The sequence below is a fragment of the Leptosomus discolor genome, chromosome 27 (genome assembly GCF_034619465.1).
Source record: "Leptosomus discolor isolate bLepDis1 chromosome 27, bLepDis1.hap2, whole genome shotgun sequence".
Lineage (NCBI taxonomy): Eukaryota > Metazoa > Chordata > Aves > Leptosomiformes > Leptosomidae > Leptosomus > Leptosomus discolor.
In genome coordinates, this window is record NC_141417.1 from 2540907 (window position 1) to 2606271 (window position 65365).

General features: G+C 67.9%; 4 protein-coding genes across 9 annotated transcripts in view; 3 read left to right on the forward strand and 1 right to left on the reverse strand.

Annotated features, from left to right (window-relative positions):
* The window catches only part of TFCP2 (transcription factor CP2), a 19713-nt gene extending 10878 nt beyond the window's left edge, over positions 1–8835 (forward strand). For 2 of the 5 annotated variants that reach the window (XM_086478805.1, XM_086478807.1), the window contains 9 exons: positions 1982–2092; positions 2840–2928; positions 3395–3443; positions 3927–4020; positions 4614–4704; positions 5627–5733; positions 7833–7975; positions 8632–8683; positions 8788–8835. In XM_086478805.1, coding sequence (XP_086334931.1) covers positions 1982–2092; positions 2840–2928; positions 3395–3443; positions 3927–4020; positions 4614–4704; positions 5627–5733; positions 7833–7975; positions 8632–8683; positions 8788–8825 — 774 coding nt within the window. In that variant the 3' untranslated portion in view covers positions 8826–8835. Of the gene's footprint in view, positions 1–1981; positions 2093–2839; positions 2929–3394; positions 3474–3822; positions 4021–4613; positions 4705–5626; positions 5734–6194; positions 6239–7832; positions 7976–8631; positions 8684–8787 lie in introns of all 5 variants that reach the window. The other 3 variants (XM_086478803.1, XM_086478804.1, XM_086478806.1) reach the window with 3 other exon arrangements.
* An 11532-nt stretch (positions 8836–20367) lies between these two features.
* CSRNP2 (cysteine and serine rich nuclear protein 2) lies at positions 20368–28508 on the forward strand. Its single transcript, XM_086478730.1, is given in 8 exon segments — positions 20368–20518; positions 21433–21692; positions 27291–27321; positions 27324–27586; positions 27819–27831; positions 27834–28012; positions 28015–28135; positions 28138–28508. Coding segments are annotated over 8 exon segments (1389 nt in total).
* A 3425-nt stretch (positions 28509–31933) lies between these two features.
* On the reverse strand, positions 31934–38629 carry LETMD1 (LETM1 domain containing 1). The gene is given in 12 exon segments (XM_086478732.1): positions 31934–32036; positions 32505–32544; positions 32546–32593; positions 32595–32603; positions 32845–32997; positions 34301–34402; positions 34521–34707; positions 37220–37302; positions 37545–37603; positions 37606–37659; positions 37806–37957; positions 38493–38629. Coding segments are annotated over 12 exon segments (1095 nt in total). The 3' UTR covers positions 31934–31965.
* Positions 38630–46901: 8272 nt separating this feature from the next.
* On the forward strand, positions 46902–60541 carry SLC11A2 (solute carrier family 11 member 2). 2 transcript variants are annotated; one of them, XM_086478563.1, is made up of 16 exons: positions 46902–46920; positions 48514–48600; positions 50184–50323; positions 50991–51116; positions 52626–52745; positions 54422–54528; positions 55255–55325; positions 55408–55475; positions 55777–55932; positions 56312–56470; positions 56900–56986; positions 57502–57621; positions 57814–57963; positions 58254–58327; positions 58478–58631; positions 60431–60541. In XM_086478563.1, the coding sequence occupies exons 2-16, from the start codon at positions 48564–48566 to the stop codon at positions 60539–60541; spliced, it is 1680 nt and encodes a 559-aa protein (XP_086334689.1). In that variant the 5' UTR covers positions 46902–46920; positions 48514–48563. The 2 variants fall into 2 exon arrangements, with proteins under 2 accessions (XP_086334689.1, XP_086334688.1); XM_086478562.1 differs by lacking the exon at positions 46902–46920 and adding an exon at positions 47903–47917.
* Positions 60542–65365: the final 4824 nt, after the last annotated feature.

The window sequence follows — 65365 nt, forward strand, 5'->3', positions numbered from 1 at the left end:
CCGTCTGCGTCTGATGGTCCGTCTGCGTCTGATGGTCCGTCTGCGTCTGATGGTCCGTCTGCGTCTGATGGTCCGTCTGCCTCCGGCCCCTCCAGCGGCGCCGGTCCCTGTTGCAGGAAACCCCCCGCCACGACCTGCTGGCGGCCCCGCGGTGCCGTGGGCGGCCGAGAAGGATCGGTCGTGCAGCAGCGCCCGGGTGCCGCGCCGCGGGGGCGGCCGCGCCGGGAATGAGCGGCGGCACGCCCTGCCCACGCTGTCTGAGGCTGCCCCCGGCACCCCGTCCTCCCTGTAGCACCCCGCAAAACCTCACCCGCGGCTCCTCTCTCCCGCCCGTGGGGCGCTTGGCGCGCAGCGGGGCCGGGCGCCGGGGCTGTTTGCGGTTCTGCCGTGAAGTTGCCGGGGGATATCGGGCGGCGCGCCCCGCTGCTCTTGGCTCGGCGTCTTTCCCCCTCTCTTTCTGCTCCTTTGCCTCTTGGGATGACAACATCTCGAAGGCCGGGGCGCGATCTGGTGGGGCTTGCCGGAGCTCTGGCTGGCATCCCGATGGAAAACAGCCGGAGCGGGTGGCTGCGGAGTTGGGAGCTGAGGGATGAGGCTGGCGGCAAACGGGCACCGGGAGGACAGCGAGGTCACGGGGCGCCTGGCGCCGCGTTTCTGCCGAGCTTCAGCTCTTTGTGCCGAGGGATGGCGTTGGGGGGTTTTGGGGTTGGTTTTTTTGGCTCTGGTGACCTGGAGTCAGGAAAAGCCGAAGCTGGGAAGCTGGGCCTTCAGGGCACGGTCTCGCTGCCAAGGGTGGTCTCGGATGGTCTCAGCCTTATCTCCCGCTCGTCCGCCCTGGCGGCGGGGCCGCTCTTTGGGCGCGGACTCGATAACTTCGCGCCTGTTTCCCTGTGCCTGCGTGAGGTCTCTTTGCCGCAGGGTGTCCCCTGGGGGGTTAACGTGATTCGGGCTCCTGCCCTGCTCTTTTTTAGCAAAGCTGGGAGCGTTTCAGCGCCTTCAAAACAGCTGCCGAGGGCCCCTTCCCCGCGCTCGCCGGTGTCTGCAGCGCAGATCCTTTCTAGCTGCCGGGAGCAGCAGCGCTGACCGTGGAAAAGAGGAGCAAAAGTTGGATTTTCAGGGCAGAAACTGGCTAATCGAGCTGCAGCTACGCAGCACCTCCTCGCCCAGCTCGGGCCGCGGGGCTAGCGAGGTCTCAGCTTCGCTGGCCGGAGGAAAGGAGGTTTGGAGCTTGGAGGAGCGGAAGGGCTGCGGTACCCGGCCGTGTTTGCAGTCCCAAAGCTGCCCCGCCGGTGCCGTGGACATCTCACCCGCTCAGGAGGCGTCTGCGTGTTGGCAGGCAGCCGTGTGCGTCCACCAAGGCCAAATCCCTTCCGCTGGTGAGCGCAGGCAGAGCCCGTGCGCGGCCGGGGGAGTTCAAGGGACTTCCTTGAGGTTTCTGCCGAGGGGAGCGCCGGGGTAGCTCTGCCGTGGCGCTCTCCTCCTCGCTGCTTTCCCTGGGGCTTTGAGCATTCGCTAAAGGCAGCGAGTAACGTCATCGCCTTGAGCTCGCGTGCGAGAGCGCGCGGGTTTCGGCGGTCGCGGCGAAGGCGAGGCCGTCACGGGGCGCCGGCGTTCTGGCGCGGCGTGTGCCGCTGAAACGCCGCCTCCCGAAGCGGCTGGTGGCGGCGCGGGGGACGTGACAGCAGGAACGGGCGCCTTTGTGCCCTCAGAGCCGGCGCGCGCTGTCGGGGAGAAGTTTCTTCCGAAAGGTGTTGCGCCTCCTCGCTCAGGCGCTGTGGGCCCCGGGGTGGGATGTCTCGGGAGTGCGGGTAGAGGAGGGTGTTGGGGTTGCTGCAGTCCCGGCCTCTTCCTTCTCCCTCTGTAAAGCCGCGAGTGGAAGGACGAGGCGCCTTCTCCCGTTCTGGCCTTTCTCGCGCTTCTGGCCAGCCGCCTGCTGCCGCTCCTCTGTGCTGCTGTTCTCACGGGAGCTTCTCCCTTCCAGCCCAAAGGAGCCGATCGGAAGCAGAAGACGGACAGGGAAAAGATGGAGAAGCGAACACCTCACGAGAAAGAGAAATACCAGCCTTCCTACGAGACCACGATCCTCACGGAGGTGGGGCGCTCTCCCGCGCGGCGGCTGGCAGCGTTGTGGTCGCGAAGCCCGGCCGGCCCCGCTGGCGGGTGGCGAGGAACTGGCTGTTCTGCTGCGAAACGTTTGGCCGAGTTGTTCGTAGCGGCCAGACAACGGCAAAATAAACTTCGTAGGCAGGGGAGGGGTTTCTTACTAGACCTGAAAACGGGCTCTTGGGCCTGGAAACGCGATGGGGTTTTCCCCGCTGTAACGAATCGCCTGGTTAAAGATTTTTTTTTTTTTTTCCCCCCCGTGTGGCGATGCCACCGAGGTTGCGAGCTGGCAGAAAACCCCGTTGTTTCCTCCCTGCGCTGGAGGAAAGTGTCGCTCTGTGAAAATGAGATCGTCTGAGGGGTCGGAGCTGAACGGCCCTGGGGAGGGAGCCCTCGTCCTGCCCCGGGGGAATTTCGGGGACGCTCGGGCTGCCACGGCGTGGAGGTGCCCCGGGCTGGTGGGCGCCGTGTCGGTCAGCCCAGTGCCAGGGCGATGGGTTAGATCCCGGCTCTCGCTGCGTTTCAGCCTTTTGAGATTAAGCATCGCTAAACCTGAGCTTTGTGGGCGTCGGCAGTGAATCGGCACGGCTTCTTTTAATCCCCCCCCCCTTTATTCTTTAATTCGGTTTCGTAGCCGGTTGTCGGTCAGCAACGAGCGGTTCCCCTGTGCTGACCAGAGCGGGCGAGCGCGCCTGTTCGGAGCGATCCTGCGACTCTTCTGCCTTTTCTTTGCCAGTGCTCTCCCTGGCCGGAGATAACGTACGTCAACAACACGCCGTCCCCCGGCTTCAACAGTTCCCACAGCAGTTTCTCCATTGGCGAAGGGTGAGTCCGGAGAAAGCGCCGGCTGGCGCGAGGGATCGAGGTGTCTTGAGCTGGCCGCCACCGCTGGCGGAAGGAAGGGCCTGCTTCCGAGGTGTCCAGCGGGGCAGGAGCAGCCCCAGAGGCTGTGCCACGGAGGGGGGGGGGGAAACCAAAGGAAAGCCCTCCCGGATGAGGGCTCGCACCTCTCCTGGCTGCGGCAAAGCTCGGCTCTCGCACGGGGAGCAGCTTCCAGCCTGCCCCGCTCTGCCTTTCCCCGGCGCGTCCGTACCCCAACGGGAGCCCTCGGTGCTTGCACCACCACGGTGGCGCCGCTGCCGCGGCCACGGTGCCGCCCGTCCCCGTGTTTCGGGGGTTACGGGGCTGGGAGGGGGGTGGCTGCTGCCTGCCGGGCTCCCGTGCCGGGAGGGCGAGAGCGGCGCTGACCCGGTGTTCCGCTCTCTCTGGCTCTTCCCCCCCTCCCCCGCAGCAATGGCTCTCCGAACCATCAGCCCGAGCCACCCCCTCCGATCGCAGATGTAAGTCACACCTCAGAGCTTATGCTTGTGGTAAGGATGGTGCACAGGTCAGAAACCGGGATTTGGGGACGGAGCGGGGGCGGGTTTGGGGGTGGCCGCCGTTTGCCGGGGAAGAGGCTGCTCTGACGGAACGTCTTGGGGGAGCTGTAACGTCTTGTTGACTCCTAGTTGGAGAAAGCACAGCGATGCGGAGCGGCGAGCGAGCTTTTTGTAGCTGCCCGTGACCTTTACCGACTGCCTCGAGCTTCCCTGCGCTTTCCCCTTTACTTCCTTCCCCTCTCCCTGCCTCTCCAAAGCCTTTTCCATCCAAACCTGTCCGGGCTGCAGCCTGCGTCGTGCCCGTGCCGTTGAGCCTGGCTCACCAGGACCTCGAGTTGAGCCTCTGATGATAAACACGGACCGAGCTTGACCTGTGCTCGTTCCTCGCTGGGAACGCTTCCGCGTCATCCCGGAGGCCCTGACCCTTCTCTTCCCGCCTTGCAGAACCTCTTGCCCACCAGCACGCCCCAGGAGGCCCAGCAGTGGCTGCACCGAAACCGCTTCTCCACCTTTTCTCGGCTTTTCAGGAACTTCTCAGGTAGGTCACGACACCCCCTCCGCGTCCGCCCCTTCTCTGCCTCCCCTCGCTCCTGAGGCCGTCTTCACGGTACCGTCGCGAATAGAAACGTTTTGAAAAATCTCCTGGTTTTTTCCTGTGACGCAATAAAACGTGGCTCCCTGCAAGCTGTGTGCTTCCTTTCTCCCCTCGCTCTGCGCTGGGAAAATAGCGGGGACTGGGGCGGTTTCTCTTCCAAGAGCTCTCAGCAGCCTCTGGTCTGGAAACGAGCTGAGCTGGGGGGGGAAGCGGCGCGCGTACGGAAATGCTTCGCGTTGGTTTTCCTCTCCTTCCCTGCCGATACGGCCTCCGTTCTCCAGGGCCACCGAGGCGCTGGGTAACCGGCTGTAAACGACCGTGCCGGGCGCGGGGTTGTGCCAAAACACGCTCAGTCTGGAAGAAAAAAAAAACCCTCTGGGGGAGGTTGTTAGCAGGAGGCAGAAGCAATTTGGGAACGGGGCGGGGGGGGAGGTGGCACGGCTGTGGTGCCCACAGCTCCCCCCCCCCGCCCCAATCCCGGCCACTTTGGGCTGGATTGTGTGACTTTGTCTCCTTCTGATTTCTTACAACTGCAGGTGCGGACTTGCTGAAGCTGACCAGAGAAGATGTGATCCAGATCTGCGGCCCTGCGGACGGCATCAGGCTCTTCAACGCCTTGAAAGGACGGTACGTTGTTTGCTTGAAGGCTGGTGGTGGCTGGCGGGTGACTTGTGTTTGGTTCGGCCTCTTTGCTCAGCTCTTGCTGTTAGAGAGGACAGAGTTTCATTAACCTTCCTGACCCTCTTTCAGTCCAGTTTGATGACTTAGCTAGCAGGGGAACCGCCCCAGAGACAAGTTTTGGGAGAGAAGCTTTGGAAATGATCTTACCCTCTGAGTGTCAGAGAGCCAGGCCACAAGCCAGGGAGTCCTGCCGATACAGGACGCGTTTTCTCCGTCCGCTGAACCCCCTCTCAGTGGAATTACCTTCCCCGAAAGGGAAGGTCCCTTTGCTCCTTGCCCTGAAGAAGCAGGGCCTGGTGTTTGCCTCCTCCCTGAGGTGGAGCCGGGCAGCGAGGCAGAGGATGGGCTGTGTCCTGGAGGGAAGGTCTGGGATGGCACCGGCGCGGGTGGGAGCGTTCCAGGGGGTCAACGTGCTGCCGGGACGGCACCGGCGCGGGTGGGAGCGTTCCAGGGGGTCAACGTGCTGCCGGGACGGCACCGGCGCGGGTGGGAGCGTTCCAGGGGGTCAACGTGCTGCCGGGACGGCACCGGCGCGGGTGGGAGCGTTCCAGGGGGTCAACGTGCTGCCGGGACGGCACCGGCGCGGGTGGGAGCGTTCCAGGGGGTCAACGTGCTGCCGGGACGGCTCGGGAGCCAACCATCCGGGGTAGCTGCTGGGTAGCCAGCTGGCACCACGTCCCCACGCCCCCCCCTCTCCCCAAAAACCTTCGCTGCACCAGCAAGGCGGGGACGGCCACGGTGGGGTTTGCTTCGAGCGGAGTTCGTCCATCTCCTCTGTCCCTTCGGAGGATGCCGGGGAGGGGGGAGAGCGCTGGGTGTGCCGGGATCCAGACGCGTCCTGGAGCAAATCCGCTGGCTCTGTCCGCAGGATGGTGCGGCCCAGACTGACCATCTACGTGTGCCAGGAGTCCCAGCAGCTGAGGGACCTCCAGCAGAAGCACGAGGACGCGGACGCGGTGACCAGCACTTTTTTTGGTAAGGGCTTCGAGGCCTGCCTGGGGGGCACGCGGCGAGGGGGGGGGGGGGGGGCAACTCACGGGTCAGCGACCAGAAATGCGGCGGGGGCTGTTGCCAGCCCCGCTGCTGCCCGCGGGCGCTCGGCGCCAGTTGCCTCGCCCACCCCCTCCTCCCCCACGTCACTGCCCTGGGGGTTTTGGGGCTGCTCGTGTTTTCCCAGAGCCCGCGCGGCGGCTCGAAGAGGGTCTGGGGCTTTTCACAGAATCACAGGGTGTCAGGGGTGGGAAGGGACCTCTGGAGATCGCCTGGTCCAACCCCCCCCCCCCCTGCCAGAGCAGGGTCACCCAGAGCAGGGTCACCCAGAGCAGGGTCACCCAGAGCAGGGTCACCCAGGTGGGTTTTGGATGTCCCCAGGGAAGGAGACCCCCTAGCCCGCCCTGGGCAGCCTGTCCCAGGGTTCTGCCGCCCTCAGAGTAAAGAAGTTCCTCCTCAGGTTCAAGCAGAACTTCCCCTGCGCCAGTTTGTGCCCATAGCCCCTTGTCCTGGCGCTGGGCACCACTGGGAAGAGCCCGGCCCCGTCCTCCTGCCCCCCACCCTTTAGATATTGAGGAGGTCCCCTCTCGGCCTTCTCTTCTCCAGGCTAAAGCCCCCCAGGGCTCTCAGCCTTTCCTCGTAGGGGAGATGCTCCAGCCCCCTCATCCTCTTCCTCGCCCTCGCTGGCCTCTCTCCAGTAGCTCCCCGTCCCTGGGCGGGCTCCGACCTGGACCCAGCACTCCAGACGGGGCCTCAGCAGGGCAGAGCAGAGGGGGAGGAGACCCTCCCTCGCCCTGCTGGCCCCACTCTCCTCCCTGCCCCCCCGTTGGCCCTCTTGGCCCCAGGGCTGGCTCGTGGCCCCCCCCTCCCAGTGGCACCCCAGCTCCCCGGTCCCTCTCCGCAGAGCTGCTCTCCAGCAGGTCGCCCCCAGCCTGTGCTGGTGCGGGGGGTTATTTATTCCCCCCCCCCCCCCCGGGGGGGTCAGGACCCGGCGCTTGCCCCTGTTCAACCCCCCCTGGTCCCTCCCCGCCGGCTCTCCAGCCTGCCCCGGCCCCGCTGAAGGGCAGCACAACCTTCCCCTGGACCTGCCCCTCCTCCCGGCTCCCCAGCGGCACCAAACCCGCTGCGGGGCCGTTCTGCCCCTCCGCCCGGGGGCGCTGGTGACTGTACGGCCCAGGACGGGCCCCCAGTACCGACCCCTGGGGCACAAGGGGGTTCAGCTTTCAGCTGCTCCGCCTCGTGTTGGCCGCTCTCGTTCTCGTCTCCTCCCTGCGAGGCGGCAGCGAGCTCCCGGGCGGGCTCCGTCCGCAGACCGAGGGCTCCTGCCCGCTCCCCGCGGTAAAGGTGCCAAAACCACCGCGGCGAACCCTTCTTACTCGCCCTTTCCTGGGCCTGCCCGGCTGATTTTTCTCCTTGCCCCCCCCAAAACGGGCGGCTGCCGACCCCGCCCGTCGGCAGGAGGTGACAAACGGTGGCTCCTGCGAGAAGCCGGCAGAGCCCAGACAACGAGCGACCTACATTCGTGGAGCCGCCGGGCGCCCGTTGATCCACCGCCGCGGGCGGAGCGGCAAGCGCGAAAGCAAACCGCTCGCCCTGTCCTCGCTCCTGCTCCGATTCGGCGCCTCTCGCTTCCCTCCCCCCAGCGCCTGCCTTGGGGGACTGGGGGAACTGGGGAGGCGCCAGGGCAGCGTTTCCATCCTGCTGGGCTGGAAAACGGCCGGGGGGGGGGGGGTGGGTGGTACAGAGCGCTGCTTGGTGCTGCCAGTCGAAATAGAAGCTTTTTTGGGGGGCGAGGGCTGCGTGAATCCAGAGCAAGTTTGGTGACGGCCAAGCTCCTGGCGGGGGGGGGGGGGGCGGGGGTGATGCTCAGGGCGGGAGCAGGAGGGGACCGGGTCGCGTGCGGGTTCGGCAGCTTGGGCTCGGAGCGGCGCCCGCCGGGCGAGGCGGGTGCTCGGCTGCCGAGGGAGGGGTGGGCACAGCCCCTTCCTGACAGGGCCGCGGCGTCCCTGGCGCCACCGAAGCGTCACCGCAGCCGCGGCGTAGGCGTCGGAGGTGTCCGGCTACCGCGGTTCTTCTCCTCCCAGTGTACCACGCGATTTATCTGGAGGAACTGACGGCGGTGGAGCTGACGGAGAAGCTGGCGCAGCTCTTCAGCATCTCCTCCCAGCAGATCAGCCAGATCTACAAGCAAGGCCCGACGGGGATACACGTGCTGATCAGCGACGAGGTAACAGCCCTGCGGGCGCTCCCCGGTTCCCACCGCTCCGCGGCGGCCGCTCCGTGGCTGCTCGTGCGCTGAGCTCCGCCGGGGAGGTGGCGCAGGACGCCGGGGAGCGGATCCCCCTCAGGACGGGCCCCGCGCAGCCGCCTCCGGGTTCCGAAGTTGATCGTTGAAGCCCGACGAGCCGGGGCTGTTGGCGCTTGGGGACGTTGCTCAGCTCCTGGGGCAGCTCGGTTAAACCCCCGTGGTTTATCCGGTGGGAGCGGCTCTCCCTGTGCCCCTCCTCCTCCGTGCCGGCGTCCCTCCCAGCTTTGCCATAAAACCAGGGCGGGGAATGGCTGCGGGGAAGGACTTTGCTTTCCCACCCGCGTCCCAGAAAGCGTGGTGGTTTCTCTCTGGGCTTGCTGGTTCGGACTTTCGCTTCTGGAGCGCGGGAGGAAGGAATAAATATTTATGGCCGGGGCCTTTCCTGCTTCCCAGAGCGCTAAGCTCCTGCCTGAGCAGCTCCTGCCTGAGCAGCTCCTGCCTGAGCAGCTCCCAGCCCTTTCGGGGCTCTCGCTCGGTGCCTGTCGCCGAGCGGCAGCACACAAAGCCCTCGCTGTGGCCGGGAGGCGCTTCTGCTCCGTTCAGATTCTACATCGGCTTTTGTGGCTTCTTTTCAGATGATCCAAAACTTCCAAGACGAGTCCTGTTTCGTTCTGGACACCATGAAAGGTGCGTAAGGGCTCCGTCTCGTACTTCCCTTCCGTGCTCCGCGGGGAGCTCTCGGGGCAGGTCCGCTCGACCAGGCGAATTCACGAGCTTTGCTTCTCTTGCAGCTGAAACCAACGACAGCTACCACATCATCTTAAAGTAGGGGGGGGGGGGGGGGGGCGGGAGGAGGAGCACCCCCGATCCTCTCGTTGCGCATGAAGACCCTTCACTTCCCGCCCGAGGACGCGAGCGGAGATCCGGGAACTCCGGGGCCCCCTCTGGAAAGACCCCGAGCCGTCGGCTCCTCGGCCGTCTTTCCTGCCGGCGAACCTCCTCGCTCCGCCGACGGCGCAACGGCCCTCGCTGGGAACGTGCTGCTTCGCCGCCGCGGCTCTGGGGCCGGAGTTACCGGGTCACGCTCTCGTGTAGCTCTTGGTAAAAAAAAATCTGCCATTGGGACCTAAAACCTGCGTGAGGGCTTTGTCTGCGGCCAGCGTGCTCCGCTCTCCTGAGAGGCCTCGGCTCCCGCGGCGCTCGCCGGCTGGCGAAGAGATCGTGAATTCAACCGGCCCGACGCAGCCAACCGGCCCTCGGGCACGTGCTGAGCTGAGCAGGTCTCAAATCCGCGACGTACCGCGCTGCTGGCGGGGTCGGCTGGGGCTGGGAGGGGGTTTCTTAAAGGGTTTTGTTAAGCTTTCATTTAATATTACAACGCAGCTGTTAGACAAAGGCGGGGACTTGGTTTTTCTCCTCTCCCCCCACCCCGAAACGGGCGTTGGCGGCACGGGTGCCGGCCGCCGGTGGCGCCACGCGAGCGTCGCGTCGTCCGGAGCTTTATAGACGGGTTGAGTCGTACAAAGCTGGAGCAAAACGCGGAGGGAAGCGGAGCTGGATAAAGAAATAGCTGACGAGCTCGGGCTGTGGGCTTCTTTTCTGCGTGTTTTAGGGGGAAAAAAAGATTTTGCCAGCTCTGGGGAAAAGGGGGGGGGCGGTGTCTGCCTGCCCCTGCGCCCCCTGCCCAGCCTCCAGGAGCTGCCCCAGCGCTGGTGTAGTCCCGGGGAGGCGGACGGCAGCTTCCCAGGGTCACCCAAAGCCCTTGGATGTGCCGGTGACAAAAGTGCCTCCGCGCGGGGCAGGTCTCCGGGGTGAAGGATCTGCCCGGCCGGGGGGGTGGTGGATCCTGTTCCCCGGCTGGAAGAGCCCCCAGTGGGGACTGAGCTGCCTGGGGTAACGCCTGCCTGGAGCCATCAGCCCTGCCCGAGGATATTTTGAACCAAAAAAGGGGAAAAATACACCATCAAGCAGGGCTCTTGCTTTTAAGCGAGCTCCAGCCCAAGGCAGGCGAGGACGTAGGTCAGCAGCTCCCCGAAACCAGTGTTTGGGGCAGGGGCGGCTCCCCCTCGCCCCCAAAATTGCCTCCCAGCTGCTTCCAGGGCTGGGCAGCGTTGGGGTTGGTGAGGACCTGGAGGAGCCAGAGGTTAATCCCAGGGATGGTGGCCGCCGGGGGCTGGCGGCGAGTGGCCAGGGTCGTCCCCAGAGCTGGTTCGCAAGGCAGCGCGTGAACTGGGGGGGCAAAGGCACGGGCTGGCACCTCCGGCAGGGAGGAGGCGGCTGCTTGGTCTCAGCTCACTCCTCTCACCGCTGCGGGTCCTGCCCTGAGCGGCCAAAGCTTTGTAAAGTAGTTGCGGGGTAAAGATGCCAAGAAGTCATTAAAAAGTGGAGTCGTTTCCCTCGCTTCTCCGCTGGGGAGCGGCCGGACTGCGGGCTCCAGGGATGGAGGGGCTCGCGGTCGGCCGCTCACCTTTTGTAGGCGGTTTGGTACCTCTGGTGATGAGGACGACGTGCCTTAACCCTGGTTTGGCGTGCCAGAAGTGCCACGCAGCTCGGTCAACTGTTGGTGTCGGTGTCGCTGGGCGCGTGGGGCCGATTTTAATCCATCGGCTGAGGGAAAAGCCGGCGCCGCGATTCGTGATTCCTCTCGTGTGGTGGCTCTGGGAGGGGAGTGAAACCCCCCAGCCAGCCCGGGTAGCAACAGGCCCGTTCTTCCTCCAGGCCCTGTTGCTGGCTGGAAACAAGGGGGGAGACGAAGGGGTCAGAGTCAGGGGAACGAAGAGGATTTTTTAATCTTATCATTTGACCCAAGTTCATAACGCCGCTAATCCGTAATCCGGGGGGAAGCGGCGGCCGCCTGCCCAGCTCCCCCGGGAAGGAGCGGGTCGGAGGGGCTGGAGTGCGAGGGTCTCAGGGGGGAGACCCCCAGGGAGCTGCTCCCTCGCCCTGGGCCCGCGGCCCTCGTCGAGCCCGGGCCGGAGCGGGGGGCTCGCTGCCTTCCAGGGGGGTCGGCGGGCCTGAGGGCAGCCCGGGGCCGGGCCCGGGAGCCGGGGTGAGCTGCGGCCTCCCCGCAGCCGCTCCGTTATGGCTCAGAGAAGGCGCCGGCGGCCGCTCCCCGCGGCTCCAGCCTCGCTAATCTCTTGTCTAGACTCCGCCGCCCGCCGCCCCCTCTCCTCCAGCCGAGGACCGCGGCCTGCATCCCCCCCGAAGCGGGGCCGGGGGGCTCCCCCTGACCCCCCCCAGGCCCGACCCCAACCGCGGAGGGGGCGAAACCCCCTCACAAAGTCCCTGCCCCGGGGGGCGGAGGGCTCCAGCTCGGGGCCTTCCCGCCACACCACACACACCACCCTCCTCCCCCCCCTTCCCGCCCACTTCCGCACTACATTTCCCGGCGTGCCCCGAGACACCCCGCCTCCCGCGGACTCGCTTTCCCGGCGTGCCCCGCGGCGCGGGCGGGGGCGGGGCGGGGGGGGCGCGGCGGTCACGTGACTCGCGGTACTTAAGGGGCGGCGCAGGCCGGCGGCCCCATTGTTGTCGGCGAGCGGCGGCGGGGCGGGTCCGCGCGGCCGCAGCCCCAGCGCGCGCCCAGCGCCCCCGGGAGCCGCCCCCGCCCCGCCCGGCCCCGCCCCGCCCGGGGGGACCCGGTGAGTGGGGGGGGGGGGGAGGGGGGGCACGGGGAGGGGGGGTCCCGTCGCGCTGCCCCTCCCCCGCCGCGGCGGGCTGGGGGGGGCCCGAGAGGCTGCGGGGGGGGGGGGGGGGCGGCCTCTCCCTCCTGCTGCAGCGGGGGCCTATAGGGGAGGGGGGAGCTATAGGGGAGGGGGGGGTCTATAGGGGAGGGGGGAGTCTATAGAGGATGCAGAGGCCTGTAGGGGAGGGGGGTCTATAGGGGGTGCAGAGGCCTGTAGGGGAGGGGGGAGCTATAGGGGATGCAGAGGCCTGTAGGGGATGTAGAGGCCTATAGGGGATGGGGGGGGCGGGCTACAGGGGATGAGGGTCTATAGGGGATGCAGAGGCATATAGGGGATGGGGAGGTCTGTAGGGGATGGGGGGAGCTACAGGGGATGCAAAGGCCTGGAGGGGATGGGGAGGTCTGTAGGGGATGTAGAGGCCTATAGGGGATGGGGGGCACTATAGGGGATGCAGAGGTCTATAGGGGATGGGGGGCACTATAGGGGATGCAGAGGTCTATAGGGGATGGGGGGAGCTACAGGGGATGCAAAGGCCTAGAGGGGATGGGGAGGTCTGTAGGGGATGTAGAGGCCTATAGGGGATGGGGGGCACTATAGGGGATGCAGAGGTCTATAGGGGATGGGGGGAGCTACAGGGGATGCAAAGGCCTAGAGGGGATGGGGAGGTCTGTAGGGGATGTAGAGGCCTATAGGGGATGGGGGGCACTATAGGGGATGCAGAGGTCTATAGGGGATGGGGGGCAGTATAGGGGATGCAGAGGTCTATAGGGAATGGGGGAGCTATAGGGGATGCAGAGATCTGTAGGGGATGGGGAGGTCTATAGGAGATGTAGAGGCCTGTAGGGGATGGGGGGGCTACAGGGAATGCAGAGGCCTATAGGGAATGAGGGAGCTATAGGGGATGCAGAGATCTATAGGGGATTGGGGGGGCTATAGGGGATGCAGGGGCCTATAGGGGTTGGGAGGGTCTATAAGGGATGGGGGGAGCTATAGGGGATGCAGAAGCCTATAGGGGATGTGGGTCTACAGGGGATGCAGATGCCTATAGGGGATGGGGGGGGCTATAGGGGATGCAGAGGTCTATGGGGGATGGGGGGGATATAGGGGATGCAGAGGCCTGTAGGGATGGCAGAGGGCTGTAGGGGATGGGGGGGGGGCTTTTCCAGCTGGGGGGTGTATAGAGGCTGCAGGGGCCTATAGGAGATGGAGGGGGGGTCCTTACAGCTGCAGCCTGTAGGGGATGGGGGGGGGGGGCTTTTCCAACTGGGGGTCCTATAGAGGATGCAGGGGCCTGTGGGGGATATGGGGGGGCTTACAGTTGGGGGGGCCTATAGGGAATGCAGAAGCCTATAGGGAATGGGGGGGGGGGCTGTAGTGCCTGCAGGGGCCTATAGGGGATGTGGGCCCCCCTCCCAGCTGGGGGACCTATAGGGCATATGGGGCACCCTTCAGCTGAGGGGATGGGGGGGCTATAGGGGATGCAGAGGCCTGTAGGGAATGAGGGGAGCTATAGGGGATGCAGAGGCCTGTAGGGAATGAGGGGAGCTATAGGGGATGGGGGGGCTATAGGGGATACAGAGGCCTATAGAGGATTTGGGGGGCCCTTGCAGCTGGGGCTCCCCCCTCTCCTGTTTTGGGGGCCTGTAAGGGATGTGGGGCACCCTTATATCGGGACGGGGCCTATAGGGGATGGGGGGGGGGCTGAGGGTCCTCTAGAGGCCGGGGGGTGCCCTGACAGATGCTTCGTCCTCCCGCTGGGGACCTATAGGGGCTGTGGGGGTGTCTCGGCGCTGGGGGTCACGCAGCGTGGGGGTCCCGTCGGGGCGGAGGGCGGCGCCGTTTGGGGGGGGGGGGGGGGTGTCCCCGAAAAGCCGCGTGGCGGCGGGACCCCCCGTGGGGCGCCGGGGAGGGGTGGCCGGGGGTGGTGGGACACGGTGGCCCTGGAGCAGGGGCCGTCCTGGGGGTCCTGCCCTGGTGTCCCCACAAGGGGGGGGGGGGGGGGGGGGCGACACGGTTGCCCCCATCACAGGCGCTGGGAGGTGAGGAGGGGGCTGGGACCCTCCCCCCCTCATGGTGGGCGGGGGTGGTGGACCCACCCCTCACCGTGGCCCCCACCAAGGGTGGTTGGGGCGGGAGCGGGGATCACCCCGGGGGGGGCTGGGGTCCCCCGGGACGCGGTGGTCTCCGTCCCTCCTCGGCTGCGGCCGCTGCCCGCCGGGAGCCCCCGTCAGCCGCACTCGGGGGGTCTCGTCCCTCTCGCCCAGCGGGGGCCTCGTGCCCACCCTCGGGGGCAGCTGGGCCGGTGGAACAACCAGGGCCCTGTTCTCCTGCTGCCGCCCCCCTCGCCCTGGGGGTCCCCTTCCTCGCCCTGGGGGTCCCCTTCCTCGCCCTGGGGGTCCCCTTCCTCGCCCTGGGGGTCCCCCTTGCCTTTGAGGTCCCCTCCCTCGCCTTTGAGATCCCTCTCACCTTGAGGGTCCCCTCCCTCACCTTTGAGGGTCCCCCTCTCCTTTAAAGTCCCCTCCCTCGCCTTGGGGGTCCCCTCCCTCGCCTTGGGGGTCCCTCTCTCCTTTGAGGGTCCCCCTCTCCTTTAAAGTCCCCTCCCTCGCCTTGGGGGTCCCCTCCCTCGCCTTGGGGGTCCCCTCCCTCGCCTTGGGGGTCCCTCTCACCTTTGAGGGTCCCCCTCTCCTTTAAAGTCCCCTCCCTCGCCTTTGAGGGTCCCCTCCCTCGCCTTTGAGGGTCCCCTCCCTCGCCTTGGGGGTCCCCTCCCTCGCCTTGGGGGTCCCCTCCCTCGCCTTTGAGGGTCCCCTCCCTCGCCTTTGAGGGTCCCCTCCCTCGCCTTGGGGGTCCCCTCCCTCGCCTTGGGGGTCCCCTCACCTTTGAGGGTCCCCCTCACCTTTGAGGGTCCCCCTCTCCTTTAAAGTCCCCTCCCTCGCCTTGGGGGTCCCCTCCCTCGCCTTGGGGGTCCCCTCCCTCACCTTTGAGGGTCCCTCTCACCTTTGAGGGTCCCCCTCTCCTTTAAAGTCCCCTCCCTCGCCTTGGGGGTCCCCCTCACCTTTGAAGTCCCTCTCACCTTGGGGGTCCCCCTCCCTCACCTTTGGGGTCCCCCTCCCCTTCAAGGTCCTGGGTCGAGGTGCTCCGTGGAGCCCCCCTGCCCCCCGTGGGCTGGACCCACCTCGGGGCCTGGATTCCGACGGGCAAAGGGACGGAGCCGGGCGGTGGCTGCCCCCTTCAGCGGGGACACCGGGGCGACGCGGGGGCTCCAGGACCACCGGGACCCCTCGCTCCTGGGGGCGACGCCGGTTGCGTAAGCGCCGGTGCCGGCAGCGCCGGGGCGGTGGGAGCCGTAGCCTGGATTTGCTCCTTCGCCGCCTTCGTTAGCGGCCGCGGGAAGGAAGAACCTGAATCTTTTGGCGTCCGTTGGCCAAAACCCGGGGCCGGTCGGTCGCCGGGGGCGGGAGGACCGACCCCGGCTGACCTGAACCTCGGCCCGGCAAATCCATCCACCTCCCGGCTCCGGAGGCCGAATCCGTGGGGGAAAACCCCCGGCGGCTCGTTGGCCAACGAGCCCCAGTGCCGACCTCTTCACGGTGCCCGAGCGACCGTCGCCCGCCGGTGGCGGGAATTATTTAATCTCATTGCTGGGGGCTCATCAATATGAGGGGGGGGGGTTTCCCCCCAAATTCCTGCCGCGGGATAACGCCTGGATTTGACGGACCACGGGTTGGGCGCGGCGGGCGCCAGCCCGGCATCGAGCGGGTGGAGGTGCCGCCGGATCCGACCGTTTTTGCCGGCTCCTGGTTTAATTCTGCAGCGATTGAGCGTGAGCTTTGGGGGGGGGGGGGGGGGGTGGGGGGTTTGCCCCTCGGAGGGGGGTTTACGTGCTCCGCTGGGTCCGGCCACGCGCTCGAGGGTGCCGGACCCTTCCCAAGCGGTGCCGAACCGCCACCAAAGCCCTTCTGCCGCCCCGGGGGGCGCCGCGGGGGCTCCCCGCCCCGCCGGCCGTCCTCGAGGGGCTCAGCTGCTCGAGTCGCTCCTCGGAGGAGGCGCGGAGCGAGGGCTCGGGGTCCCCGCGGGTCCCTCTCTGCTTTCCCTCGCCGGACGAACGCCCCTTTCCCCGTCCTCGGCGGCGGCGGCGCTTTGCCGGATCACCCCAGGGGGGCTGCGGGGCGATGGGGGGAGCTGGCGTGATGAAAACCGAAGGGGGTTTCATCCTGCGCGACCGCAGAGCCCCGGGCCCGCGGTGGCTTTGGGGGGGCCACGGTGGCTTTGGGGGGCCCGCGGTGGCTTGGGGGGGGCCCGCGGTGGCTTGGGGGGGGCCCGCGGTGGCTTGGGGGGGGCCCGCGGTGGCTTTGGGGGGCCCCTCAGTGGCTTTGGGGGGGGCCGCGGTGGCTTTGGGGGGGGCCGCGGTGGCTTGGGGGGGCCATGGTGGCTTTGGGGGGCCGCGGTGGTTTTGGGGGGCCGCGGGGCGCCTCGGCACGCTCCCGCCGGCCGTCGCGGCGCGGGGCTCTGCGGCGATGCTGCCGTGTCATCCCCGGCAGCGCCGAACCTGCGGCAGGAGCCGTGAGGAGGGAGAGCGCCGAGCTGCGGGGTCGGGGTTGGGCGGGGGGGTGGGAAGCCCCTTTTGGCCGGGGGGGTTTCTCCCCAGGGATGGGACGTTTTCCAGTGGCAGCGGGTGCCGAGAGCCCCCCTCGTCTCGGGGAGGGATGGGGGGCGATTCCGGGCTCGCAGCCCGGCTCCTTCCAGCCGCCGGCGGCTGCCTTGGCTCTTCCCAGGAGCCACCGAGCGCTGCGGCGGAATGAAGTGGGCTCCGTGGGTTGTGCCGCGGGTCTGGCCGGCGTTGCCGGCTGTGCCGGGACGGGCTCGGGCTGCTTCCCCGCCGCCCGACGAGCTGCTGCTGCTGACCCCGGGGGTCTCTCCCTCTCCCTCTCCCTTGATTTTTCTTCCTGCTCCCGTTATCGTTCCCGCCCGCTCGGAAATGATCCCACGTCCCTGGATTTGACACCTCGAAACCCTGGGAGGCTTCGTCACGACCCGCTTTTGGCTTTTGCTTTTGACAGGAAACTCGTTTAAACCGGCCTCACCCCACCCCCACCCCCCCCCCCCGCGACCCCCCCCCCCAAAAAAAAAGGGTGCTTGGAGGGATGTGGTTAAAGCCGTTTGTAGCGGGGGGTAAACGCGAGGAGGAAAAGCCCAAGTGACTCGGTGCCGGAGCCCTGGATCCAGCCCCAAATCCCCAGGATGCTCGGAGGGTCCCCAAATCCCCAGGATGCCCAGAGGAGCCCCGAATCTGCAGGATGCTTGGAGGGTCCCCGAATCTGCAGGATGCTCGGAGGGTCCCCGAATCTGCAGGACGCCCAGAGGGTCCCCACCTGGTAATTACTAATTAATTACTCCAAATATCTGGAAATAAACCCCCCCGGAATGGCTCTTTCTTGTCTCCGCCCGGACAAGCTGCGCCGGAGGAACAGCCCGTGGGGCCGACGTGGGTCAAGGATCCTCGAGGGCGACGCCGGAGCCGCCGGAGGCGAAAGGAAACTCGTCGGCGGGACCTGGACCGTCGGCGAACGAGCTCTGGGGAGCGCGGAGCATCCCTGCCCCCCGCGCCGCTCCCCCGCTTCCCTCTCTCCCAAAAGCCGGGAACCGGCTCGCCGGGAGCACGGGGTGGGGGGGGGTTGCAGCCCACGGCGTTAATTCCTCGTGGTTAATTCCACATTAATGAGCCCTGGAGGAGCCTCGAGCCGCCCCGATGGGCTCCTGGCCGGGTCTGGCTCCGGAGGCTCTCGGAGTCCCGACTCTCCCCTGGACCCCTCCCGGCTCCCCGAGGCACGTCCAGCAGCGCCTGCCGTGGAGACAAGGAATATTTTCAGTTGGGCTCCTTCCTAAAGCGGGGAGAAGGGGAACGGGGGCGCCACGGCCTCTTCCTCCCCGTGCTTGAGTCGGGATTTTCCCTTTCCCCATCCCAAATCCCCCCCCGTGGGGCTTCATCTCCATTTCGGAACCAAACAGACCCGGCAAACGGTTTATTTTCATCCCCCCCCCCGCCCCACTGCTGCCTCCTGCCGCCCTCAGTGAGAGATTTATTATATTATTTATTTTCCCTCGGCTGCGTCTTCGCTCCAGGAGGGAGGAGGAGAGGTTTTCCCCGCGGGACGAGCCGGGGGGAGGACGCCGGCTCGCTGCCCCCTCCCTCCTTCAACCTCCGCTTGAGCCAGACCCCGACCTCGGAGCAAAACCTCCGCGTCCTCCCGCAGAGCCCGGGCGAGGTGAGGGTCTCCCGCCCTCCCTGGGAGAGGCTCCGGGGGCTTCTGAGCTGCCGGGTTCACCTCTGCGCCCTCCGCCCGTTCAAAAGCGGGGGTTTTCCTTCAAAAAATGGGTCATTTCAGCGGATAAATGAATTAAACCGGCCTCGGCGTCGCACGGCGCCGATGGAGGAGGAGGAAGAGGAGGAGGAGGAGGAGGAGGAGGAGGAGGAGGAGGAGGAGGACGAAGACGACGCCTGCACATACAGGGGAGCTCCTACCGTGGAGAATCGAGATGAAAACTCCCATTTTCCACCCGCCTCGTCCCCTCGGCGTCTCCCTGAGCTCCGCGCCGCTCCCGGCCGTCCCGCCGGGCAGCACCCCCGGGCGGGTGCCCACCTCCCCGCCTTGGGCTTCTCCCCCCCCGCCCCCAGCCCTGGGGCAGGTTTGTGTCCATCCCCCCCCCCCATCCCCCCCCCCGGGAATGGGTCCTTTCGAAGAAACACGATCGAGACGAGCCCTTTCCCGAGGGATCCAGCCAGGGAAGGATCCGGCCGCCAGCCCCGGGTGGAGCTTGGGGGGGGGGGTGTTGGGGGTCTCCACCCGGCCGCCGCCGCTGATTTTCCTCGCTGTAAGCGACGGGGTTGAGGTGATATTTTGGCTATTCGCTTCGGAGGGAATGGGGGACGCCGCGGAGCCTCCCCTCGGTAATTAGCCCCTTCCTAAAACGAGGCTGACGAAGGCGGCTGCGCCCTGGGCCCAGCGTCGCCCCGCAGGAGCCCGGCCAGGGACCTCCCGGGCGCCGAAACGGGGCCGTTTTGGGGCGATGGAGGTGGTAAAACATGGCGGGGGGAGGGGGGGGGGTCAGGGCGAGGGTGCTGGAGCCGGCGTTTCCCACCTCGCCCCTCGGATCGCTGCGGGATCGGCGGCGCCAAACCAGCTCCTCGACTGGGCTGGCGCTCACCCCGGTTCAAGGGCTGCTCCTCCTGACACCCCCCACCCACCCCCCCCAGCTTTTTGCAGCAGGATTAAGCAATTTGCCTACCAAAAAACCCCAAACGAAGCCAAAAACGCTGTATTTAAACCCATCCGTGGGCCGGGAAATCGCGCCCTGCTCGGGGGCTTCGCCGGCGCTGCCGCGGCTTTGGCACCTTTCTGGGGGAGGAGAGGGGCGCCGGCGCTCCGGTTTCGGTGCCGGAGGTGCCGCGGAGCCCGTCCCGCCGCCCGTTGGCCCCCGGATCGGGTCCGAAGACCCTCGGATCCCCCGGTCGAGGCCACGGCGCCCTTGGGAACCGGGTGTTCGGTTGCCATGAGAACGGCGGCTGGAGCAGAGGGAACACAAAGCCGAGCGTGGAAGCAAGAGCTGGGGGTGCTGGGCTCCCCGGGAAGGGGGCCGGGGATCCCGGGAGCCTTCCCGACGGGGGCGAGGGGTGCCCAGCGCCGGCTTCAGGAGCCGCCGGGGTCGCGGCGCCCCGAAGCGCCGGGAGGATGCGGGGCGCCGCTCGCCGCCCTTCCCTCCCCGGCTCCCAAAACCCCCTCGGCTCCCAAAACCCCCTCGGCTCCCAAAACCCCCTCGGCTCCCAAAACCTCCCCGGCTCCCAAAACCCCCCTGGCTCCCAAAACCCCCTCAGCTCCCAAAACCCCCTCAGCTCCCAAAACCCCCTCGGCTCCCAAAACCCACTCGGCCAAGCTGGGGCGAAGCCGCCGGGTTTGGAGCCCGTCGGCGTTCACGAGGGGGCAGGAAAAAGCGGGAGACCCTTTCGGCAACCCCCTGCGGGGGGTTATTCCCTTCCTCCGTCTGGGATGGAGCCGGCGTCGGCGATGGGTGGGTGACCCCCCGGCGCGTCCCCGGGTCCTCGTGAGCTTTAGGGGGTTTTGGCAGGGACCGAGCCGCCGGCAAGGGTGGTTGGGTGGGCGAAGCGCGCGGTGGGCGGCCGTGCCGCGGCGGCGCGAGCTCCTTCGTCGACCCGGCGGCTCCTTTTGCCGGCGGTTAATTCGGTTATGAATCGGTTGGGAATGGAAGAGTCTGGTTGGGAGGGACCTGCGGCCGTTGCCCTGCCCCAACCGCCCCGGGGCTGCCCCAGAATTGGGGGATCTCGTTAAATAATGGGGAATATCGTTAAATAATAGAGAATATCGTTAAATAATAGGGAATATCAGACCAGAGGCGGGGAGGTCGGGCCCGCCTCGGCGCGCTGCGGTAACGGAGGTTTTGTCCGGGTTGGGGAGGGCAGGGAGGGGGAGAAGCTGTTTCTAAGAGCCGGGGAAGCCTTTCCTGGTCATCCTGGGCGATGCCGGCGTCGCCGAAACGCTGCGACGGCTTCTTGCCTTCCCCGCAGGGCCGCGGTGAGCCCCCTCCAGCAGCTCCGGGGGCCGGCGCCGGAAAGCTGGTGGCCAAGCGTGCCCCCCTCGCCCCCCGCCGGCTCTCCATGCGAACCCCGGCCCGATGGACGGGATCGGCAGCGCCGGGCTCAAGAGGAAGTTTGAGGAGGGCGACGTGGGCTCGCCGGGCTCCAACTCGGACGACGAGATCTCCAACAGCGACAGCGCCGACAGCTGCGACAGCGTCAACCCCGCCAGCTCCACCGGCTTCATCCGTGAGTGCCGGGGGACGCGCCGCGGCGCCGGCGCCTCTGCCCTGGCCGGGGGGTGGCTCTGCCCCTGCCCTTCCCCTGGACGTGGGGCTGCCCCTGCCCTTCCCCTGGATGTGGGGCTGCCCCTGCCCTTCCCCTGGATGTGGGGCTGGTTCTGCCCTTCCCCTGGTTGTGGGGCTGGTTCTGCCCTTCCCCTGGATGTGGGGCTGGTTCTGCCCTTCCCCTGGTTGTGGGGCTGGTTCTGCCCCTGCCCTTCCCCTGGATGTGGGGCTGGTTCTGCCCCTGCCCTTCCCCTGGATGTGGGGCTGGTTCTGCCCCTGCCCTTCCCCTGGATGTGGGGCTGGTTCTGCCCTTCCCCTGGATGTGGGGCTGGTTCTGCCCCTGCCCTTCCCCTGGACGTGGGGCTGGTTCTGCCCTTTCCCTGGACGTGGGGCTGGTTCTGCCCCTGCCCTTCCCCTGGACGTGGGGCAGCTTCACTCATCCCCTCTCCCCTCCTTGTCACCCCTTTGGGGGATGAGCAGAGACCCTCTGGCTGGTCCCACGGTTCCAGGTCGTGCCAGACCTTGGGGAATTTCAAATATTAGACCCCAAATCGGTCGCCCAAAGCCCATCCTGGACCTTTTCCATCCCCCTCCCGGCATCCACCCGCCCCCACGGCGCCGCCTCGGTGCCCGACGGGGGTGATGGAGCCGCAGGGGCGTGGGGACTGAGGGGGTCGCTCTCGGTGGCATCGGAGGGCTGAGCGCAGCCCGTGCCACCGCCCGACGCCACCTCGGGGCCACCGGCACAGCCGTGACCTGCTCCCGGGAGCCGAGGAGCCGCTTTCCAGCGGGGCGGGAGGGTTTTATGGGGCCCCCCCCCGCCCCCTCCCGAGGGGTTTCTTTCCGCTCCTAACGGCCCCTCTCCGGCCCCCGCAGCCACCTCCATCCTGAAGCGGCAGAAGCAGCTCCGCAGGAAGAATGTCCGCTTCGACCAAGTGACCGTCTACTACTTCGCCCGGCGCCAGGGCTTCACCAGCGTCCCCAGCCAGGGCGGCAGCTCCCTGGGCATGGCCCAGCGCCACAACTCCGTCCGCCGCTACACCCTCTGCGAGTTCGCCCAGGAGCAGGAGGTGAATCACCGGGAGATCCTGCGGGAGCACCTCAAGGAAGAGAAACTCCACGCCAAGAAAATGAAGGTAGGGCCGGGGAAGCCGGGGCGGGAAATGCGGGCGATGCCGCGGCCGGGAAACGCCTCGGCGAGCTTTGGTGGAGCTGTGGTGGAGCTTTGGTGGAGCTGTGGTGCAGCTGTGGTGGAGCTTTGGTGGAGCTTTGGTGGAGCTGTGGTGGAGCTTTGGTGGAGCTTTGGTGGAGCTGTGGTGGAGCTTTGGTGGAGCTTTGGTGGAGCTGTGGTGGAGCCGTGGTGGAGCTGTGGTGGAGCTTTGGTGGAGCTTTGGTGGAGCTGTGGTGGAGCTTTGGTGGAGCTGTGGTGGAGCTTTGGTGGAGCCGTGGTGGAGCTGTGGTGGAGCTTTGGTGGAGCTTTGGTGGAGCTGTGGTGGAGCTTTGGTGGAGCTGTGGTGGAGCTTTGGTGGAGCTTTGGTGGAGCTGTGGTGGAGCCGTGGTGGAGCTGTGGTGGAGCTTTGGTGGAGCCGTGGTGGAGCTGTGGTGGAGCTTTGGTGGAGCTTTGGTGGAGCTGTGGTGGAGCTGTGGTGGAGCTGTGGTGGAGCTTTGGTGGAGCTGTGGTGGAGCTGTGGTGGAGCTGTGGTGGAGCCGTGGTGGAGCTTTGGTGGAGCTGTGGTGGAGCTGTGGTGGAGCTTTGGTGGAGCCGTGGTGGAGCCGTGGTGGAGCTTTGGTGGAGCTGTGGTGGAGCTCTGGTGGAGCTTTGGTGGAGCTTTGGTGGAGCTGTGGTGGAGCTGTGGTGGAGCTCTGGTGGAGCTTTGGTGGAGCTTTGGTGGAGCTGTGGTGGAGCTTTGGTGGAGCTTTGGTGGAGCTGTGGTGGAGCCGTGGTGGAGCTTTGGTGGAGCTTTGGTGGAGCTGTGGTGGAGCCGTGGTGGAGCTTTGGTGGAGCTTTGGTGGAGCTGTGGTGGAGCTGTGGTAGAGCTTTGGTGGAGCTTTAGTGGAGCTGTGGTGGAGCTGTGGTGGAGCTGTGGTGGAGCCGTGGTGGAGCTTTGGTGGAGCTTTGGTGGAGCTTTGGTGGAGCCGTGGTGGAGCTTTGGTGGAGCTTTGGTGGAGCTTTGGTGGAGCCGTGGTGGAGCTTTGGTGGAGCTTTGGTGGAGCTTTGGTGGAGCTGTGGTGGAGCTGTGGTGGAGCTTTGGTGGAGCTTTGGTGGAGCTGTGGTGGAGCTGTGGTAGAGCTTTGGTGGAGCTGTGGTGGAGCTTTGGTGGAGCTCTGGTGGACCTCTGGTGGAGCTTTGGTGGAGCTTTGGTGGAGCTTTGGTGGAGCTTTGGTGGAGCTGTGGTGGAGCTGTGGTGGAGCTTTGGTGGAGCTTTGGTGGAGCTGTGGTGGAGCTGTGGTAGAGCTTTGGTGGAGCTTTGGTGGAGCCGTGGTGGAGCCGTGGTGGAGCCGTGGTGGAGCTGTGGTGGAGCTTTGGTGGAGCTGTGGTGGAGCCGTGGTGGAGCTTTGGTGGAGGTTTGGTGGAGCTGTGGTGGAGCTGTGGTGGAGCTTTGGTGGAGCTGTGGTGGAGCTTTGGTGGAGCTGTGGTGGAGCTGTGGTGGAGCCGTGGTGGAGCTTTGGTGGAGCTTTGGTGGAGCTGTGGTGGAGCCGTGGTGGAGCTTTGGTGGAGCTGTGGTGGAATTGGTGGAGCTTTGGTGGAGCTTTGGTGGAGCTGTGGTGGAGCTGTGGTGGAGCTGTGGTGGAGCTGTGGTGGAGCTTTGGTGGAGCTTTGGTGGAGCTGTGGTGGAGCTGTGGTGGAGCTTTGGTGGAGCTGTGGTGGAGCTTTGGTGGAGCTTTGGTGGAGCTTTGGTGGAGCTGTGGTGGAGCCGTGGTGGAGCTTTGGTGGAGCTTTGGTGGAGCTGTGGTGGAGCTGTGGTGGAGCCGTGGTGGAGCTTTGGTGGAGCTGTGGTGGAGCTGTGGTGGAGCTTTGGTGGAGCTGTGGTGGAGCTGTGGTGGAGCTTTGGTGGAGCCGTGGTGGAGCTTTGGTGGAGCTTTGGTGGAGCCGTGGTGGAGCTTTGGTGGAGCTTTGGTGGAGCTGTGGTGGAGCCGTGGTGGAGCTTTGGTGGAGCTGTGGTGGAGCTTTGGTGGAGCCGTGGTGGAGCTGTGGTGGAGCTTTGGTGGAGCTTTGGTGGAGCTGTGGTGGAGCTTTGGTGGAGCTTTGGTGGAGCTTTGGTGGAGCTTTGGTGGAGCCGTGGTGGAGCTTTGGTGGAGCTTTGGTGGAGCTGTGGTGGAGCCGTGGTGGAGCTTTGGTGGAGCTGTGGTGGAGCTTTGGTGGAGCCGTGGTGGAGCTGTGGTGGAGCTTTGGTGGAGCTTTGGTGGAGCTGTGGTGGAGCTTTGGTGGAGCTTTGGTGGAGCTGTGGTGGAGCTGTGGTGGAGCTTTGGTGGAGCCGTGGTGGAGCTTTGGTGGAGCTTTGGTGGAGCTTTGGTGGAGCTGTGGTGGAGCCGTGGTGGAGCTTTGGTGGAGCTTTGGTGGAGCTGTGGTGGAGCTGTGGTGGAGCCGTGGTGGAGCTTTGGTGGAGCTGTGGTGGAGCTGTGGTGGAGCTTTGGTGGAGCTGTGGTGGAGCTTTGGTGGAGCTTTGGTGGAGCTTTGGTGGAGCCGTGGTGGAGCTTTGGTGGAGCTTTGGTGGAGCTGTGGTGGAGCTTTGGTGGAGCTTTGGTGGAGCTTTGGTGGAGCTGTGGTGGAGCTTTGGTGGAGCTTTGGTGGAGCTGTGGTGGAGCTCTGGTGGAGCTTTGGTGGAGCTTTGGCGGAGCTTTGGTGGAGCTTTGGTGGAGCTTTGGTGGAGCTGTGGTGGAGCTGTGGAAGAGCTTTGGTGGAGCTGTGGTGGAGCTTTGGTGGAGCTCTGGTGGAGCTTTGGTGGAGCTTTGGGGGAGCTTTGGTGGAGCTTTGGTGGAGCTGTGGTGGAGCTGTGGTGGAGCCGTGGTGGAGCTTTGGTGGAGCTTTGGTGGAGCTGTGGTGGAGCTTTGGTGGAGCTTTGGTGGAGCCGTGGTGGAGCTGTGGTAGAGCTTTGGTGGAGCTTTGGTGGAGCTGTGGTGGAGCCGTGGTGGAGCCGTGGTGGAGCTGTGGTGGAGCTTTGGTGGAGCTGTGGTGGAGCCGTGGTGGAGCCGTGGTGGAGCTGTGGTGGAGCTGTGGTGGAGCCGTGGTGGAGCCGTGGTGGAGCTGTGGTGGAGCTTTGGTGGAGCTTTGGTGAGCTGTGGTGGAGCTGTGGTGGAGCTTTGGTGGAGCTTTGGTGGAGCTGTGGTGGAGCCGTGGTGGAGCTTTGGTGGAGCTGTGGTGGAGCTGTGGTGGAGCCGTGGTGGAGCTTTGGTGGAGCTGTGGTGGAGCTGTGGTGGAGCCGTGGTGGAGCCGTGGTGGAGCTTTGGTGGAGCTTTGGTGGAGCCGTGGTGGAGCCGTGGTGGAGCTTTGGTGGTGGAGCTTTGGTGGAGCCGTGGTGGAGCCGTGGTGGAGCTTTGGTGGAGCTGTGGTGGAGCTTTGGTGGAGCTGTGGTGGAGCCGTGGTGGAGCCGTGGTGAGCCGTGGTGGAGCTGTGTGGAGCTTTGGTGAGCTGTGGTGGAGCTGTGGTGGAGCTGTGGTGGAGCTTTGGTGGAGCTTTGGTGGAGCTTGGTGGAACTGTGGTGGAGCTTTGGTGGAGCTGTGGTGGAGCTGTGGTGGAGCTGTGGTGGAGCCGTGGTGGAGCCGTGGTGGAGCTTTGGTGGAGCTTTGTGGAGCTGTGGTGGAGCCGTGGTGGAGCTTTGGTGGAGCTTTGGTGGAGCCGTGTGGAGCCGTGGTGGAGCTTGGTGGAGCTGTGGTGGAGCTTTGGTGGAGCTGTGGTGGAGCTGTGGTGGAGCTGTGGTGAGCTTTGGTGGAGCTTGGTGGAGCTGTGGTGGAGCTGTGGTGGAGCTGTGGTGGAGCTTTGGTGGAGCTGTGGTGGAGCGTGTGGTGGAGCTTGGAGGAGCTTGGTGGAGCTGTGGTGGAGCTGTGGTGGAGCTTGGTGGAGCTTTGGTGGAGCTTTGGTGGAGCTGTGGTGGAGCTTTGGTGGGCTGTGGTGAGCTGTGGTGGAGCTGTGGTGGAGCTTGGTGGAGCTGTGGTGGAGCTGTGGTGGAGCTGTGGTGGAGCTTTGGTGGAGCTGTGGTGGAGCTGTGGTTGAGCTTTGGTGGAGCTTTGGTGGAGCTTTGGTGGAGCTGTGGTGGAGCTGTGGTGGAGCTTTGGTGGAGCCGTGGTGGAGCCGTGGTGGAGCTTTGGTGGAGCTGTGGTGGAGCTTTGGTGGAGCTGTGGTGGAGCTGTGGTGGAGCTGTGGTTGAGCTTTGGTGGAGCTTTGGTGGAGCTGTGGTGGAGCTGTGGTGGAGCTGTGGTGGAGCTTTGGTGGAGCTGTGGTGGAGCTGTGGTGGAGCTCTGGAGGAGCTCTGGTGAGCTGTGGTGGAGCTTTGGTGGAGCTTTGGTGGAGCTTTGGTGGAGCTGTGGTGGAGCTTTGGTGAGCTGTGGTGGAGCTGTGGTGGAGCTGTGGTGGAGCTTTGGTGGAGCTGTGGTGGAGCTGTGGTGGAGCTGTGGTGGAGCTTTGGTGGAGCTGTGGTGGAGCTGTGGTGGAGCTGTGGTTGAGCTTTGGTGGAGCTTTGGTGGAGCTTTGGTGGAGCTGTGGTGGAGCTTTGGTGGAGCTTGGGCGTGAGGCAGGGATGCCGGCGGCCATCTCACGTCGGCTGGGGTGGCGGTAGCGCCGCCAGAGTCTTCCTTTTTCTTTCTTTCACCCATTTTCCGTGTCGATGTTTCGCCCGCTCGCGCGGCCGGCCGGGCAGCGCCAACCTGTGCTGGGCTCGGAGCGGCCGGCCAACCTCGCCGGTGGAAATTCCGGTCTGGGAGGCGGCGGCCGGGCTGCGGCGGGGGAAGATGGGGATCTGGGGTGGCTCGGCCTGTTTCCCCACCCGTCCCGGGCTGGGTCTGTGCCCTCGGCGGAGCCGGAGCCCGGGCTGTTGCGGGCGAGGGGACGCGAATCCACCGGAGCCCGGGCCGTTGCGGGCGAGGGGACGCGAATCCACCCGCCCGCCTCTTTATTTTCATTTTTTAAGTAATTTTTTTGGTTAGACGTGGGCTTTTCACCAGCTCCTCGCGACGCCCCGGGGCCTCTCCCTGTGCTGGGTTTCAGGGGGATGGGGAACCCCCCCCCCCCGCTTTGCCCTCGGTGCTGAGTTTTGGGGGCATTTGAGCGCGTGGGGAGGAAGGGAGCCTGAAGGAGCGGAGCAGGGAGGGGCAGGCACGTTGCAGGATCCGGCTCTTGGCCCCTCCGTTGCCTTCAAACCTCGTTTTCCCGGGAAGATGCCGCTGCTCTCCCAGAACTCTGGTATTTTAAGCAGCAGCGACCTCCTTTCAGCTGTTGCAGGGCGCCGTGGCAGAGGGAGATGGAAAAGGGATTCTCTGCTCTGAATTCCTTGATTCTTTCCTTTTTCCCCCCGCTCCCTTCTCCTATAAACTGCCAGGCGCACGGGGACGGCTCGGGGGGCGGGGGGCTCAGCTCGCCGTACCGGACCCCTGCTGGGTGCTGGGGGGGGCAAGGGAGGGCTGTGAGGCAGGGGGGGGGGGTGGGTGCTCGGTAGGGGAGCGGGAGGCGGACGGAGGCATCGCCGGGGTTCGGGGTCCCCCCGCGGGCGGGCGCTGACCCTGCCCCGCCGCCCCCGCAGCTCACCAAGAACGGGACGGTGGAGTCGGAGGAGCGGACGGGCTGACGCTGGAGGACGTCTCGGACGACGACATCGACGTGGAGAACGTGGAGGTGGACGACTACTTCTTCCTGCAGCCGCTGCCCACCAAGCGCCGGCGGGCTCTGCTGCGCGCCTCCGGCGTCCACCGCATCGACGCCGAGGAGAAGCAGGAGCTGCGGGCGATCCGCCTGTCCCGGGAGGAGTGCGGCTGCGACTGCCGCCTCTACTGCGACCCGGAGGCCTGCGCCTGCAGCCAGGCGGGGATTAAATGCCAGGTGAGCCGGGGAGGAGACGCCGGCGGCCGTTACGGCGCTGCCGGGGCTCGGCCCGGCGTTGGGGCGCTCTCCTCGGGGGCCGGCTGCTGCCGGAAGGGGCCGCGGTGCAGCTCCGGCCTCGCTGTGGGGACACCTTGTAGGGGCAAAACTTCCCCTCCCGTGGTGCCGGGGGTGGCTGTGGGGAGGGATCGCCCGGCATCCCGGAGCTGCCACGTCTCCGTCTCGCTGCCAGGTGGATCGCATGTCCTTCCCTGCGGCTGCTCCCGGGACGGTTGCGGCAACATGGCCGGGCGGATCGAATTCAACCCCATCCGGGTGCGGACTCACTACCTCCACACCATCATGAAGCTGGAGCTGGAGAACAAGCGTCAGGGCGGGCGGCCGCCGGCGCCGGAGGAGGAGGCGAGCGCCGCCGCCGCTGCCGCCCACGGCGCCGCCGGCGACTGGCTGGGGCGCAGCCGGCCGAAACGCAGGACTTCCAGGAGTTCATGGCGGAGAACGAGACGGCCGTCATGCACCTGCAAACGGCGGAGGAGCTGGAGAGGCTGAAGGCTGCCCGGGTCTCGCCGCCCCCATCCTCATCCAAGCCCAGTTACCTCCGGGCTCGTCCGTCCTCTGCTTCGCCGACGGCTCGGAGCCGGCGGCCTCGGCGGTGGGCGACCAGCCCTACTTGAACGATGGCCCCGTGGTCTACTACCAGGTGGAGCAGAGGCCGGGGCTGGGCGCCAAAGGCGACGGCAGCCCCCCGGAGCCGCCGGCACCGTCCCCCTGCCCGGCCGAGAAGGACCTCGGCGTCCTCCCCGGCCCCGTGGTGACTTGCAGCCGAGCCGCCGCCGCCGCCGCCGCCGCTGCGAGCAAGGGGGAACCACCCAAAAACCCCCCCTCGTCCCCGGAGGCCGCGCCGTCCTCCCAAGGCTGCTGAGCGGTGCCGGCTCCTGGCGCCACCGGAGCGGGGGCCTGTCCTGCCCGAGCGGCCCCGTGTCCCGTGTCCCCCCCCCCGGCGCTCGTTTATTTATTGACAATAATATTTTTTTGGACCGGCCGCGGCCGCTGGTGGTTATTTCCTAGCGGGGAGGGGGGGGGGGGGTTGGGCTGGGGGGGAGCGGGGGCTGTTTTGGACGGAGGGCGGCCGCTCGCCCGGCGCCGGGAGCCTTTCGCTCGCCCGGCGGCGGCGGCTTTCGCCGGGACGTGCCTGACCCGGAGCCTCCTGCACCCCGCGGCGGCTCCATCCCGGCGTCCTCCGGCCCCTGAGCTGCCCCCGCCTGCCGGGAGCCCTCTGCCCGCTTTGGGTTTTAAGGGGAAAAAAAAAAAAAAAAAAGACCTTTTTTTTGTTGTCTTCTGCGTTATCCTCGAGCGAATGTTGACCAGGCCGCGCCCGCGCCCGGCGCCTCCCGGGGACGCTCCCCCTTCCCGCCGGCGGCCATGAGGGGCCGCGAGGGCTCGGGAAGGACCCGGAGCCCCCGGGGGCGGCTCTCGTCGCACCGGGGGAGGCGACACCCGCGGCCGCCACCCGCGCCCGGAACGATCCGGCGGCGTTTTCCCGCCTGGATTTGGAGTTTGAGCCCTTCGTGGCCGCGCGACGAAGCCCCGTGGCCGTCCCGGTGCTCCACGCCGGCCTGGCCGGTCGGGTCACGGCAAACCGGCTGCCGGCGGCCCCCCCCCGCCCAGGCAGTGAAAGCACTTTCCGTGGCCGTGGTGTCCCCCCCCCCCCCGCCACCCGTCCCCCCCGGCACCCGGGACGGGGGTGTCCCCCCCCCCTTTTGCCTCTTGCCGAAACCGGCCCCGGGGAAGGTCCCTGTGCCTGGGGGGGGGACACTTCTCCGAGCCCCCCCGCCCTCTCCCCGGTGGCTTCACCCTCCATCCAGCCTTATCCCGGTGGGGGGGGAGCGTCTCCTCGCCGTCCCCCACCGCCCTCGCCGGGCGCTGGATGAGCAAATTTGGGGTTTTTTTAGGAAAGAATCAGGAGGAGCCGGGAGGAGCACAAACCCCCCCCCCCCCCCGATGCCCATGAGCATCCCCTCCTGGGGGGGGGGGCGGGGGGGCAGCATCAATCCAGCTCCAGCCTCGCTTCTCCTCGGAAAACCCCCTCCAAGGGAAGGGTCCCAGCCGGGAGCAGGGCCCCCGCGGCGTGCCGAAGGGCTTGAACCGTTTTTGGGGGGGTTTTACGGCTCTTGTGGGGCTCCTGGCGGGCGCCTCCCTCCGCCGAGCGGCGTTTCGAGGCGTTTGCCAAACCCCTTCGCTGCTCTCGCCCGCCTCGGCCAGCGGGTCCGGCGGAGCCTCACGCCCCTTCCCCGCCGGGATCGAGCCCCCGGCGCCGCCGTCCCCTTCTCCCGGGGCAGAGCGGAGGGGAAAGGGCCGGTTCCCAAACCCGGGCCGGGGGGGTCGGTGCCCGTTACCGGCCGGCACCGATCCCGGCGGAGCCCTCCCGGCCCTCGGCCGGCTCACGAGGGCTAAATTCGGGCGCCACGAAGCCTCATCCCGCCTTGGGAGCGCGTCCGCCAGCCCCAACCCCCGGCCCCTTCCCGGTTGGGAGCTGCCGCCACGCCGCCGCCGCGTTGGCCACGGCGGGTTTCCCAGCTCCCGCGCCAACGGGAGCGACCGGTGCCGCTCGGCTGGCGCAACGGGAGCGACCGGTGCCGCTCGGCTGGCGAAACCTCTTCATTTTTTCCCCCTTTTTTTAAATTCCCAACGGCCTCCGCGCTCCCTCCCCACCTCTGGATCCCGGCCCTCGGGGGTGGCGAGCCCGGAGGTGCCGTTCACCGACGGCACGAAGCCCAAGGCGCCGGTTGGGGCTCTCCCATCCCGGGAAGAACTACCGGGATGGGTTCTGGTTTTACCGGGAGACCCCCCCCCCCCCCCCCCCCGGCCGCCGCACGGTTCTGCCTTCACGGTGCTTTTTCTTTGCCCCCCAACGCCGGGGCTGCGCCGGGTCCCGCTCCGTTCGGCGCCGCGGTTGGAACCCGCCGCCTCTCTGGTGCTACCGAGCCGCGGCGGGAACCGGGGCACAACCGCGCCGCCAAAATCCAGGTGTCGTCGTGTGTGTGTGTGTTCCCCCCCCCCCCCCCCCCCCCCCCGCCAAGCCCCGGCTCCTCGGCCCGGTGAAACAGTTGACTCCGCGACCCCCCCCCCCCCCCAGCCGCCCCCCTCACCCCTTTTTAGGTTTGGTTTTTCCAGTGTGAACCCAAAGCTTGTTCCCCCCCCCCCCCGCCGATTTGGGGGGGTGGGGGGGGGGGTGGGGTTTTTTTTTTTTTCCCCCCCCCGGCTTTTCTGTTCTTTTCATGGTGACAACGCTGTATTTAAAGAGAATATTTAAGTGTAAAAATAAAAGAAATGCTCAAACTTGGCCGGCGAGTCGCGTCTTCAACCCACCCTCCTGCTGGGGGGGCGGGGGGGGTCCTCCAATGCCTGGAAAACCAGCGAGGGTGGGGGGGATTGGAAGGGTTTTCACCCTCCCCGAGGGGCTCAGAGCTCCGGGGGGGGGCGGGGGGTGTTTAAAAATGCTTAAAAAAAAGCAGAAAGAAAATTCCCAAGCGTGGCCCGCGGAGCCGCGGGGGGAGGGGGGGGGGGCGCGGGGGGGGGGGGGGCCCCGCGAGACGCGGGAGCCGCTCGGTTGCTTTTGGCTTTAATCAAACGCTCGGCTCGGGCGCGGGGGGGGGGGGGGGGGGGGGGGGGGCTTGGCAGCCGGGGGGGGGGCTCATGCAGGGACGGGGCGAGGGAGACCCGGGGGGGGGGCCGGGGGGGGGGGTTTGGACCCCCCTTTTTGCCACGAAAGCCGCCTCTGCCGCGGCCTCCTCCCTCCGGCAGCCGACGGGGGGGCTGCATGAAAACGGGACAAAATCCAAGGAAAAGTGCGGGAACCCCGTGCTGAGGCCGTGGGGGGGGGGGGGGGGGGGGGGATTTGGGGTCTTCACCCCTCGGGAGGGGGGGGGGATTTTTCCCTCGTTAAGTGTTCAGCGGAGTGAAGAAGCCGAAGGAACCCCCCCCTCGCCCCGGGGGAGGCGCGGAGCAGTGGAACCCAAGGCGGAGGGAGGCCGCCCCGCCGAGGTGCCGGGGACGCCCCGCGGGGGGCACAGCCTCGCTCTCCCCTCCCGGGGTCCCGGGGACGCCGGTGAAGAGCCACGACGGCGACGCCGCCGCCGGAGCGAAGGCAGGGCCGGGGCTCGGCCCCGCTGCCGGCACGACGGGAAGAGCCGAACCGGCGCGACCCTCCGGGCGCTGGGAGGGAGGGAATCGCCTCTTCGCCCCCCGCAGCAGCACCGGGGCCCCTCTCGGTGACTCCGGGCGGGGGTTTCCCGGCACCAAACCGGGGGGGTTTTGGCGGTGCCATGTCGGGGGGGTCGCCAGGCAGGGGTGAGGGTGGGCAGGTGGTGGCTGGGCCGTCACGCCTTGGCCCTGGCGTAGTTGAGGGACAGCAGGACCATGCTGTTGGCCAGCAGGGAAGCTTCGGAGGCTGGAAGGAAGCAGCAGGGTCAGAGCGCCCCGAACGGGCTCCCCCCGCGGTGTCGGGGCGGCCCCGGAGGCTGCCGGGGCTCCCCCCGGCCCCGCTCTCCGGGGGCGTTCCTGCTCGGTGCTGCGTGTGTCGTCCCCCCCCCAATTTCCCTCCCGCTCCCGTTCCGCTTCCCCCGGGGTCGGAATCTGCCACCGCGGGGTCTCCGCGGGCCAGGGACACCGGGCACGGGCTGCCCCGCGCGCTGGAGGGCCACGGGGCCACGTCCCCGGCGCGGCTCTGCCACCCGCTCCTGGCGGGGACGAGGCGCCGGGGCAGCGGTGGGGCAGCCCAGAGAGGGAACAAAGCCACCGTTTAGCCCCAATTTCCCCGGCATCGCCGCTCCCTGGGCTCAGAGAAATTCGGGGAGTGGGGGGGGGGGGTCCCGGGCCCAGGGGGGAGCTGCCCCCCCCCCCCCCAGGCCGCCGTTACCTTGCAGCTTGCAGGAGAGCCCCAGCCACTGCTCCAGCCACAGCGCGGCACTCGGGCATGCCGAGGTGCGTGGAGTTCAGGCCACGGAGGGTAACAAGCCTGCGGGGGCAGAGGGAAGAGAAAAACCAGGGACAGGGTCAGGGCCGGGCACGGGAAACGCCGGGGCCGAGCGATGGCGAACCGAGCCCCGGCGCGGTGGCCGGCCCGGGAAAACGGGCGAGGAAAACGCCTTCCCGGAGGAAAGCGGCCGCCACCGGCCTCATGGTGGGTGCAAGGGCGAGCTCCGGGGGGGGGGGGTCAAGCTGGGGGGGGGTGTGGGGCTGGGGGGAGGCGTCCTCACCGCTTTCAGCTCCTCCTCGGAGAGCTGCCCCAAGCCCAGGCGCAGCAAGGCCCGGTCCAGGTGCCGGATCTCCAGGACGTGGCTCCGCAGGCGATGCCGCAGGAAAAAGGGCGGCAGGTGCGGGGTGAGGAAGAGGACCCGGCTCAGGGCTTTCTGCGGGGGACGGGGACGGGGTGAGGAGCGGCCAGGGGGACAACCGGGACGGGGTGAGGAGCAGCCAGGGGGACAACCGGGACGGGGTGAGGAGCGGCCAGGGGGACAACCGGGACGGGGTGAGGAGCAGCCAGGGGGACAACCGGGACGGGGTGAGGAGCGGCCAGCGGGACAACCGGGACGGGGTGAGGAGCGGCCAGCGGGACAACCGGGACGGGGTGAGGAGCGGCCAGCGGGACAACCGGGACGGGGTGAGGAGCGGCCAGGGGGACAACCGGGACGGGGTGAGGAGCGGCCAGGGGGACAACCGGGACGGGGTGAGGAGCGGCCAGGGCATCCGGCCCCGCCACAGCCGCCCTCCGGCCCGTGGGGGCACGACCCAAGTCAGGCAAAGCCTCTCCCGTCCCGGATACTCCCCGTGTTTTGTTCCCCTTTAATTACGCGGTTAATTGTCCTGGAAGCCCGAGCAGGGCAGGGTGTGGGTGTCCGGAGACACCAGCTCCCTCCTGGGTGGGACACGGGTGGCCGGGGCGAGGCCGGGTGCGTGGGACGGATCGATGGCGCCACCGAGGCAGGACCTGCAGCACGGCCGGACCAACGGCCTCGTGCTGGGGCTGTTGGCACGGAATCCCCGGGGGGGGGGGGGGGGGTGTTTTGGGCTGGAAGGACCTTCAGGCCCAGCCCGGCCCCCGGGCAGGGACACGGCCCCCCACAGCAGGCTGCTCCCAGCCCCCTCCAGCCCGGCCTCCAGCGCTGCCAGGGCGGGGGCAGCCCCAGCTCCTCGGGGCAGCCTGCGCCAGCGCCTCGCCGCCCCGCCCGCCCGCCCAAGGGTTTCTCCCCCCCAGCCCACCCCCATCTCTCCCCTCTGGCCGCTCGAAGCCGCCCCCCCCGAGCCCCGGCGCCCCCCGAGAGGCCGCCGGCAGCTCTGCCCAGAGCCTTCTCCCGGCTGAGCCGCCGCGGCTGCCCCGGCCCGGCCTCCCCGGGGAGCTGCTCCGGCCCCTGAGCATCCCCGGGGCCGCCTCTGGACCCGCCCGAGCAGCTCCGGGTCCTGCTGCCGCCGGGGGCCCCGGAGCCGGCCGCAGCCCCGCCGGGGGGGGGGGGGGTCTGGGCAGAGCGGGGCAGAGGGGGACGATCCCCTCCCTCCCCCCGCTGCCCGGGGAGGGGGACACCCGGGGCCGGCTCCCTCCGGCTCTCCAGCCCCAGCTGGTGGGGTCTGAGGGCAGGACCCCCCCCCCCCCCCCGTTTTGGGGCACGAGGGAGGGGGATCAGCCCTGAGCTGCCGGCGGGGAGAAGCCGAACTCACCACATGAGCCGCCCGGAGCTTGTTGAAACCCAGCGGGGACCCCGAGAAGAGGCTCCTCACGGCGTAGAGCTCGGCCACGCGCGGCCGGGCCCCCCGCTGCACCTGCAAGAGCCGCGGCGCTGCCGACACCTCCGCCGGGGGCCTTCCCCACCGCCCACCAGGGCGGCGGCAGCGGCGGCCCGGGTGGGACCGGGCGCTGCCGGCCGCGGCGCGGCCGTACCTCGGCGCAGAGCTCCCGCAGGCGGCCCTGGAGCTGCGGCTCCGGCAGGGAACGCGCCGCCAGGGCCAGGCTCTCCAGCACGGCGGGGTAGGCGTCCCGGCGGATGGCGTCGTAGGCGTCCAGGAACTCGACCTGCTGGCTGGGCGTCCAGAAGTGGCGGATGAGGAGCTGGCGCGGGAAGAAATACCTGGGGGGGAGGAGCGGGGAGAGGGGGGTGAGGGAGGAAAAACCCACGCACGGGATGGGGGGGGGGGTGGGGGGGGGGGGGCTGGGAAGAGGCGCCACGACGTCCTGCGCGGACGTTTGCTCCTCCAAAGGGATGAGCTCGGGAATGGTTGGGGGTGGAAAACCCCGCGGGGACCCCATCGAGCCCAAGCGTGAGCCCGGCCCTGCCCGGTCCCCGCCGCACCGTGTCCCCAAGCGTCCCCTCCGCGTGCCCCAACCCCTCCGGGGGCGGCGGCGACGCCACCGCTGCCCCGGGCAGCCCGTGCCGGGGCCCGACGGCCCTTTCGGGGAGGGATTGTCCCCCGTGGCCACCCCAAACCTTCCCTCTCCTCCTGTCCCCGTTCCCCCAGCGGCTCCTCATCGCCCCGGGGCTCCGGACCCTCCGCTGTCCTTCGCCCCAGCGCCCCCATGTCCCTCCTGGGGCCCAAACCTGCAGCCCAGCCCCTGAGGTGGGGCCTCAGCAGCGCAGGGGCACGATCCCGCTGGCCACACCGGTGCCGATACAGGCCAGGGGGCTGTTGGCCACCTTGGCCACCTCGGCCACGCTGCCGGCTCGCCTTCAGCCGGCTCCGGACCAGCACCCTCGGGGCCTTCCCCGCCGGGCGGCTCCCCAGCCCCTCACCCCGCTGCTGGGGTAAGGGGGGGGGTGACCCCGGGGCAGGATGCGGCCCTGTTGAACCTCCCCCCACCGGCCTGGCCAGACCCCTCGGCGGGTCCCTGCTCCCCTCCAGCAGAACGACCCCCCCCCCAGCCGGGTGTCCCCCGCCAGCTGAGCGAGGGAGCCCCCCATCCCCCTGCCCAGACCCCTGGCAAAGCCACAGAAGCCCCGAGCCCCGCGGCACCGCGCTGGGGGCACCCACCGCCCCCGGCAGCCCCGTCCCTCCCCAGCCACCAGCAGCCGGGTTCCCCCGGGGATCGCTGCGGGAGCCGGCGTCTGGAACGGATCCAGCCGATCCGAGGGGGTAAATCCTCCCCCCCTGGCCTCCCCCTGCCCCCCCCCCTCAGGGGTCCCCCCCTCGCAGGAGGAGCTTTGCTCCTCCCGGGGCCGCGGCGAGCTCGGGCAGGAGCCCCCCGGAGCGAGCGGGGGCTCGAGGGGCCGCGGACGCCTCTGTTTCACACCGCCGGGCGGCCCGTGGGACACGGAGCCAGGGAGAGGAAGCGGAAAAATCCCGGGATTTCGCGCCGGCAGCGGGGCTGCTCGAGGGGGAACAGGGCGAGGGGGGGTTTCTCCGGGAGGGAAGGGCGCGGGGCAGCTCCCTGCGAAAGGACGGGCGGGCTCGGGAGGCGCCGGGTGTTTGTCCTGGCAGGGAGGGGCGGAGCGCAGCGGGGAGATGGTCCGGCTGGATTTCTGGGCTCTAAACCCCCCCCCCCCCCCCCCGGGTTTGTTATAATCAAGTTTGCATTTTGAATAGATAATCACTTTCACTGATCACTAATTGCTTTTCACGAACGACTCGATGGCTTTAAGGAACAACTCACGCTTTGTATGGGTGACGTCAGTTCACATCATCGTCAGAAATACCCAAAATCTCACTCATGGCAGGTCGTACCCGCTCCCCCCCCGCCGCTCCCTCGCTAAACTGGGGCTGTGGGAGCGGATTTGGGGCGCTTCCCCGGCTGCCAGCAGGAGCTGAGGGGCCTCAGCGCCCCCCAAACCCTTCTGTTATCATCCAGCTTGGATTTGGATAGATAATGACTTTTCACTGATCACTAATTGCTTTTCACGAACGACTCGATGGCTTTAAGGAATAACTCACGCTTTGTATGGATGACATTAGTTCACCCCATAGTCAGAAACACCCCAAAACCTCCCTGATGCTCAGAACCAGCAGCTGCTGCCTCACGGAGAAGGTCAAAGCTAAAGCTGCTGCTCACGGTGAAATTGCCCAGACCAGGGAGGCGGGAGACAGGGACAGGGAGGGAAAGTGCCCGTTCTTGGGGTGTCTTCTGATGGGAGGGAACCCGAGGAACTGAGGGGGGCGAAGGTGAAGACCCTCCCCTCCTCCCCAGCCTCAGCTGTAGGTCAGAGATCTCGATCAGTCAGATCACCAGGGATCCATCAGCCCAGGAACAGCAATGCAGGGAGTTAATCGGGGGGAGCAATCGGCGTCAATGCCAACGTTCACCGCGGCAGAACGTGCGGCTGATGTGAAAATAGACTTAATGGTGTGAAAAGAGACTTAATGTTAAAATACTGAATGTCAAAATAAACTTAATGATGTTAAAAAGACCACGACTTTGCCGAGAAAGGGTATAAACCGCTGAATTTTCTGATGTAACCCGAAGCCCGTCAGGAGGAGCCGCCCCCCCCCCCCCTGTGCTGCCCATAAAGAAGCACCGGCTGCTCTGCCGCGGGGGGAGAGGAGTTTGTCGTGGTGGGGACCCCCCCCCCCCCTCCCCGTCCACAGTTTCACGGAATTTAAGACAACCTCGAGCCCCAAAGACGGGGGCGTCCCCGCGGGGGCGCTACTCACATCAGGACGATGACCAAGAAGTTGGCGAAGGGCGGGATGGCGATGAGGCCCACGGGGATGGCCTTGATGACGTCCCTGCGGAACTGCCCCCGAAAGGAGGGAAGACAATCAGGATCGGGCGCCAAACTCCAAATGAACCACCCCCCGGGCCCGGCCCCAGCTTCCCAGCCCCGGGTTTAGGCAGGGAAAGCGCCTCTCCCACGGGAATCGGCCCCCCCCCGCCCACGAACTCCGGCCCCTTTTGGCGGGAGGGCACGTCCCCCGGCGGCAGCGGGGAGGCGGTGCCGAAAGGCGCCCCCCGAGCGCCGGGAGCGCCGCGCCGTACCTGCCGCAGCCTCTCCATCTCCCGGTAGGGAAGCTGCTGGGCGCTCAGCCGCTGCTGGACATCTTAGATTTGATTTTTTTGACTTCTTTGAGTTCCTGGAAAAGCGCTTGGACTCCTGCCGGGACCAGGGAGCACCGTCAGGTACCGACTCGTGGGCAAACGCCGCCGGGGAGGCGGCTGTCAGCCGCGGGCAGGGAGGAGGCAGCGTGTTTCCAGCCGCCCCCGGAGCGGCGGGACCGTCCCCTCCCCGCCGGGACCCACCTTTGGTGAAGGTGGCGTAGAGCACGTAGAAACGGGGGAAGGTCCTTTCCAAAAACCTCTCGTACCTCCCGTTGAGGCGCTTGGCTGTGGAGGCCAGGGCGGCCAGGAGGGACCTGGCGCCGGCTTTCGTGGAGAGGCAGCGCCCCGGGGACCTGCAGGACACCCCCCCACCCCCCCCACCCGATTGTTTCTGTCGGTGTTTTGGGGAAAAGGCTCCGAGGAAAGCGAGGGGTGGCCCCGAGACAGGGCGGGACGCGGGGTTGTGGGGGGCCCCCCGGGGCTGGGACCCCCCCGCCCCGCACGGGCAGCCCCGGCCGGCCGCGGGCGGCAGCGGGAACCGGGGCTCCGGGCCAAGGTCAGTGCTGGGGGGGGGCGGGGGGGGCAGGGCCAGGCCCGGGGCTCCCCAGTGCCGGGGGGGGGGGTGTTCTTGGCGCTGGGGGGGGCAAAGTGGCACAAGCGGGGGGGCGTCGGTAACGGCGGGGGGAGCTCGGGGGGGGCACCACCGGGGCGGGGGAATGAGGGGGGATCGGGGGGGGGGGGGGTACGGCCGGTGCTGGGCGGTGCAGGGGGGACACGGCCGGTGACTGGCGGGGGGGCTGCGGCCGGTACCGCGGAGGGGGGACACGGGCGGCTACGGCCGGTATTTGAGGAGGTCGCGGCCGGTGCCGGGGGTCGGTCCCCGCTCACCTCGGCGCCCCCCGGGCGGAGCGCGGCTGCAGCAGCCCCCGGGCGAGGCTGAGGCCGAGGCCGAGACCGGCGGCGGGGCCGGGCCCGGGGCCGAGGCGCCAGAGCGGCCCGCGGCAGCCGGCCCTGGACAGCGCCATCTTGGCGGGTCACGGCGCGCGGCCAAAGGGCAAAGGTCACGGCCTGGGGCGGGGCGAGCGGCAGTGAGCGATGCCCAACGCTGATTGGCTGACGCGCCGGCGCGCGTGCGTGCGTCATGGGAGCGCCGGTCATGTGACCGAAGGCGGAAGTGGCCCCTCGGGGCCGCCGGGGCGCAAAGCGGGGCCGGGGTGAAGCCCCCCCCGTTACCGGCGGCCTGGGCCCGCAGCCCCCCCGCAGCCCGGGACCGGGACCGGGACCGGGACCCCGCCGGGCTTCCCCCTCTCCAGCGCTGCCCTAAGGCCCGCGGAGCGGCGGCGGGGCAGCCCGGGCGGGCCGCGGTCTTGTTCCCGGCTGCCCGTCCCCTCCCGGGGCCTTCGGCTTCCCGGTGGCGCCCGGCGGTTACACGTTGGGGTCGTTGGGGAATGCAGGCGAGGTGAGCTGGGCCCATCTCCCCCGTCCCCCGCCGCGGCGGGGGGCTGGTACCGGGGCCGGGGGCTCAACCCCTTCGGCGGCCCTCGGGGCGCCGGGGCCGGGGGCTCAACCCCTTCGGCGGCCCTCGGGGCGCCGGGGCCGGGGGCTCAACCCCTTCGGCGGCCCTCGGGGCGCCGGGGCCGGGGGCTCAACCCCTTCCCCGGCCGCTTGCGGGCTGCCCGTGGCGGGGCTGGGAACTCGCCCGCTGCCGCCGTGCCCCAGATGGGGCAGGGGGAGGCCAAATCCCCGCCGCGGGTCCCCAGCGAGGGACAATGGGGCAGCAGAGGGGCTGTGGTGTCGTGTCCAACCCCCCCCCCCGCAGCCCCGCGGGGTCCCCACCCCGGGGTGGTTCCTCCTGCTCTGCCTCGCTGTCCCCGGCCCGCAGCCAGGTCAAGACGCCTCCGTCTGTCCGTCCCTCCCGCAGCCAACCCACGCACCGACCGACCCGACCGGTCCCGTCGCTGCCCCCGGGTGGTTTCACGTGGCTCACGGCCGCTTCCTCAACCCCGAGCGCCGTCACAAACGGCGCCGAAGCCCCGTTGGGAACCGGCCGCCGCTTCCAACCCCGCCCCGGGGGTCTCCGACTCCTTGCCCCCCCCCCAGCATCGCCAAAACCAGCCGCTCTGTCGCCTCTTTCCAGGTCTCCGGCGGCTCCTCCGTCTCACGGGAATCCCTCGGGATGCTCTTCCCAACCGAGCCCCATCTCCTCCTCCCTCCGGCCGGACCCTGGGACCCTCCTCTGGCTGCCCCGGGGAGCGGGGACGCCTGGCGCCGGTCCCGCCCGCCCGTCCCTCTGCCCTCCGGCCCGGTGAGTCCCGCCGTGCTGCACATTCAGCTGTTGCTTATCACGGGGCACCGGGAGCCCTTGTGGCCGAGAGAGAAAAAAAAAAAAAAAAGGAATAATAAAAAGAAACCCCAAATCCCGACAAAGGCGGGTTCGGGATCGCTGATAACGGGCCGGGTCGATCCGAGCGGGGGAGGGGTCGCCCGTTATCAGCACCGCACGTCCCGGTCCCGGTCCCGGCGGCGGGGAAAAAGCCCCGGGCTCTGATCCGCGGCGGAGCAGAGTCCAGGCCGGCTCGGGCACTAATTAGCGGCTTTTTTAATTGAGCCCCGCGGGGCGATAAGGAGCCCCCGGGCAGCGCGTGTCCCCCCCGAACCGGCGGGGCCGGGGCCGTGTGGCAAAGCGCCCGCCCGCCCTATCGCCCCCCCTCCCCCCCCCCCCCCCCCCCCCCCGGTAAAGCGCCCGCCCGCCCTATCGCCCCCCTCCCCCCCGCCGGTAACGCGCGTTCCCGCACGGACGATAAGGCCGGAGCGGCCGCGGTGGTTTCGGGAGGCTTTGAGGTGCCTCCCGAGCGCCCCCCGGGGCACCGGCCCCACCGGCGGGGGAGGGAGGGAGGGAGGGAGGGAGCCGGCGGGGAGGGGCGGGGACGCGCGGTATATAGGGAGGGGAACGGGCTGCTCCCCGAAACCGCCCCGAGGGAGAAGCGGCGCCGCCATGGCCAAGAAAGGCCCCCTCGAGCCGAGCCCCCCCGGCTGCGAACTGGGTGAGTCCCTCCCAAACTGGGTGAGTCCCCCCCAAACTGTGCGAGCCCCTCCAAACTGGGTGAGTCCCACCAAACTGGGTGAGTCCTGCCAAACTGGGTCAATCCCCCCAAACTGTGCAAGTCCCCCCGAACTGGGTGAGTCCCCCCCGAACTGGGTGAGTCCCCCCCAAACTGGGTGAGTCCCCCCCAAACTGTGCGAGCCCCCCTGAACTGGGTGAGTCCCACCAAACTGGGTCAATCCCCCCAAACTGTGCGAGCCCCTCCGAACTGGGTGAGTCCCACCAAACTGGGTGAGTCCTGCCAAACTGGGTGAGTCCCGCCAAACTAGGTCAATCCCCCCAAACTGGGTCAATCCCCCCAAACTGTGCGAGCCTCCCCGAACTGGGTGAGTCCCGCCAAACTGGGTGAGCCCCCCCAAACAAGGTGAGTCCCTCCAAACTGGGTGAGCCCCGCCAAACTGGGTGAGTCCCCCCAAACTGGGTGAGTCCTGCCAAACTGGGTGAGTCCCCCCAAACTGGGTGAGCCCCGCCAAACTGGGTGAGTCCCCCCAAACTGGGTGAGTCCTGCCAAACTGGGCGAGCCCCCCCAAACTGGGTGAGTCCTGTCAAACTAGGGGAGTCCCTCCAAACTAGATGAGTCCCTCCAAACTGGGCGAGCCCCCCCAAACTAGGGGAGTCCCTCCAAACTCGGTGAGCCCCCCCAAACTAGATGAGTCCCTCCAAACTGGGTGAGTCCCCCCAAACTGGGCGAGCCCCCCCAAACTGGGTGAGTCCTGTCAAACTAGGGGAGTCCCCCCAAACTAGGTGAGTCCCTCCAAACTCGGTGAGCCCCCCCAAACTAGGGGAGTCCCACCGAACTGGGTGAGTCCCCCCAAACTGGGCGAGCCCCCCCAAACTGGGTGAGTCCTGTCAAACTAGGGGAGTCTCCCCAAACTAGGTGAGTCCCTCCAAACTGGGCGAGCCCCCCCAAACTGAGTGAGCCCCGCCAAACTAGGTGTGTCCCACTGAACTGGGTGAGCCCCCCCAAACTGAGTGAGTCCCCCCAAACTGGGTGAGCCCCCCAAACTGGGTGAGCCCCACCGAACTGGGCGAGCCCCCCCCAAACTGGGCGAGCCCCGCCAAACTGGGCGAGCCCCCCCCCAAACTGGGCGAGCCCCCCCCAAACTGGGCGAGCCCCCCCCAAACTGGGTGAGCCCCCCCAAACTGGGTGAGCCCCCCCAAACTGGGCGAGCCCCCCCCAAACTGGGCGAGCCCCGCCGCCGCCGAGCTCACCATCCCCGCGGGGCAGCGGTGCCGGATGGGCGGCATCGCCCTCATCCCGAACTTACCCCGGGATTTGGGGAATAACGTCCCTTTTCCAGCTTTGGGCCCAAAACTCTTGGCCAAACCACCTCCCCTCAGGTTTCTCACACCCGTGGGCGCTTGTGGAAATTAAAACCCAACCGCGGCGGCGCTCCCGGTGGGAGCGCCGCCGCGGTTGGGTTTTAATTTCCCCCTGCCATGGCCCAGCCGCCGGGTCAGATGAAATCCGCAGCGGCCGAGTCTCCCGTCGCCTGGATTTCTCGTTTTTTCCAGGATTCGGTCCTTTTTTGTGCTTAATGAGGAACGTGGGATGCAAAACCTCCGGTCCTGGGCACGGCTGCGGCGGCTTCGCTCGGCGAAGGGCTTTGGTTTTTAACGGGAGGCTTCTCCCGTGGGGGGGTCGGGGTGTCCCGCTCCGTTAGGCCGGGTCCCCGCGCGCTCTCCCGCCTCCTCGCGGTCCCAACGAGCGCTCCCGGTGATCCACCAAGGAATGGAGAGGTCGGGGCGGTGGAGATCGGGAGCTGGGAGCACCGGTGCTGCCTCCTCCCGGGCTGGCAGGTTCCTCGTGCGTCTCGGGTTCTGGCGGTTTCGTCCTCCGGAAAGGGTCGTTTCATTAAAAAAAAATATATTATCCTCTTTTCAAGGAAATGTGCAGAGTAAGAGGAATTCTGTGAAAAAGCAGCATTTCTCTCTGGACCAAAAAAAAAAAAAATAGACAGAAAACCCAACCAAAGCCAAATCAAGACTCTTCTCTCCCCAAATACGGAGCGTTCCCGGTGAGGTACAGCTGCTTTTCAGAAATCATGACCGCAGAGCTGTGTCTGCAGCCCAGAAATCTGGAAATTTGGGGGTGGGGGATGAAAAGCGCTGGCGAGGTCCTGGCGGAGCTCGGTTCCCCCCCATCCCCCCCCCCCCCCCCCGAAGGACCCGCGTTTTGGGGCGGAATAAGCCGCTGTTGGGAAAAACCTCGGCGCAGGAACAAGGCCCGGGCTGGGCTGGGGGTTGGGGTGTCCTGTCATGTGTGTGTGTCCCCACACACACACACACCCCCCCCCCCGGGGCCTGGTCCCCCCGGTTCCCCCCAGCACTGGGGCCTGGTCTGTCCCACCCGGGCCGGCACTGGGGCCTGGTTCTGCCCCCTGTCCCCCGCCACCGGGGCCTGGTCCGTCCCCGTCCCCTGTCCCCGGGCCTGGTCCCCCCCCCCCCTGCCCCTTTCTCCCGCCACCGGGGCCTGGTTCCTCCCCTGCCGGGGCCTGCACCGGGCCCCCCCCCCCCCCCCCGCGCCCCGCACTACCGGGGCCTGGTCCTCCACCACCAGGGCCTGCACCGGGCCTGGGCCCCCTCCCCGTTCCCCCGCCACCGGGGCCTGGGGCCCCCCCGCACAGGGGCCGGCCCCACAGCCCGGTCGTCCCCGTCCCCGTCCCCGTCCCCTGCCACCGGGGCCTGGTCCGTCCCCCCCCGCTGGGGCCTGCACCGGGCCCCCCCCCCCCCCCCCCCGTTCCTCGGCCACCGGGGCCTGGCCCACCCCCCCCCCCCCCCCCGGGTCCTGCACCGCCCCCCGCCCCACCGGGGCCTGGTCCCCGCCGTTCCCCCGCCACCGGGGCCTGCACCGCTCCCCACCCCCCCCCCCCCCCGCCCCACCGGGCCTGGTCCCCGCCGTTCCCCCGCCGCCGGGGCCTGCCCCGGGGCCGGTCCCCGCCCGCAGCCCGTGTCGTCCCCGGTCGCGCTGAGGCGCGTCACGGGGCGGGCCGAGCCGAGCCGAGCCGAGCCGAGCCGAGCCGAGCCGAGCCGAGCCGAGCCGGCGGTGGCGGCGGCAGCAGCATCGCGGGCCGGGGCCGGGGCATGAGGCGGCGGCGGCGGCGGCGGCGGGGGACAGGGCCGGGGGCGGCCGAGGGGGTGAGCGGCGGCGGCGGCGGCGGGGGGGGGGGGGGGGGGAGGGTACGCCGGGCGGGGCCGGGGAATGGCGGGGGGTTCCCCCCCTCTCAGGGGATCCCTGAGGGGGTCCCCCCGATGTGGGGGATCCCGGGGGGGGTCCCCTCTAAATGTGCGGGGGGGGGATCCCCCACTGCGCCCCTTTGAGTGATCCCGGAGGATCGCAGGGTGTTCGGGGGGGGGGGGGGGGGGGAATCCCCCCTCGGTTGATCCCTGAGGCGCAGGATCCCCCCTTGGGGATCCCTGGGGGCTGCTGCGGGATCCCCGGGTCAGTTTTGCAAGGGGGTGCCAGGGAGTCGCTGCCCCCCAGCACCCTGGGCACTGCCCCCCCCCCCCTCACCATCGCAGGGGCTCAGGGGCCTCCCTGGGGTGACCTTGGGGTGTCCCCTGGCCGCGGGGTGGGGGGGAGGGGGCTCCCCACGGACAGGCGCTCCCCACCCTGCCAAAACCAAAGGCCCCGGTGTCTCCTGGCGGCTTGGCCGGCCCGGGCTCGGATGCCGGGTCCGGCTGTGATTCCCCCGGCGCGGTGCCGTCCCCTCGGGGTTCGGGGTGAAACCACCCCCCGTCGCCCCGACCTCGTCCCTCGCGCGTCCGAGGGCTCGACGCTGGTTTTTGCATCGCGGGGCTTGGGGCGGCTGCGGCCAGAGGGCGGCTCTTGAAGCCCCTCGGTGGCCGCCGCTGGGGCTCTGCCTGCCCCGGCCGTGGGATCCCGGACGCGCTTCGCGTCCTGCGGCCGCTGCAGAGCCCCCGTCGAGCAGCGCCGGGGTCCACACCCCGGCGGCGACGGCTCCCGGTGCGGGCAGAGCTCGGCCTGATGCCGGGCTGAGCGCGGGGAAGGTCAGCGTGACCCCGGCAGCGTGACGGGGCGGCGAGCTCGGCCTCGGCCTCAGCCTCACCCTCCGGAGGCTCAGCCCCGGACCGAAGTCCGCGCGTGGCTGCGAGCCGGCGCTTTCCTGGGAGCGGGGATGGGATCTCTCCTGCGGTGGGTGAGCACGGCTCGTTCAGGGGGTCGTGGGAGCCGTCAAACGAGCGCCTGAGCACCGGAGGTGGTCGGGAGAGCGGGACGATGGGATGACGGCTCTGATGTGGGATGAGGCTCGGGGCATCTGGGGCGACACGGCGCCCCCCAGCCCCGTGCCGTGCTCCCAGGGCTCAGCCTCGCGCCTCCTCTCTTTTTTCCCCGCTTCATTCCGCTGCTTAACCGAAGGTTCCGCCGTCTCAGGCGCCGCCTCGTCTTCTCTGAGGGCTTTTTCCATCCCCAAGCCCCACGGCTGCTGCTAGAACAGAGCTTTTCCGTCACTTTGATTTATCACACGTGAAAATACTTAAAGTCTCAGGTGTGTGTCAGCCCCCCTGCCCCAGGAAAAACCCAACGGGGTGCAGCTCTGAACTCCGGGAGCCTTGGGACGGAGCAGGCAGGGGCGGAGAGCCGCCCCGTGCTCCCAGGGGGTCGTTTCCCGCGTGTGGTTCTCCCCCCGTACGAACAACCACGTCACGCCGCGTCCTTCTGGGAGCGGGCCCTGGCTGAGCAGGGTGGGCTCGTCCCGGGACCCCTCGGCTCGGCGCCCTCCTGCACCTGGGGCGTCTCCGGCGCCTGGGGCGGGGGGGGGGGGAGCGACGAGCGGGGAACGAGCTGGTCGGGCCCATTTCGGAGCGGGCAGGGTGACCCGCCTCGGCGTGGCCGGTGTCCCGGCCTGCTTGTGTCACCGCTGGTCCCCAGCGGGAGAGCGAGGAGGGATCCCATGGGGACCCCCCCCCCCCAGCCGTGCTGCCGCCCTGGGGTGACTCCGCCAGCGCCCTGCGGAGGAAAAGCTTTCGCCGAGGCCGGGACGTGGTGGTGCCGGTGCCGAAAGCTGCCAAGGGGGCGACCGGGGTTGTTGCCGGTGTTGGGACGGCGAGTGGGCAGCCGGGTGGTCCCTGGTTTCGGTCGGGGCTGCCCCTCCACCCCGTGAGCTGGAAGGAGCGGGGTCGGGTTTGCGGTGGAAGGGGCGGCGTGTGGACGCGCTCCCGAGCCCCCGGAGCTGCTCCACAAGAGTTAACGGCGACGGCGGCGCCGCAGGAACCAGCCGAGCTCCAAGCCCGGCAGAAACCTCAATCGCCGGAACCGCTCCCAGCGTGAGGCGAGCCGTGGCCGTGGCGCCGCGGTGGGGACGAGGGGGGCGGCCGCCGGCTCCTCGGCTTCGCCCCGGGTCGCCTTGGCTGCCGGGGGCGGGGGGGGGGGGGGGGCTGTGCCGAAGGAAAGGCCCGTCGGGCCGAGGCGGGCGGTTTCGGCAGCGGAACGGGAGGGCGGGCGTGAGGAACGACCCGTTGTTGGCGCCGCGGGTGCTGGGGGTCGAGACAACGGCCCCGGTGTCTTTGCTGGTTTGGTGAGAGCAGCCTCGTGACACTCCGCTCTTGGGGGGTTTTTTTTTGCCTTATTCCAAGGAATATTCCTCGTGGGAGGGCGGCTGAGCGGGACTATGGGGGGTAAAGTCAAACCCTTCAAGGGTTCCGGTGGGTGTTGGACCCTCAGGAGGCAGAACGTGGCCCCGGCGGTGTTGGGGAATCGCTTGGAGCCGTTCGCAGAGGGGAAGGAGCGATAAATCCCAGCGCTCTCCATCCTCGGATTCCACCCGCGCTGAGAGCAGCAGCAGGCTGGCTCTGGAGCCTTGCTTTTAGAAAAGCCCCCGGGCGTGGGGACGGAGCGGGCCCAAAAGCCCCCTCAGATGCGTTCCCACCACCTTCCCAGCTCTCCGGTTCCCTGCTGGGCTGGAAGCGTGCGGAATCCTCGCGTCCAGCCCCGGCCGGCGGCTGCTTTTCTCGGAGCTGGGCGGGAGAAGGGGCTGGGGGGGCGGCGTTCCCCGCGTCGGGTCGGGAGCGAGCGCCTCGTGAGCCCGGCAGCTGCCGGCGGAGATAGGGGACCCCGCGGCGCCCCCGCCCAAGCCGGGATGTGTTTTGCCAAGGAGATATTTAGGTCAGTCTCGCCCCGGAACGAGCGTCCGCCATGTGATCGCCTTCCTCTTCGCCTTCGGCGTGGGTTTCGTGGGAGTTGCTGCCGGGGTAAGCGCTTCTGCTGCTGGAGGAATTCGATTTCAGGGGGGGGAAAGGTGGCTTGTTGCTAAATCGCGGCTTTCTTTGGAGGAAAACCCTCGGGCTCAGCGCTTTGTCAAGCGCCGGCAAACGGCCCGTGTGACCCCGAAAAGCTTCGCTCCAGCCTTGAGGCGGGCGCCGGCCAAGCGGGAGCGGCTGGAGGGAGCGGCCTCGGGCAGAGCCGCCGTGGCCGCGCAGGCCGGCGAGGTGGCACGTGGCCCCTCCGTGGGCCGAGGTGGCAGGAGGTGTTTGCCCCCCCGCAGTACGTGGCAGGTTGGTGGCCGTTCAAGGGCCGTCGGGGTGTCACAGCTCTCGGTGGTGGCACCGGGCCTTCCCGCTTCCCTCCGAGCTGTGCCGGGGGCGGGGGGGGGGGGGGGCAGCCCGGTGGCCTCGCCAGCGCTCCCTTCCCCGGGCGAACGCCCCGTGGGCCGGAGCCGCTTTCCCTGCGGAGGCCGGAGGCGCCGGGGGCCGCAGCGCCGGGTTTGGGCCCCGCGGCAGAGCTGGCTGCCTGCGGGCGGCGGGCAGCGGCGAGAACCGGGTGGGAACCCCGCGGGTTAGTGCCCCCCCCCATCGCCCCACTCCCCACCAGTCCTCCTACGGGCTCGTCCAGCGCCGGCGCTCGGGGGGATTCACGGGTCGGCGGCACGAGGGACCTCCTTCCCCCACGCCGTGGCGCGGTCACCGCCGGGCGCGAGCGGTGAATTGGCAGCGCCCGGCGCCGCCGCCTTATCCCTCCCGCTGCCCCCGGGTCGGCGCCTCGAGACCGGCGGGTGCTGGGGCAGATAAGCAGCGATCGCAGCCCGGCCTGCAGGGACGGTGTCGCCCCGGCCCTGCGTGACCCGCTCTGCGTTAGTCAGGCGTGCCCGGCTCGCTTACAGAGCCCCGGGGGGCTGGCTGTGGAACCGGGGAATTGAGCTTTGAAACCCTCAAATTGGGTCAAATCGCTGGAAATGAATTCCTGGCTGAGGTTTGCCCCACGGAAGCGCTATTGCTGCGTTATAAGGAAACCTCCCGCTCGTACACGACGACGGGCTTTGCGGGGGATTAAGCGCTTTACAGCCCCCAAATGCGCTGTTGGTGTTGATTTGCCCTGGGGGGGGGGGGGGGGGGTTGGCCCTTCAAAGCCCGGAGGACGCCAGCTTCATCCAAAGTCCTCCCCCAGACCCCGGTTCTCTTCCTGCGTGGGTTAGACTTCAAAATCCGCTGTGGTGAAAGAATTATGTCAGGGCCTTAAAGAAACTCCAGATGCCCGGCGAAGGGCGCGGTGTGGAGGTACTAACCCTGCCTGGGGGGTTGACACAGCGAGGGAGGAAATTCCACCCCGGGTCCTCAGCTGGAGTTTCACAACAGGCCCTGGCCTCCCTCGCCCGCTCACGTTGCCCCAGGAGTTTCCGAGCAGCCCCCGGACAAAACGCTCCCCTCCTGGCCCCGCCGCCGCGGGGTGGGGGGGAGGAGGAAGCAAACCTGTCCTTGCCGGGAGCTGTCGGTTCTGTTGGCTCTTGTGTCGGTTTTTATTCGCCTTGACAGCTTTCCCCCCCCCCCTCCCCGCCCTCTCCTTTGCAGCCAACGTGGCCCGTCTAAACCAGGTGCCAGGCCACCAGAAGGGTTCTGCCATGGGGAGCTCCGACACGGACCAGAAGGCGTCCTACGGTAAGGCTCGTGCTCTGACCCATCCGCCTTTAGTTGAATTCCTCCTGCAAACCCCACTTTTACTTGAATTCCTCCTGCAAACCCCACCTTTAGCTCAATTCCTCCCTTCCTCCTGCAAAAACCACCCCAAGGACTCAGCGTCCCCATTTACCGCCCCCGGCCCCTTGATTATGGTAACAGACACGGACCCTCAGGGTTTTGGGATGAGCCCAGCAGGAGGTTCGTGGTTCCCGGGGCTCGCTAAGCCTTGTGTAAGGAGGGGAGCGGGGCGTGAGGAGGGGAACGGGGCGTGAGGAGGGGAACGGGGCCGTGAGGAGGGGAACGGGGCGTGAGGAGGGGAACGGGGCGTGAGGAGGGGAACGGGGCCGCGAGGAGGGGAACGGGGCTGTGAGGAGGGGAACGGGCCGTGAGGAGGAAAACGGGGCGTGAGGAGGGGAACGGCCCCGTGAGGAGGGGAACGGGGCCGTGAGGAGGGGAACGGGGCCGTGAGGAGGGGAACAGGGCGTGAGGAGGGGAACGGGGCCGTGAGGAGGGGAACGGGGCGTGAGGAGGGGAACGGGGCTGTGAGGAGGGGAACGGGGCGTGAGGAGGGGAACGAGCCCCATCTTGTCCGGGCCGAGCTCCCTCCTGCCCCCTCGGGCGGCTCTAAACCCACCCGGTAGCCGGGTCGGGGGGGAGGGCAGGCGGCCCCGGGAGCTGTTTGGAGGCCGGGAGAAAGGAGGAGCCATCGCCTTCGGTTTGCTCTGATGATGCAATCGGGCACCGGGTAAAAGCGCTGCCCTGGCGCCCAGCCCTCCTCTCCCCAAGGCCGGGCGCTGGGGACACGCTCGGCTCTTCTGCTTTTCCAGCCAAATGCCGCGGCGGCAGAGCCCGAGTGAGTATCGGCTGCCGGGGGCTCGGCGAAGGCGGGCAGGGCAGCGGGCGGGCGCCCTGATGGGTCCCGCCGTGGCGCCCGTGGGATTTTCACGGCCGGTGTCGCCCCACGCACCTTCCCCGCGGGGCAGATGTAGAAACTGCCCTGAAAATTCCTCAGGGGCGGCTCTGCCTGCGCTGGGAGACGGGGAAACCTGTCGGGAACCTGTCGGGCGGCCTCCCGACGGGCGCTCCCCGGCTCGGGACGGGGTTCTGCGGGAGAGCGGGGTCCCGCCGGGGCGAGACTCCTCGCGGACAGGGGGCGTTTGGGGTGAAGCTCTTGGAAATGGGGCAAAACTACCCGCGGGTTTCCCCCGGGGCTGGCGTGTGCGGTGCCGGTTGATCGTGACGGTAACAGCTGCGGGGCTGCCCGTACCTCACGGGGCGCCCCGTGACGGGTTTTTTTCAATTCATCTGGATAAATAAAGGGCCGCTGGCCGGCCTCCGCTCGCCGGGCGGGACGGGGAGAGCTCGGCCGAGGCGGCCTGGGCTCCCGGGGCGGGTTCACAGCGGCGGAAGCTTTTCGCACGATGATCCCTTCGTAGCCTGACGTCGGCTGCGAGGGCACAACGCGCTCCGCGTGGCTCTTGCCAGGCCCCTGCCGCGGTTTGGTGGGTTCCCAAGGACCCTCCCTCACTCCTCCCTCCCTTTCTGCTTCTCTCGCCCCGCAGAGGATGGCTCCGGGGAGCCCGGGGAGGTCGTCAGCACCATTTCCAGCAGCATGAACCCCCTGCAGCCGCCGGACGCCTCCTCGGAGGAGCCTTTTACCACCTACTTCGACAACAAGATCCCCATCCCCGAGGATGAAACGGTGAGCGCGGCGGCGCCCTCCTCCCCTCGCGCCGGCGGCAAAATCCGATCGGAAAAAGCTGCCGGCGCTGAGTCAGGGCCTTGGGTGCTGGTTCCCCTCCTTGCCCGGACTGGGGAGGGCAGCCGGGCTGCTGGCTGGAGCTGGGGGAGAAGAGGGCGCGGGACCTCCGGTGCTTGCTCTGGAGTTAATGATTCATGGCTCAGGAGTTGCCTCCCAGCAGCAAGAGCTCCTGGAGAGCCGAGAAGTGTCTTGTCTGGAGCCGCAGGGGAAGGGCCCTCGGGTCTTTGTTCCCTTATCAAGGAGAGCTGCTTGGCTGGCCTTCGGGACAGCCCCAGCCCCCTCCCAGGGGGGTTGAGGTGCCCTCTTGGCTTTCGGTTAAGCAACAAGGCAGCCTTTTCGGCTGCAGGCACAGGGGGATTCATCTCCCACCTGGATTTGTCCTTGGCTATCCCCGGGGCTGCTCCTAAACTCTTTCGATGAGGACCAGGAGAGTTCAGGGTGGGATTAAAGAAGAGGCAGCGCCGCTTTCTGCGGTGGCCGTGAGGACACTGAGATGGAGCCCTGGCTGTCCCGTGCCGGTTTGGATGCCCGGTGGCTGGGGGTGCCCCGGGATGGGGGAGGGCTCCGCCGCAGGATCTGATGTCTCCCTCCTCTCCCCCTCCCCCAGCACTCCTGCTTTAGTTTCCGCAAGCTCTGGGCCTTCACGGGGCCGGGCTTCCTGATGAGCATCGCCTACCTGGACCCGGGCAACATCGAGTCGGATTTACAGTCCGGGGCTGTCGCGGGGTTTAAGGTCAGTGCAGAGAAACCTGCGAGTTGGGGAGCCCGGGTGGTCCCCTGGGGTTTAGGGCAGGAGTACTGAGGGGGGTGGTGCTGAAAACAGCCCAAGGAAGGTGGGAAAACTCCCCAAGGAAGGTGGGAAAACTCCCCAAGGAAGGTGGGAAAACACCCCAAGGAAGGTGGGAAGACGCCCCAAGGAAGGTGGGAAAACAGCCCAAGGAAGGTGGGAAAACTCCCCAAGGAAAGTGGGAAAACTCCCCAAGGAAAGTGGGAAAACAGCCCAAGGAAGGTGGGAAAACTCCCCAAGGAAAGTGGGAAAACAGCCCAAGGAAGGTGAGAAAACTCCCCAAGGAAAGTGGGAAAACTCCCCAAGGAAAGTGGGAAAACAGCCCAAGGAAGGTGGGAAAACTCCCCAAGGAAAGTGAGAAAACAGCCCAAGGAAGGTGGGAAAACAGCCCAAGGAAGGTGGGAAAACTCCCCAAGGAAAGTGGGAAAACAGCCCAAGGAAAGTGGGAAAACAGCCCAAGGAAGGTGGGAAAACTCCCCAAGGAAAGTGGGAAAACAGCCCAAGGAAGGTGAGAAAACTCCCCAAGGAAAGTGGGAAAACTCCCCAAGGAAGGTGGGAAAACTCCCCAAGGAAAGTGGGAAAACAGCCCAAGGAAGGTGGGAAAAAAACCCAAGGAAAGTGGGAAAACAGCCCAAGGAAGGTGGGAAAACTCCCCAAGGAAGGTGGGAAGACGCCCCAAGGAAGGTGGGAAAACAGCCCAAGGAAGGTGGGAAAACTCCCCAAGGAAAGTGGGAAAACTCCCCAAGGAAAGTGGGAAAACAGCCCAAGGAAGGTGGGAAAACTCCCCAAGGAAGGTGGGAAGACGCCTCAAGGAAGGTGGGAAAACAGCCCAAGGAAGGTGGGAAAACTCCCCAAGGAAAGTGGGAAAACAGCCCAAGGAAGGTGAGAAAACTCCCCAAGGAAAGTGGGAAAACTCCCCAAGGAAGGTGGGAAAACTCCCCGAGGAAGGTGGGAAAACAGCCCAAGGAAGGTGGGAAAACTCCCCAAGGAAAGTGAGAAAACAGCCCAAGGAAGGTGGGAAAACAGCCCAAGGAAGGTGGGAAAACAGCCCAAGGAAGGTGGGAAAACACCCCAAGGAAAGTGGGAAAACACCCCAAGGAAGGTGGGCAAACAGCCCAAGGAAGGAGAAGGGGAGAGTGAGGCTCTCTCCTGGCAGTGACTCCTGGCTTTACACACATCTGGATCCTTCCCGTGCCAGCTCCGGGCCCATCAAACCGCCTCCACGTGTCAACGACGTGTATTTTGAGAGGCCTGGGGTTCCCAGAGGCGCGGGGGCGGGGCGGGGGGGCGGCGCAGGCGTCCGAGGGGACCCGGGCCCTTGCGCGCAGCCGCCGTCTCCCGCTGCCCCCGCGCCCCCCACTCCCGCTGCCCCCGTGCCCCCCACTCCCGCTGCCCCCGCGCCCCCCACTCCCGCTGCCCCCGCGCCCCCCACTCCCGCCTCCGTCTCTCCCGCAGCTGCTGTGGGTGCTGATGCTGGCGACCATCATCGGGCTCCTCCTGCAGCGCCTGGCCGCCCGCCTGGGCGTGGTGACGGGGCTGCACCTCGCCGAGGTCTGCAACCGGCAGTACCAGAAGGTGGGTGCCGGCGGGACGGGGCGGCTCTCGGTTCCCTCCGCCGGGGGGGCTGGCGGCTCTCGTGCCCGGGAAGCGCCAGACCCTCCTCAGGGGACAGCGTCGTGGTGGCTGGGGGAGGTTTTCGTCGTCGCCTCTCGCTTGGCACTGGGGAGGAGCTGGGGAATCCACTTGGGTTTTGCTGGTGGGACTGGAGGAGAGGCGGGTTTTTCACGGCCGCCCCAACGCAGCGCCAGCGCGGGGCTCCTCAGGAGGGACCATGGGGGACGCTGCGGTCCCGTGGGTGTCGTTGCCACCTTGGAAAAAAGCCCGAGGCGGGAGCGGGGTGGGGCGGGGGGGGAACGTCCTGGTGTTTGCCAGCGAGTCCCCGGCAGAGCCAGGAGGAACTCCAGGGTTTCGGCTTTCCCGCTCGACCGGCCGCCGCCCGGGGTCGCAAGAGTTGGGGCTGGAACGAGCGGAGGGACGGGGAGGAGAGGAACGGCCCCGGTGAGCGGGACCGTTGGGTGCCTCTTACCTTCCCCGGCTTGTGCCAGCTCTGCCCTCCCGGGGGGGCGTCCTGCGGGGAGGGGCTGGGGGGAAGCGGGTGGTGGCCCCAGCTCTGAGTGGTGGCCCCAGCTCCGGGTGGTGGCCCCAGCTCCGGGTGGTGGCCCCAGCTCTGGGTGGTGGCCCCAGCTCTGAGTGGTGGCCCCAGCTTTGAGTGGTGGCCCCAGCTCCGGGTGGTGGCCCCAGCTCCGGGTGGTGGCCCCAGCTCTGAGTGATGTCCCCAGCTCCGGGTGGTGGCCCCAGCTCTGGGTGATGTCCCCAGCTCCGGGTGGTGGCCCCAGCTCTGGGTGATGGCCCCAGCTCTGAGTGGTGGCCCCAGCTCTGGGTGGTGGCCCCAGCTTTGAGTGGTGGCCCCAGCTTTGAGTGGTGGCCCCAGCTCCAGGTGGTGGCCCAAGCTCTTGGTGGTGGCCCCAGCTCTGGGTGATGTCCCCAGCTCTCAGTGGTGGCCCCAGCTCTGGGTGATGGCCCCAGCTCTGAGTGATGTCCCCAGCTCTCAGTGGTGGCCCCAGCTCTCAGTGGTGGCCCCAGCTCCGGGTGGTGGCCCCAGCTCTGGGTGGTGGCCCCAGCTCTGAGTGATGTCCCCAGCTCCGGATGATGGCCCCAGCTCCGGGTGATGGCCCCAGCTCTGAGTGGTGGCCCCAGCTTTGAGTGATGTCCCCAGCTCTCAGTGATGTCCCCAGCTCTGAGTGATGTCCCCAGCTCCGGGTGGTGGCCCCAGCTCTGAGTGATGTCCCCAGCTCCGGGTGGTGGCCCCAGCTCTGGGCAGTTTGGTGTTTCTCATCCGACACCTGAGCCTTTGTCATCGCTCCGACCCTGCGAAACGCCTCCCGGCGCTCCCTCCCGGCGCCGCGGCGCGCAGGAACGCCCGGTTTCGCTCCCGTAACGAGCTGTAATTGCGGTTGTATAAGTGACCCGGGAGCCTCCTCCCCCGATTGCCACAGGTCGCCTCCGTTTCTGCTCCCAGCTGGCCATAACGTGGCAACCCGCGGCGTGTCCTCCCCGCCACGGCCGGCGGGAGGAGACCCTCCCTGCCCCCGCCGCCGCAGCCCCGTGCATCCTCCAGGGAACGGAAGGGAGAGGCCGTTCTCCCCCTCGGTGATGGCGCCGGGTATTTTTGCCCCCCCCCCCCCCCCCAGGTTCCTCGGATCATCCTGTGGCTGATGGTCGAGCTCGCCATCATCGGATCCGACATGCAGGAGGTCATCGGCTCGGCGATCGCCATCAACCTCCTGTCCGTGGGGAAGTAAGTGGGGCTCTGTCGTCAGCGGGCGGCAGGAAAGGAGCGGTCCCCTCGGGGGGGTGAGAAAGCGACACCTCGTGTGCCCAAAACGCCTCATTTATTTCCTGTGAATCTCCCCAAATCCGCTCTTTGGAGAGGGTGATTCACCAGCTCTCGGAGGTGACTCAGCCTTCGGTGCCCGTTTGGGGTTTTTTTGTTTCCCCTGGTTGGAGAACGGCGGGTTCTGGCTTTTGTTTTAGCTCTGGCTGATCCCCCCCAGCATTAGGCTGCAGCTTGCCTGGTGGATGGTATATTCCCGATAAAGCACAGTCAGAAGGAGGTCCTCTCCGGCCGGGAAGGTTGGGAACGCAAGCGTGAGGGGAGCTCTTGAAGGTCCCGCACGCTCCCGGTGTGGAGATGGGATTTGCTCTCGCTCGCTCCCGTTCTTCTCGGTGTGGAGATGGGATTTGCTCTCGCTCGCTCCCGTTCTTCTCGGTGTGGAGATGGGATTTGCTCCGGAGATCCGGGCGGGGGGGAGCTCTTATCGGAGCTGTTTGGGCAGAAAACAAACCTCTGGTGCCTCGGCCCCGGCAGCCCAACGTCTTGTCAGATGCAAACAAACCCTTGGCCCCCGCGGGCCCGGCCCCCAGCACGTGCCCTAAAGAAAACGGAGATTTTGGACTCGGAGGCCGGGGCTGGCGGACGGGGTCAGCGGGTGCGTGACCCGCGGCTCCTGCCCCTCTCCCGCAGGGTCCCGCTGTGGGGCGGCGTGCTCATCACCATCGCCGACACCTTCGTCTTTCTCTTCCTGGACAAATACGGTAATTTCTCCGCCGGGATTCCGGGGATTAAACGTGGGATCGAGCTTTTCTCCACTTCCTGACGGTCCCTTTCTCCTCGCAGGCCTGCGCAAACTGGAGGCCTTCTTCGGCTTCCTCATCACCATCATGGCTCTGACGTTCGGCTACGAGGTACCTTCTCCACCCGCGCTGTTCGGTGACCCCCACCCCCACCCCCGGCCCCAAATGGCAGCGAACCGCGGGGGCGGAGGCTGCGAACGACGGAGCCCGGAGCTCCCCACGCGTGGCCACCACCCGGCTCGGCCCCGGCCCGCCGGGCCGCGCGCTGCCCTCCGCGGCGGAGCCCCCGGGCGGTCGCCGCGTTGGGGTGTTGCTTTTTACCAAAACGGCCGCGTTTTGGCTTCCGGGTGGCCTCCAGCGGGCGGCCCGAGGGCCCCGGCGCCACCGCCACCCGCGTTCCCTCTGTGCCCAGTACATCACGGTGAGGCCCAGCCAGGAGAAGCTGCTGAAGGGGCTGTTCATCCCGTACTGCCGGGACTGCGGCACGCCCCAGCTGGAGCAGGCCGTGGGCATCGTGGGCGCCGTCATCATGCCGCACAACATGTACCTGCACTCCGCCCTGGTCAAGGTGAGCGGCGGCACCGACGGCGCCGCCACCCCGCCAGGCCCGCCGCGCCCCAGCGGGGCCATCCCCGGGGGCGGGGGGGACACGTGGCAGAGCCCCGGTGGGGGCGAGGACCGCCCGGGAGGGCTGTGGGACACGTGTCCTTGGCGGGCGGGTGGGGGAGCGGGCGCGTGTGGCTCGTGGCTGGTGGCTCGCGCCGGCCAAACCGCCCGTCGCTGCTTCCGCAAACGTCGGGCTTTGGTTTTCCTTCCCCTCCGGCGCGTCCCCTTCCCGCCCGGTGACCCGTGTCCCACTGCCCGGCGCAGGAGGGTTACGGACAGAGGCGCCAAACCGGCAGGTCCCCGTGTCTCACCGCCTGCCCTTGTCCCCGTCCCCTTTCCAGTCCCGGCAAGTGAACCGCGCCAACAAGCGGGAGGTGCGAGAAGCCAACAAGTATTTCTTCATCGAGTCCTGCATCGCCCTCTTCGTCTCCTTCATCATCAACATCTTCGTCGTCACCGTCTTCGCCGAGGCGTTCTTTGAGAAGACGAACGCGGATGTGGTGAGCCGGGGCTGGGGCTTCCCCCTCGCGGGGCCGGCGGGGCACCACGGGGGAGCCCTGGGAGCAGCGGGGCAGCTCCGAGGCTCCTCGCCGCCCCGGCCTCCCGCCGAGCCCCGCGCTGTTCTGTGCCTGACGGGGGGGAGGGGGGTGCGGGGGGGCAGCAAGAAGAGGGGCGCTGATTTGGAGAATCACAGACTGGGGAATGACGCCCGGTTCCTCCGGCCGGGGCCGGGTGTCGTGACACCACGGAGCGATCAGAGGGTCACCGGGGGTGGGGGGGTGGGGGGGTTGGGCTGGAAGGACCTTCCAGTTCACCCCGTCCCTCGTTTCCCCCGGCCTAACGAGGCCCCCGGGGCCTCCTGCGCCCACCACCCTCCCCGCCCGTCCTCGTGGCTGACCCCAACCTCCCGCCCCTCCGTGTCGTTGCAGAACGACGTCTGTGTGAACACCAGCAGCCCCCACTCCTCGCTCTTCCCCAACAACAACCAGACGCTGGAAGTCGACATCTACAAGGGGGTGAGCGACCCGCGGGGGGCGGCGGCCCCTCGTCTCCGGCGGCCCAACCTCCTCCCCCCGGGGGGCGGCCGCTCCTTTGGGGCAAACGGGGCGGGAGGAGGGGGGGGGGTGCGGGAGGCCGGGGCCCGGCTGTGAGCAGAGCTGGGGGAGAGCCCTGGGGTCCCTGAGCGCGGCCCTTCGGCCAAGCCAAAATTCCCTGTCCCTTCGCTCATTGGGCTGTGTCTGACCCGAGCCCCGAGCCCCCCAGCTCGCCGGTCCCCCCTTTTCTTGGCTCGGCCCTGACGGAGCTTTTCCTCCCGTCCGTCCCGGCTCGGCTTTGTAAAGCTGCAGCCCCCAAAACTGTTAAAACCGAGCTCTTGCCTCGCCTGCTGCCGACGTGGGCGGCGCTTTTCCCTCTCCCACAGTCGGGCTGTTCCTTCCCTCTCCCCTCCACGCCTGGGAATTCACCGGCTCTTCTCGTCCCCGCTCTCGGGCGCGGGGCTGAGCTGACGTGAGGCGGCGACTCTCGCTTCCAGGGCGCCGTGCTGGGCTGTTACTTCGGCCCCGCCGCTCTCTATATCTGGGCGATCGGGATCCTCGCTGCCGGCCAGAGCTCGACGATGACGGGGACGTACTCCGGGCAGTTCGTCATGGAGGTGACCAGCGCCCAGCGCCTCCCCCTGCGCTCCAGGCCCCTCCCTCCGACCCGTAAAAGCGCCGTAAAACTCCCCGACGGGCCTTTCAGCTGCCTTGTCCGTCATTTCCCGCCCCGAGCCCCGCTCTCCTGCCGCCTTTGGAGCCTCCTGTGGCTGCTCCCACCCAACAGCTCCTCCGGTTCCTTCCTGCAGGGCTTCCTGAACCTGCGCTGGTCCCGCTTCGCCCGCGTGCTGCTGACCCGCTCCATCGCCATCACCCCCACCCTCTTCGTCTCCATCTTCCAGGATGTCGAGCACCTCACGGGCATGAACGACTTCTTGAACGTCCTCATGAGCCTCCAGGTGAGCGGGGAGGGGGTCGGCGCTCGGAGGAGGACGCTGGCGAGGTCACCGTTGGGTGCCAGAGGGTTGGCTGAGCGGAGCTGGTGTGGATCTGCCGGGGGAGGTGGAGGGGATCGGCCCGGGTCTGGCCTGGCTTCGTCCTGCCAGCCTGGGCGGGCCCTTTGACTCGTTTTACCGCAGCTCTGGGGGAAACGCCGCCGGGCAGGAGCCGGCCGCGGGTGCCCGACGGCGCGGAGCTCCTCCGCACCATTTCCCCTCTTGATTCTCCTCTGTCTTCTGGCTCGTTCCAGCTCCCGTTCGCGCTGATCCCCGTCCTGACCTTCACCAGCCTGCCCAGCGTCATGAGCGACTTCGCCAACGGGCTGTAAGTACCAAGGGCCTCGCCCCCCGCGCGGCAGCCGCCCCGTCGCTCCCCTCGGGGCCGCCTCGCCTCGAGCCTCGCGCCTTCCAGCGTCTCTCCCGGAGCGGCCCCTCCGCCTCAAGCCCCTCCCTTTCCCTCGGGTTTTGCTGGCAGGTTCTGGAAGATCAGCGGGGGCCTCCTCATCCTCCTCATCTGCAGCATCAACATGTACTTCGTGGTGGCTTACGTCATGTCGCTGAACCACGTGGCTCTGTACGTCGGCGCCGCCGTTCTCAGCGTGGCCTACCTGTCCTTCGTGGCGTATTTGGTACGTTTGGTGCGAGCGGAGGCTCCCGGCAGGCGGGAGGAGCCGAGGGATTGGGCTCCTCGCCGGGACCGGGACACGGTCACGTTCCACAGGCGCACGAGTCGCCTGTGGGGGTGGGGCAGATGGGGAAGTTGAGGCTTTTGGGGCCGGATTTGCTTGGGAAGGGGTTTGTGCTGCTCCTGCTGACCCACGCAGCCTTTCCCTGCCGCCTCCAGCCGCTCCAGCGGCGGCTCCCAGTACGGCCTCGCTTCCGCGCCGCAGCGGGTGGGAGGTCGGCAGAGCCTGGGGAATAACGCCCGGTTCCTCCGGCCGTGCCTGGGCGGTGTGACACCACGGAGCGAGCAGAGGGTCACGGGGGGGGGGGGGGGGGGGATTTGGGCTGGAAGGACCTTCAGGCCCAGCCCGGCCCCCGGGCAGGGACACGGCCCCCCACAGCAGGCTGCTCCCAGCCCCCTCCAGCCCGGCCTCCAGCGCTGCCAGGGCGGGGGCAGCCCCAGCTCCTCGGGGCAGCCTGCGCCAGCGCCTCGCCGCCCGCCCGCCCGCCCAAGGGTTTCTCCCCCCCAGCCCACCCCCATCTCTCCCCTCTGGCCGCTCGAAGCCGCCCCCCCCGAGCCCCGGCGCCCCCCGAGAGGCCGCCGGCAGCTCTGCCCAGAGCCTTCTCCCGGCTGAGCCGCCGCGGCTGCCCCGGCCCGGCCTCCCCGGGGAGCTGCTCCGGCCCCTGAGCATCCCCGGGGCCGCCTCTGGACCCGCCCGAGCAGCTCCGGGTCCTGCTGCCGCCGGGGGCCCCGGAGCCGGCCGCAGCCCCGCCGGGGGGGGGGGGGTCTGGGCAGAGCAGGGCAGAGGGGGACGATCCCCTCCCTCCCCCCGCTGCCCGGGGAGGGGGACACCCGGGGCCGGCTCCCTCCGGCTCTCCAGCCCCCCCCCCCCCCCCCCGAGCCCCTCTGGGCAGGGCACTGGGAGCCCCTTCACCCCCAGCCCGTGGCCGTGGTCAGGGTTGCCCCGACCCCGGTGCAGGACCCTGCGCTTGGCCTTGCCGGGGTTGCCACGAGCCCCCCACCCCCGAGCCTGGCGGGTCCCTCGGCGCCGCCAACCACCACCCGGCTCCGCTCGGCGTCACCCACCGACGCGCCGCGGGTCGGCTCGACGGAATCGTTCGGCTGGAAAAGACCCCCAAGATCATGAAGACCATCGACCCAATCCCCACCCCCACCCCCCCGTGCCCCTGAACCACGTCCCCACGTGCCACAGCTACGGGGTTTTGAACCCCGCCGGGGATGGCGCCTCCCCCCCGGCTCCGGGCAGCCCGGGCCGGTCCCTGGCTGCTCCCGCAGCCCCCAGGTTCCCCCTCACGGCCCGTCTGACCCTCCCCTGGCGCCGCTTGAGGCCGTTTCCTCTCCTCCCAGGGTGTCAAGAGCCACCACGTCGCCCCTCAGCCACCTCCCCACAACGTTCCCAGTTCCCCCAGCAGCTCCCCACAAGACCAGTCCTCCACCACCCTTCCCTGGACCCGCTCCCGCTCTCCGCATCCCCCGCACAGCAACGCCGCTGCCCGCGCAGGCCCTGGGGGTCCCCCACGCGTCACCGTGACCCACCCTGACCCCCGGCCGCTGTCCCCAGCCCCTCGAGTGCCACCCGGTTCCCGATCCCCCCCCCCCCCCCCGGCAGAGCCGCCACCGGGGCTCGCTTGTTACCCCCACCCGTACGGCGCCGACCCCCCGGGAGCCCTTTCCCCGGCAGAACCCGCGGCCCCGGCGCTGCCCCGCGGCGCGGCTGAGCGCCGGCACCTCCTCTCGTTGCAGACCTGGCTGTGCCTGATCGCGCTGGGCGCCTCCTTCCTGGCCTGCGGGAAAACGGTAAGCGTCACCAGGACCCTGCTGACCGAGGAGTCGCCCGCTCGCTCCCCCAAGTAGCCGCCGCCGCCGCCGCCGCCGAGCCCGCGCGCGGGCCTGGGCTTCCCCGGCGGCCGCGCGGGGAGGTCGTGGGTGAAGAGCAAATAGCGACCACGGGATGTACGCGCCGGGAAGCGGCGGCCGAGCTGCTCGCCAGCCGGCTGTTTGCTGAACGCCTCGAATCACGCCGGTAACGGATGCGTTTGCCGGACGCTGACGCGGCGCCGGCGCCTCCTCTGCGGCGGTTTTTGCCTCTCCCGTCCCTTAGCGTTCGAATCCACGTAGCAGAAACACTGAAGCTCCGGGAAATTCCTGGAGAAGCTTGAAAAAAAATAAGCTAAAAATTTCATAAAGGCACCTTTGGGGGGGATGGTTGGAGGACGCTGCGGCCGGTGCCGCGGCGACACGACGCCCCGAGTCTACCTCTGCGCTCAGGTTGCGGCCGCCGGTCCCGATCTGACGCTTTGATCGATTATTTTGTGTTTTCTCCACTCGGGAACGCTCGTGAGCCTCCCCCGAGGGCGCACCGACGTCAGGACCCTCCGCCCCGGCGCTGCCTTTGAGCTCTGCCCGCCCGGCGGGTGGTTTTTGGTGGTCAGCAAAGGAAACGGGTGGTGACGGTTCTGGTTATTTATGGGTCTCTGAGTTTATTCCTTCTGTACGTGACTAATGGAAAAACGCTCTTTGTGGTTCTCCAAAATCCCCCTTTTATGGCCCAAAACGTCGCGTCGCAGGCGGTGCCGCTGCCCGTCTCCGGCGGGGCCGTTGCCGTAACGCAACTTCAGGGTTTCACTTGCCGACGCCCCGCTTGGCCCCGCTTGAAAGCCGCCCCCGAACCTCCCTCCCTGCCCCCGGCCCTTCTCGCCGGCCCCTCGTGAGTTCCGGGAGGCGCCTTCGCCGGGGAGGCGACCCAACCCCCCCCGTGGCCCGTTGGGTGGGGAGGGCGGCGCGGCGGGAACCAGGCCGGCGTGTCTGCCGGCGCCGGCTGAGCCTCGAGGTTACATCCCGCGGTGGGGGGTGGCTTTGGATGGCTCCACCGTGAGAATCGCCCACGGGGAGGTGTCAGGCGGGGGGTTATTTCCCACGGGGTCTCTGCCCTGAGCGGGTGGGCGCCGGGCTGGCCGGCACGGCCGCGGCACAGCTCCGCACCGGGGCGTTCAGGTACCGCAATGCTTTTGCGGAGCTGAGGGCCCGAGCGCGGGGGGTTCGGTGCGTCGCAAACCACCTCCGCTCGTCCAGCGCCGAGCCCCGGCTGGTGTGGTGCCGGCAGCGCGAGCTCAGGACCGGGCTCCGCTGCCCCCTCCGGAGCAGCCGCCGCGGCTTTCGCCTGCCCGGGCGGGGGTTTGGTGTGGAAGTTTGAGCCAGGGCCGCCCAGCGCGGGGTCATTGGTGCCGTGGGCCCAGCCCTCCTCGTTAACGGGGCTTTCTGGGAAATCCATCGCCTTCCTCGGCGTTTGTCAGTGCCCTCGAGTTCCAGGCAGGGGGTTGCTCTCCGAAATAAAAGCCACGGAGCCGGAGATGATCGTCGGGCAGGCGGCGTGGGCAGGGTTGGGTTGGGTTGGGTTGGGTTGGGTCCAATTGAGTTGGGTTGGGTTGGATTGGGTTGAGTCAGGTTGGGTTGAGTTGGGTTGAGTTGGTTTGGGTCCAATTGAGTTGGGTTGGGTTGGGTTGAGTTGAGTCACGTTGGATTGAGTTGGATTGGGTTGGATTGAGTTGGGTCACTGGGTTGAGTTGAGTCACGTTGAGTTGAGTTGGGTTCGGTTGGGTTGAGTCACTTTGGGTTGAGTCGTGTTGGGTTGAGTCGCATTGGGTTGAGTTGAGTTGGGTTGAGTTGGGTTGGGTTGAGTTGAGTCGTGTTGGGTTGAGTCGCATTGGGTTGAGTTGGGTTGGGTTGAGTTGAGTCACTTTGGGTTGAGTTGAATCACGTTGGGTTGAGTTGAGTCGGGTTGGGTTGAGTTGGGTTGAGTCGCGTTGGGTTGAGTTGAGTTGGGTTGGGTTGAGTCGGGTTGGGTTGAGTCGGGTTGGGTTGAGTTGGGTTGGGTTGGGTTGAGTCGGGTTGGGTTGGGTTGAGTCGGGTTGGGTTGGGTTGAGTCGGGTTGGGTTGAGTCGGGTTGGGTTGGGTTGAGTCGGGTTGGGTTGAGTCGGGTTGGGTTGGGTTGAGTCGGGTTGGGTTGAGTTGGGTTGGGTTGGGTTGGGTTGGGTTGGGTTGGGTTCAACGGCAATTTCTTCCCTTGCGCGCCCACCGCCCGGCGTGCCGCGCCGCTCGAAGTCGGGCCAGCACGGCAGCACGCCCGCATTGAGCCCTCGGTGGTGTTTTAGCCCGAGTTTTTGGGGAATTTTGTGGTGCCAACGACACAGTCCTTGGGGGCAGGTGCCCAAACTCAAAGCGTGGTGTGAAAACTCCATCGTAATTCCGGGCAGGATCATTTACGCCGTTCCCACCCTTCCCCAAACCGGCTGAAATTCATTTCCCCCCCGCCCCGAACGCAGCGAGTGTCGAAACACGACGTGTTTCTAGTCCTGAAATTATTAATTCGTGATCCCGGCGGGATTTCCCCCCTCACCGTAGCGCCCGTAGGTTTTACACCCATTTCCACAGCCCGAAAGCCGGCGCGGGCCGTGCTGGTGGCCCTCGGCGGGGGCTGGTGGCCCAGGGGTGTGTTGCGGCCAACCCCGCTGTACAACCCCCCCCCCCCCGATTTTCCTGGGTTTGGGGTTTTTGCGAGGCCGCGCTGCCGAACCCGTAGCTGGCAGCCGGCAGCTCGGCGGCGCAGCCCCCGGGCCGAGTTCTCGTTCGTGGCTTCGGGAACCGGGTTTGATCCCCCCGAATCCGCCATCGAGCCGGTTTGTACAACGACCCTTTCGATTAAAGACCGGCACTTGGTCACCTTGGCTTCCTGGCTCTGGGTTTTTTTTTTTTGGGGGGGGGGGGGTTGCTCTGAGTCGCTGGCGATGCCTGGCGAGACCCCCGATGGCGCCGGTGCCCGCACGGCGAGCGCCCGCTGCCGCGTCCCCGGCGGGATCCGGAGCCTCCAGCCCCCGGCGGTGTTTGCTCCTGCTCCACCGGGGCCGCGGCCTCCACCGAGAGGAGCCGGGAGCCACCCCGGGCCTCCCCGCCGGGCTCCGGGACGCGGCGCCCGAGTCCTGCCCGGCCTTTATCGGCATTGCCTCGGCTTTTCTCCACCCCCCCCCCCCCCCACCCCCGGCGGCTCCTTCACCGGCCGCGCTCAAAAAAATACATTTGACTGGTTTTTTCGGCGCCCCGGGGCCCCCCCCGAGCTCAGCCCGGGCGCAGGCGCGGAGCTGCTCCGGCAGGGCCGGGCCGAGCCGAGCCGAGCCGCGGGCGCCGGCGGGACGAGCCACCGGCGGGACGAGCCACCTCGTGGCCCGAGCCCTTCGGGGCCGGGGCTGGTGGCGGCACAAGCTGCCGCCTCGCCGCGCGTCGGTCCCCCCCCGGCGCCGGCTCCGGCGGCTGGAAATGGGGCTGCCCCGACCCTCCCTCCCCACCCGGCCCAACTCCCGCTGCCCCGGGGAGGAGCCGGGCGCCTTCCGGCACCTCCCGGTGTGTTGTACTCGTAGTTTGCCGGTCGCGGGGCTCGGCGGCGCCCGGTGGGGTTAGTTTTGGGCCGGTAAGGCCCGGCCGGGGTAAGCCCCGCTCTGGTAGCCCGGGTGGCCACCCCGCCACCTTCGTTAGGCAGCCTGTGTGATCCGTTAGCGCTAATTAAGCCTCGGCTCCACCCGAAATCTGGTTCAAATTGCCGGTTGGGCCGGATTAACCCACCTGAACCGCGGGAGCGGCGGCTCCGGGCCGGTCCCTTCCCGCCGGCCGGTTAATAAATAGGGATAAGATCGGGGCGGCCCCGAGCCCGGTTACGGCCCCTAATTAGGGAGGGGGCGGCCCGGCCCGGCCCGGCCCGGCCCGGCCCGGCCCGGCTGCCCCCGCAGCCCCGGTGATTCCCGCCCCGCAGCCTCGGGACGCGCTTGCTGTTCAGCCCTGCCCAGCTCGGGTGATTCTGGTAAACTGGGACCAGCGCGGGTCACTCTGGTAAACTGGGACCAGCTCGGGCGGTGTTTAACCCAGCTCAGGTTGGGCTTGGCTAAACTGGGCTCGACTTGGGCTTTGTCAAACTGGGACCAGCTCAGGCGGTGTTTAACCCGGCTCAGGCTTTGCTAAACTGGGCTCAACCTGGACTTTGCTAAACTGGGACCAGCTCGGGTGACTATGTCAAACTGGAACCAGCTCAGGTGGTGTTTAACCCAGCTCAGGTTGGGCTTGGCTAAACTGGGCTCGACTTGGGCTTTGTCAAACTGGGACCAGCTCGAGCGGTGTTTAACCCAGCTCAGGTTGGGCTTGGCTAAACTGGGCTCAGCATGGGCTTTGTCAAACTGGGACCAGCTCAGGCGGTGTTTAACCCGGCTCAGGTTGGGCTTGGCTAAACTGGGCTCAACCTGGGCTTTGCTAAACTGGGACCAGCTCGGGTGGTGTTTAACCAGCTCAGGTTGGGCTTGGCTAAACTGGCCTCAACCTGGGCTTTGTTAAACTGGGACCAGCTCGGGTCACTCTGTTAAACTGGGACCAGCTCGGGCGGTGTTTAACCCGGCTGAGGTTGGGCTTGGCTAAACTGGGCTTGACTTGGGCTTTGTTTCACCTGCTGAGCATTTTGTGGAACCCTGCCCGGCTCAGACTCTGTGAAACTGGGACCAGCTCGGGTCACTCTGTCAAACTGGGACCAGTTTGGGCAGTGTTTAACCCGGCTCAGGTCGGGCTTCGTTAAACCCTGCCCAGCTCAGGCTTTGCTAAACTGGGCTCAGCTCAGACTCTGTTAAACCAGGCCCAAGTTGGACT

Bases quoted from the DNA above. Each gene is read 5' to 3' on its own strand.
- SLC11A2 (XM_086478563.1), top strand. From the start codon at position 48,564: ATGGGGAGCTCCGACACGGACCAGAAGGCGTCCTACG. The intron at 54,529-55,254 runs GTAAGTGGGGCT...CCTCTCCCGCAG, and splicing joins AACCTCCTGTCCGTGGGGAA to GGTCCCGCTGTGGGGCGGCG. The intron at 56,471-56,899 runs GTGAGCCGGGGC...GTGTCGTTGCAG, and splicing joins AGAAGACGAACGCGGATGTG to AACGACGTCTGTGTGAACAC.